The following is a 72089-nucleotide window of genomic DNA, read 5'->3' as shown; positions in this document are numbered from 1 at the left end:
AACAAAAATGAAAACAACTTATGATATAAGGGCATACCCTTTTTTTTACTTTTTTTTTTTTTTTTTTTTTTTTTTTTTTTTGTTGGAAGAAAAAGAAAAGGATACCAGCTGACAACAGCAAGGAATCCTTTTTTTTTTTTTTTTTTTTTTTTTTGGAAGAAAAAGAAAAGGATACCAGCTGACAACAGTAAGGAATCCCGGACTTACTTGGGATGGTTCCAGTTGACTCATTTTGTTGTGTGAAAAGGACTCTGCAATTTTCTTTTCCACCAAAGCTATTTGTTCATTCTTCACCTTGATTTCATCTTTGAACTTTCGCATCTCCATCTTAATTTCATCCTTCTCGGAGTGTCTTGAAGCCTCCTCGGACAACCGCTTCAGAGCACTTGAACGGAGTGCTACCTCATCAGACAAGATTTTTCGCTGCTCCCTTAAAAGATCGATCCGATCAATTGACTTCATGCTAGTCTGACAGGATAAACAAATAAATGAGCAATGAATGAATCAAGAAATAGAGAAATAAACTAGTTGAAGCATGGAAATTTAACCATTTGGTCCATACTTAGTAAGTTGGTAACTTAGTACATACGTCAAGTAAGTTATCAGCCTGTATGTTTAATAAACTCAGGCTCAAATAAATAAATAATAAAAGAAGACACAAAATGGCTCAAATGATCTGCAGGCACAGGAAGGAAAGTATGATGTCATAAACAGCACATGACAAATTTTCTGGCCAGAAATAGTGTTCATTTCCATTTCCCAACCACATTATTTCAATATGAAACGCTGTTTCTTAGAAACAAAAATACATGCTTTTGACTCTTTTTCGCCTTTATTTCTTTTTCTTTTTTAGGTTCAGTTTAATGTCCTAGCAATTCTAAATAACACTACAGCTTCAAAACCTGCATTACATCTGTCCTTTCTCTTAATATATGGACATAATGAGCAATATTTGATACAATCATACTAGAGATGGCAGAAATGTTCATTGGGGGCATGCAGGCTCAAGTACAAGTTAACATCCTTTATGCAGAACATTCACATACCAGAGGTGCCTCTCGTCCCAGGAAATTTTCCTGACGAACTTCTCTGTCCTCTCTAGCCTCAGACAAAAGATCAGCCGATGGAGAGTTTTCTGTAAGAGCTGAATGTGAAAGTCTGGATTCTACATGAAAATTACCACTTTCTGCTTGAGGTGTTGAAGGTGTACTAGTAGATTTTATTCCACTGGATCTATCACTTGTGCTTGTCAACGTCCCTGTACCACTATCACGTTTCTGACCAAGATGGAAAATAAATCAACAGAAAGTACAAAAAATCTGCTGCAATGATAGACATTTTAGGCTGTCAGGCACACGGAGCAAAAAAGTTTGATTCTTTAGAGTAACCAGTTCCTTCAGAAAAGCTGAAGGTTCAGACCATATCAAGGAGTCCCTAGTTCATTCATTTTATAATTGGAAATTCAGAAAACCAAAGGGATTTTCTTACAATTACATTTCTCTAAGGAGGAAAAACAATGTTTCCAGAATTCCATGTTTATGATTGCCCATGAAATTTGAGAACCAGTTGATATTAGCAGCATTTATGAACATAAAAGAATCTGAAACAGAAAAATAAGCCCAAGAAATAACAAGATAAAGCTACTAAAGCTGTAAGTTATATCAGCATCAAGAATACCACCCACTGTACGAGATATAAAACTACTGGAACAAACACCTTCAGCATCCATACTAACAACCCTAAATTTCACATTAGACAATTGCTCAAAATCAAGGCAGCTTCTATACATTATTAACATTATTAATGACTGGATAAAGGTAGAAACCACAGATGAGTGAAACAAAACGTCACTCTGGATACTGGATAAAATAGCTGAGACAGGAAGGATGATGAAACCTAGGTCAAATGCCGCATCTTCTACATTTACTATTGGTGATTTTTTTTTATCAACGTGATTTAAAAATGTACATACAACCTTAAGAAAGGACGACAGATTTCTACAAAGCAAATGGCACATACCCGTATCTTTAACCAGTTTAGAAGTCCATGCTTCCGAGTCTTCTTCTCCCCCTTCAGTGTGTCATCAGTCATTTCAGTACTCCCCTCAAGAGGAGGAACAAACAATTCAACGCTTTCATCATCCAAAATCAAGTCCCGCCTTTTGTATGGTAGGTATGCAAGCTGTAATTTTCACAAAGAAAATAAGAAAACAAAACTCGTTTATTCATCTAGCAGAGAGAAAATATGGGAGAACTCAGTCCAACCTCCTCTTCACCAAAGGAATGTCTTCTTCTAACATCAGGTCGGTGAGAAAACCTTGATGATTGTGTTCCTTTTGTTGAGACCAAAATCAATTTTGTCAGCCTTTGGATTCTTCCCAACAAAGCAGCTTTGGCTTCTTCTTCTTGTTCCAATCTTGATTGCAGTTTGTATTTGCCATCTTCTAACTTTACACATCACGCCACAGCAAAAGAAGCAGTTCAAGTCACACAACAATGACTATTCAGAAATATATTTATGCAATTTTACTAGAGGAAACTGTGCAGCAACCGAATGACAAAAGGTCTGTCAATAATACAGAGAATTGAACCCATTTATCAAGGATGGTGCCCAAGGTGGCTTTACAGTTGATCCATAACAGTTATTTAAGAGAATCCAGAATTAACAGAAAATCAAAACCAAAATCCCAAACCAGTCAACACTCACACTTCAATATATAGTTTGTCCGGCTCCTTTTGGCTCTGAACTAGTTAGTAATGTTTTAGCATTTAATTCAAGTTTGATTTCGTCAAAAGCAAGAATACAAAAATAGTTGCGGACCCAGAAATAACCCTGAGACCAATCCAGTAGAGGAATTTGGAAGCACCTTTTGTTTAAGTAGCAGAATATCATCTTCCCCAGCATCTTTTAGTTGAGGAATTGTGACTATACCCCTCTTCAACTCTTCTAACTCTTCCTTTAAACTACGTATCTCATTTTGATATTTCTTAATGAGCGACTTCTCATCAATAATCTGCGGGTACAAAACATTATGTGAGGTGAGAAACAAAGGAAAACATAATCAGTTTGAGAAAAAAGAGATAAAGCAAGCATACCTTGTTTTGTGCTGCTTGAATTTCTATGTGTTTTGCCCGATGTGCAAATTTCAATGTATTATGTGTCTCTTCGGAACTGCTTGATGAAGGAGTAACAGTGCAGATGAGCTGTAATAGTGGACAATATAAGTAAATAAATCAATTGCAAAACTTTCTTTGCTAGCAGTATTGGTTCTGCCAGAAAGATGTATTGGAATAATATCCAGATAAGTGGAACAGAGGTGAAACCATAACAACAGGAGAAGCCTTACAGATACACGCCCATGTCCACTTAGAGAAGATTGAAGAAGTCTCGTCAATTTAGAATCCCTGTATGGTATATGAGTAGCCCTCATATCGGTCAACTTTGATATAACCTAATAGAAGTTAAAAATACTCCGAAATAAGTATACCATGTAAGATGAACAATGACTAGAAGTACTCGAAGGACAATCTAAAAAATATTTCAGACTTCTTGGTTTAAAACAATGTTGAGGCCTCACAGTTCCTAGAGTTAGCAAACTTTTATTAATATAGGATCCTTCTTTCCGTCTGACACCAGTAGTTTCAGCTTTCGAGCTCTCAGAACCTGCCAGATCGATGAGGTTCTGCATATATAAGTTAGATATGATAGATTCATAAGAAACCCTAAATATCGAATACAAAAAATACTGAATAGATTACGATTAATCCAGGAAGATAACAAACAAGTAATTGGTATCAGTCCGTAGTGTTGAATACATACCAATTGTGACAGACTTACAGCTTCACCTTCACAATTTTCCCCACATGGACTACTTTCTATTGTCTGTTGACAAAGTAGTCATACAAATATATAAAGTCATCAATCGAGCCAAAATAAATAAACTGATGGTCCAAATAGATTTTGAGAATATCACGTTTAAGAATGCGAAAAATAGAACAAACTCCGGAAATCGAAAACAAATAACCAAGATAAATAACACCAAGAATTTACTTGGTTCGGCAATATGTGCCTACGTCCACAGGACAGCAACAACAATCTTTCACCATATCAATAATGAGTACAACCAATAATCTTGCCAAATCTCTAGAACTAGGAATTGACGAAAACCTGAAAGAACAAGAACAAGAAATACACTATCTCTTTTCTTTTCTCTCGCACACACTTTACAATATTCTCTCACTCTAATCCCTTGAGTGGTATACAATTTATTGCTTTGCTCCCTTCCCAAAACTAGTACAATATCCCCTTTATATAGACATAATAAAGGTCTTCTTCAATAAGGATTATTAATCCTAATTGGAATCTAGTTATGAATCTTTCTCCAATTGAGAAACTAACTCCAATTGGGTAAGCAACTCCAATTGGGAAAACAACTCCAATTGGGAAAACAACTTAATCCTCTAAGACTATAATTCCTTATAGACGTAGGACAACTTATCATGGGCTGGAAAAAAACCCAACAATCTCCCCCTCCAGACCATGAGGAAGGTATACCGAAAAAAAAAAAAAAAGGATTGCTCCTCTTGACCAAACTCCCATTGATCGAACGTTTCATGACCAGACTCCCCCTGATCAAACTACCCATAATCAAGCTCCTCTTGATCGAATTACTCATTAACCAAGACCCTCTTGATTAGACTTCTCTTGACCAGGCTCCCCCTGATCGCAATACCCATCGTCATTGGCAAAGGCAATTATAGACTTCTTTGCCAGAAAACATCGCTTATTGCCATCTTGGTCCAATCAACATCAGACATGCTTGCTGGCTTGCTCTTAACAACTTCTCTTGACTAGGCTCCCCCTGATCGCAATACCCATCATCATTGGCAAAGGCAATTATAGACTTCTTTGCCAGAAAACATCGCTTATCGTCATCTTGGTCCAATCAACATCAGACATACTAGCTGGCTTGCTCTTAACAACTTCAGTAAAGCATGTCCTCCTCTTGATTTCCACGTAACCCAATTAAAGCAAGTTGCACCCTCCATTCTAAACGGATATCAACCAAACCTGGCTCTGATACCACTTGTTGAGAATATCGCATTTAAGAATGGGAAAAATAGAACAAACTCCGGATATCGAAAACAAATAACCAAGATAAATAACACCAATAATTTACGTGGTTCGGCAATATGTGCCTACGTCCACAGGACAGCAACAACAATCTTTCACCATATCAATAATGAGTACAACCAATAATCTTGCCAAATCTCTAGAACTAGGAATTGACGAAAAACCTGAAAGAACAAGAACAAGAAATCAACTATCTCTTTTCTTTTCTCTCACACACACTTTACAATATTCTCTCACTCTAATCCCTTGAGTGGTATACAATTTATTGTTTTGCTCCCTTCCCAAAACTAGTACAATAGCCCCTTTATATAGACATAATAAAGATCTTCTTCAATAAGGATTATTAATCCTAATTGGAATCTAGTTATGAATCTTTCTCCAATTGAGAAACTAACTCCAATTGGGTAAGCAACTCCAATTGGAAAAACAACTTAATCCTCTAAGGATGTGTTTGTTGCACCAGACTATCTCGGACTGGATTAGCTTAAGGGACTAAGTTGGACTGTCTTGGTATGGACTAAGTCATGGATTAAATTATTTTTAGAAGCTAAATATTTTTTTTACTACTTTTTAATTATTTTATTACCTTTTTTATGCAGATATTTTCATTGACTCAATCTAGAGAGTTCCATAAGCTGCATGATCTCCAAATTTCTCCAAAAAAAAATCCCTGATCACCGATTTCCCAAAAAAAATTCTTGTCCATCAATGGCCTGCAACAAATTCAAGCCTTTTCATTTCGTTTCTTCTTCCCCTGCAATTCTACCAAAAATTGCCAAGGATGCTTGCTTTCCTTGGATCTCGATAGAAACCAATTTCTCAGCTTTCCTACCAACCAAACAAAATTAAACCACCCCCCCCCCCCCCCAAAAATAAAAAATACAGGAAATCAAAGAATTAACCTCCAGAAACACGGAGGAATTGAATCAAGGAGTGCTAGAATGAGATATTCCTTGAAGGTGAATCAGAGGACTACTAGAGCAAGACAGACGACAGAGACAGCGAGATCTTCCTCATTCGAAATTATGGGTTCAAGGCGAGAGGGAGAGAGTGGTGTTGGGCTAGAAGTGTATCTCGCTGAAGTTGGGAGTGGTGATGTGATGGTGGCTGTCGGTGCTCAAGAAAACAAAGAGCAGAGAGTGGACGAGGAGGAGACGAGGACAGACCGGACGAAGGGCTTAGCAGTCCCATGGTCGCGGGGCGCTATCGCTAAGACCTCCTAGCGAGGGAGATAGTCGGAGCGAATCCCCTTTAGTCTCATTAACTTTAGTCCATGCACGCAACAAACACGGTATTTCCCTGATAACTAATCCAGTCTAGTCTAGTGAAAGATAGTGAGGCCAAACAAACACACCCTAAGACTATAATACCTTATAGACGTAGGACAATTCATGTCACTATTTACCATCAATCAATGAATAGGTGTGTCAGTGTCAAGGAACATTAAAAGAAAAATCAAATGTAAGATTACAAGATGCTATGTTAAGATATTCACCAGCGTAAATATCGTGTGGCTCCTGCTACTGAATAGATTGAAATTTGTTGAGCCAACATGCCTGTGCTCTGTTGGCAAAATGAAAACTCAATCACAAAGTGAAACAAGATTCATGAAAGAAACAACACGATTTAAAATGACAAAAACCTATATCATCTGGTCAACTAAACAAATAAACAAGATTTACTATAATAATAAAATAAAATAAAAAAATTCATCATAATCGCAACATATGAATATGATCAATGTTCTTGTACCTTCTCCAGCTGCTATAAGTGAAAGGGCGTGAGCTGGGGACAGTACAACTTCTTCCTTTATTCCTTCAACAAAGGTGCCCTACAGCCATCAATTAAACAATTAACAAGAATTCTTAACGTGAAAGAGTAATGACTTGACAGAAGATTTTTATAAACTGACAGCAACCATCTTTATTTGCAGAACAGTAATTTATGAAGATAATTGCAACTCAAACAAAGATCGCAAAACTAATAAAGCACCTGGGCATCTTCTCTAATTCGTAAATTCTGTCCTGCTGGATTCAACAAGTCATTTACAACCTGAAATGAAAGAAACCTTAAATGATATAAAAATAAAAAATAAAAAATAAAAATAAAAAAAGAAGCACCACTGAAGTATAAAGTTCAACATTGCATCCAGAAAACTTCAATTTACAATGGTCTACAAACAGCAACAACCATAGAATCAGAGCATCATAAGTAAGCTGGAGAGAAATAGGAAGGGAACAATTACCTCATTATAGATTTCCAAGTATGACACACGAAGAAGATACTCCCGATTTGGAGTCTGGAGAATAGACAAATATTTTAATATGTAGTTTCTCCAATAAGAAAAGCTAAAGAACTTAGAACCTCGTTTAAAGTACCTCTTGGATGATGCTAAAAGCATCCTTCACAGCCAGTGGTATAATTCCAGGCGACCTTTGATCACCCTGAAATTAGTAGGACCAATATAAGCACATTGACAATCATAATAGATCCAAGCACATTAATACCTTATATGCTACTACATAGCAGAATAAATGTTACTTCTATGAGAAATTATGGAGATATCGAGGTGACTGATCAATGCATGTTAGTCAGTTATACTCTGTAGAATAAAATGGTAAGAATAAATAGGTTATCTCACATGCATAGTGTGAGTCTTCCCGCTGCTGGTCACCCCATACGCAAATATTGTACCTGTCATGGAAGGAAATCATAAGCTAAATAAACAATAATACATTATGCCTTATCTACAACTTAGATATATCTGAATACCAAGAAGAGTTTTACTCAATTAAATTTTAGTGCAAACAGCAAATAACTTTAATTGGTTGAGCAACAAGTTGCTTAAACTATCCAAACCACCAGTGCCCCAGTTACCCTTGCCAGGCAGAAGTTGTCAGCCTTGACAGGCAATGCACTGGGTACCTAGGAAACAAAATTGATGGCAGAATCGAGATGGTGTGTTCAGTGTTCAGCCAAATAGGCTCTCTACTCAGATTCACAAAGCTTTACGAAGAGAAGATCCAAAAATTTTCTAGATGGTCAACAAAACTTTGTAGGCCAAGAACCGGAAAAGATTAATCATCTTATGATTCCGATAGTTCACCAAAAAACTATTGGTCCCAGCTTTTACCAATGCAACAGACCATTAGGTCCCAAGATTCTCTACTTTCTTCATTCACTACACGACCAAATTACAACTATACTTCAGCCAATGGGAGTTAACAATCAACTCTCAAACATATAGCCTCGTCCAGCAGAATCCAGCAACCTAGTGAAGAAGAATTTAGGATGGAAGCTGGAATTCCTAGGAATGTTGTTGAAATGAATGACTGAGGTGAGAATTGCAAGTTCCCAAATTGATTTACAATTTCATCGCCTCATGTATGCAACGATTATATCACTTCTTGCCATGCAAAAAAAATATAATGAGAAAAGCACAAAATGGTCAAATGCATTTCATAACTGGCAGTCTACAGGACCAATCATCGAAATTGCAACCAAAAGTTAGGTGCTCTAATTAACTTGATAATGTAAAGGAAACAAAAGCAAAGGGAATATATCCAATTTTCCCTAAACTAATCCAAAATTTAGCCATCAAGAGCGGTGATTCAGGTTGCCACTCACACAACATATTCTGAAAAATAGAACTTCTATTTTGTAGTTGGATAACAATTTTTGGTTTGCATACTAGTTGGAAAACACATACGCATTTGCCGTCTTTTATAACCGGGAAAAAAAATGGAAATGCTGATCAAGGTACCGTTAAGATTTTTTGGACATATAATCAAGCTAAAAACATTTTAGAAATTTAAGTTCATCAAACCAAGAAGTCAAAGAAATTTACCATTGACGCCTTCCATAGCACCACTTATAACATGCTGAGCAGCAACATCATAGACATGACGCGTTGTGGTTGTAGGGCCGAATACCCGATCTAGAACCAAACAATGAAGTGAAAAAAAACAAGTTCAACCAAAATGAACTTATCTGAGCTTTATGATCGATGCATTTGATAAAACAAATTCCACTAAACCAGATATGGAGGTAGAACATTCTTTCTTTAGAGGAAACTTTAAACTCCTATTGAATTAAGGGTAAACTCTGCACTGACTTGTAACGTTCGACAGCCGTTATCATATTCTCTACCAAGTGTGGACTTGTTTTTATATATGGACAACTAAGAAGCAAAGTGAGTGAGATCTCAATGAATATCAGCTATCCATACTTACATGTACGTATTGTTTTGCAAGTTCAATTCAAGTATCCCAACATCATTAAGCTTAGGCTTACTATTTTCTTCCTCCGCACAAGTGCATCAAATAATGAGAATGCAATATTATTTGTTTGAAGGAAAGTAAAAAAAATACCATATGCATAAGCTATTGATGGATTATGCTCATTTCGCAAAATGGTGTCGCCATCTGCATACCATGCAATTTCTTCTCCTTGGCGAATTTCCCTTGGGCTATACCAGACAAAGACAAAAACCAACAGCCAACTTACTAAGTACTCATGAAACCTATACAAGTACAGTACAATTCATACTAGTGAAAATGAACCTGAGTGGACGAAAGCGGACCGTCACAGTGACGTTTTCTTTGGATTTTTCCACATCTTGCGGTAAACTTTCCACGTACAAGTACTGTGGCTTACTTCGAGCTGAAGAAGACGCAGGAGAACTCTGGCATTCAATAGATGTTTCCAAATATTGTTTTGAAGAAGTTGTAGTCGAAGATGCAGGGGAATTAGCAGCCTTTGAACTGCTCGAACCTAATTTTTTTGATTTTGATCCATATTTTGACGCCATTACCACTGGAAGTCAATCCCCTTCAAAACAATGACAACAAATTCCACTTCAGCATCAATCAACAACTTAAACTTCTGAGTTCTTCAACATGTTAACACTTTCTTAGGCTTGTTCTGATGCCACACTATAACTCTGGCCACAGAAGTGACCTCAACGTTCAAAAAGCAACCGAAATGAAGTCGAAAGTTCAAGTTTTGAGTACTTCCACTAGTTACCATCCTCTAAAACTGTTTTTGGTTGCCAAGAAAACTGTAAGGCAAAGATGATTGTGGCATATGGAGGGTAAAGTAACTCGCATTGTCGATACGAAAAACCAACTCTTTCTTGAATTAGTTTAAGTTTACCTCACCACATATAAACTAAATGCAAATTCCAAAACTCTATGTTATCCACTTTCCTTCATTTTCCCAGCAACCAAACACAAATTAAACAAAGACAAAGAAAATCCCACATAAAATTGCAGCTGATTACACTTTCTTAACCCAGTTTTATAATTTTATTACACCTCCCTTATTTTCAGTTCCCAATTTCCAAACCACAATTAACTAAACAGAGCATTTATATAAAAATAAAAAAATTCCAAAGCTTTTAGCCTCACCTGTAAACGCAATCAGACGAGCATTGCGAATTGCATGCACCAAACGGAGAAAAGTCGAGAGAAAGCGAGCTTTATATCACAGAGATCGTCTCTGAAGGCGCAGAGAGACGGATCTGAGATAAGCTGCTGCAAGTGAGTCAGTGAGAGAAAGTGAAAGAAGAGAGAGAGATAGCTGAGCTTTTTTTGCTTGCCTTGGAAGCGATGCCTTATTCGATCAATGGAAAACAATCAGCATTTCTCAATCGAATCCAACTTTTTGGCAGAGAGAGAGAGAGATAGAGAAACTCATACACATATTTACACACCACCCGTTATGGACCTGTAGAGAGAGAAAATGCTAACCAAGAAAAGAGAGAAAAAAGAAAAGAAAAAGAAAGTGAATTTGGTACAGTAGCTGTAGCTCAGTGAAAGCCTGGCTGGAAAATGGTGGGGATTTTCTTGTATTTTTCTAATTTTTAAATCTAATTAATATTTTTATTTTATAATTAGTCACATCTTTCTCTCTTAGCAAATGATTTTACGTTCAAATCTCGCTAAAAAAAAATTGAATATCAATTTATTATAACTGTTGTATTACGGAAATTTTTATAATTTTTTTAACAAATAATATTATCTATATCTATATATATATATATATAATTGTGTTATAAAAAATTACTTTTAGTTTTCTAATTTTCTAATGTTTTTAAGTTTTTTGCGGGGAGAGAGACTTCAGAGAGTCAGAGGTCACAGGAGTTGTGCGCGTCCGATGGGGAGGTGGATTGTCTGCCCTTCCATTTCCACACTCTTCTCATGTCCTCCTGTGATGTGTAGTCACGGTTAAGCCACGTCAACATTTTATATTAATTTTTTTATAGAAATAATAAAACAAAAAGTAATAGGAATATAAAATGTTAACGTGGCTTAACCATGACCACACAAACAGAAGGGCATGGGAAGAGTATGAAAATGGGAAGGAAGACAATCCACCTCTGTGCGATGGGTAGGGGACGCAAGGAGGGGTGGGGCCCAATGTCCAACGGGGAAGGTAAACTTTCTACTTGTGGATTCCACATGAACTTCCCTTTACTTTTACTCATATTATGGGTACATCGGTCTCAATTAGTATTTAAAAGTTTGAAAAAGGCATGTTGTAATTGGAACAATTAGGAAATTTGCAATGGAATTGGTATATCAATTCATTTGGATTTAGGTGGAAATTAGAGAAAATTTTCTCAAAAAAAATTCAAAAGTTCGAAATTTGTAATGGGGTCTAGCAAAAATTATGTAGTGAATCAGTAAATATCATCAATATTCATTGAGGAATGTTGTAATTGGAACAATTAGGGCTTTTGGTTTGGGTTTAAAGGAGAAAGGGGATATTTTATTGAATGACTTCTTTCTTTTAGTTGCTCTGAATGGCAACCGATATAGGTTATATGGTTAGTTGGTGTAATTTGACTTACCTAATTCTTTATGAATCGGATAAAGTACACTTTAGATTGTAAACAATTAAAATTTCCCCTCCCTGGAAACTTAAAAAAAAAACAAAACAAAAACAAAACTTCTTAGGTTAAAATTTTAATAATTATGCTTTGCTTTATTGAATAGAAAAAAAAAATCATAAATTGAGCTCAAATATTATCACCAGTTTCTAAAAAGAAAATAGAAGTTATAATTTTTTCTTGGATGAATCGAAGCTAGAATTGCTTGTTATCAAATTTCGTGATTGCTTGATATCCCTTGGTTTTGGTATATGTTTTTCGCAAATGATATAGTGCTGATATATGAAACGCAAAAGGGAGCAAATGTGAAGCTTAACCTTTGGCAGGACGTGTTGGAATCTAAAGGTCTTCGCCTAAGTAGGTCAAAAAGAAACTATATACAACGCAATTTCAATGGGAATGGGGTTCAAATGAGAGAGGGGTGAGGATTGGAGATCAGAAAGTACCAAAGAGTGAATGCTTTTCATTATCTTGGACCTAACTTGCTGAATGAATTGGATAAAGATCTCAACCATAGAATACAAGTTAGGGATGGGCAAACGGGTATAGGAATCACGGGTCAGGACGGGTAATCAAGGTTCAGGGCGGGTATGGGCCGGTTCCTAATTTAAAAAAAAAAAAAAGAAATGGAGCGGGGCGATGGGGCTTTGAAATTTTAGGGGCGGGACGGTTCCAGAAGTATAGAAAAACGGGTACATGGATCGGCCTATTTATAATTACTCAGTATATCCACTTCTTCTGCCATATATTGGCACTCTCAACAACGACTGCCTCCACAGCTTCCCTTGCTCTTCATTCTCTCTCCCCCAAAACCTTAGCCCTTTACACCCCCAAAGCTGCTTCAATCGCCATCTCTTCTGAGTTAAAGTAGGATAAAGAGGTCCTCAGTGACGACGAAGAAGCCTCCCCTAAACCCAAACTCCTTGTGGGTAACCTTCCCTTCAGTATCGATAGTGCTCAGCTCACTGGAATCTTCGAAAGCGTTGGAAATGTCGAGATGGTCGAGATAGTTCCTTGTTTTCACTCGAAATTTCGTAACTTTTACTTGAAATTTTGGTGAAAAGTGAAATAGGTTGGTGCTGGTTTTGTGTTTTGTGGGTTAAAATGGAGGTTTTCTTACAGGTGATAATAGGGGTGGGCAAACGGCAAGAAGATGACTGCGATGAGGATGTCCAACAAGAAGATGACTGACTCTCTCTCCCTCTAATGACTTGCTGTTGGTGGTCTTCTTTCTTCTCTTCCTTGGGCTTAGGCTTCCGGCCCCGAGTCTCATTCTTCTTCACCTGTCTAGCTTGCTATTGCGACTGAACGTTTATGGCTGCTCCACCAAGTGTTTGGTTGCGATACTTTGACTTTAAAACCCTTGATTTTAATTTGTCTCCCTCTCCTCGCTTGGTCGTTTTCGATCTATATACGCTATTTGTGTCTTCTGTGAATTGGGCCACACTACGGTAATCCACTCTTGAGGACAACGAGGTTAACGAGGTACTGGAGGTCGGAGGGGATAAAACCGGCCAGGAAGTTGGATCTGTGCGTCACTACCACCAGTGCAGCTGCTGTGTTCAATCTGTGCTAAAAATAAATAAATAAATAAAAAAGAATGACCTGTGTACCCGGACTAAACCGACTTGTTTCAAACGGGTCGGGTTAGGTCAGATTTCTATTTTAAAATCTATTGTACCTGCCCCGGACCAGCCCATTTCTTTTAAACTCTAGTCTAGTTCGGTTCCTGCAAAATTAGGCCCGACCCTTGCCCAACCCTAATATAAGCTGCATGAATGAAGTGGAAGAATGCATTAGGTGTGTTGTAAACCGTCATATGCCACTAAAGCTTACGTAAAAATTTATAAAACGACAATATGGCCCATAATGCTTTATGACACAGAATGTTGGGTGGTCAAAAATCAACATGCAAAAAATAAGTGTAGAGAAGATGAGAATGCTCCATTGGATGTGTGGGCACACAAGAAATGATAAGATTAAGAATGAAGATATCTGAGGTAAAGTAAGAGTGGTTGCAATTGAAAATAAGATTAGAGAATCGGTTAAGGTGATTTGGATATGTGAACCAATGACCTACATAATGGATAGAGAATGATCTATGAGGACTTTGAAAGAGACTTAAAAAAAATACATTGAGTATTTGGAGTTAACAGAAGACTTGGCACAAAACCAAGCACAATAGCATTATAGGATTTATACAGCCTAACAATAATGCAATGCTTGGGCGACATGTGAGAGTTTCAATAGCAAGTTACTGTGTTGAGCTCTCTCCCTAAGACAAATTTTGAATTGAAACGTATGAATGTGTTTTGTTAATGTTATACATTGAATTGAAGGAGATTTAAAAATTATGTTCCAAACAATTACGATAGAAATTTAGATTCCGCACAAACTAGCTCATTGATATTTAGGAATGCCTCATTCCGAACACTTCTTATCTAAACTACCTACTAACATAATTCACTTTGTTAACCAAAAGAGGGTGAAAAAATAATTTAGTCTTTTATATGCGTGAATTGACAAAAGGAAAGTCAAATATTTGAAGTAAATAAATAATCTTAGATCATGCTAGAAAAAATCCCTCACAAAACAATAAAAGCAGTTGAATTCACATAATAAAATCGGTCTTTCAATTTCCATCTACATTCTATTGAATTTACATTAAGAATAGAGAAAATGATAATTAATAAACAACTTATTGAATCACATTATTGCTAGCTTATTGTTATGCACGTATGAAAGACCTTTAGTGTAGATAAATCGTTTGTTCAAAAAAAAAAAAAAAATCATTTGACAACTAATTTAATTACATTATTATGCACGTGTGAAAGACCTATTTTTATAACCAGTATTACACGCCTCTTAAGATGTTTTGAACGTGTATAAAAATAGATAAAATAATATTTAATGAACAACTGACTGAATCACATTATTGCTAGCTTATTGTGAGGTACTAGATAATTAAAAAAAAACTGACAAAAAGAATTAATTATTAAAAAACTATTAAAATGACAAAAATGACCCTACATTATTTGGTGCATTATTTTGGGTTGCTTTTGAATTTTTTTTGTTTTGGAGGTATTTTTGTCCAAAATTTTTTGGTGAAGCTTGTGACCCCAAAAGAGATTGTTGGCTTTATATATAAAGAAGATTATTATATATTGGATGAGTGTATGAGAAGTCTTGGTGTGCTCAAAAGTTATTCCATCTTTTTTGATTAATCGAATCATATAGAATGCATTCATGATATTGATAAAAAAAATTTTGTAGTTATCCTCAAATTTTACATTTAAAATCTTTTAATAAAAACAAAAAGGGTCTCGATTATTTTGTTTTATTTAATGTAGGTTGTTATACATGAACGTGATTGCTTGAAACGATTCATTTATAGTGTATGAGAAGTGATTTTCACATATCCTGTTTAGCCTCTTACACATCATTCTTTAACATTGACCATTTATTCCATTTGATTTATTTAATTTGATGATCATAAATATAAAGAGATGTCAGAAGCCAAAGGTGTGTAAAAATCACTTTATAATACTAAGTAAATAGCGTGCAGTGGAACAGTACCCAAAGCTAACTATTTGGTCTTTAGTAGTTTCTCTTCACAATATTAAAAACGTCAAAAGTTTAAATTTTACAGTCTCTTGTGATAAAAAAAAAGTAAATTGTAACAATGGTCCCTCAATTTTAATTAAATTGAAGCAATGGTCTCTCAACTAAAAATTCATTACCATAGGTCCCTCAATTCATCAAAATGTGTAGTTATAGTCTTTTTCATCAACTCCGTCAAAATTATGTCAAAATGAGTTATGTTGGAAAGACCATTGCTACAGTTGGGTTCAAGTTGAGAGATTATTGCTCCAATTGGATTGAGGCACCATTTTTCCAATTGAATTAAAGTTGGGGGACCATACAATTTATCTTATTTAATTTTTCATATTTGCCCCTTCAGTTAGCCTTACATGCATTACACGTGATTTATTTTGACATAAGTTTTAACAGAGTTGACGAAAAGAACTATAATGGTACATTTTGATAAGTTGAAGGAACATTGCCATAATTTACTTCAAAAAAAATGTCATCAACATTGGATTTGATTTATAAAAAGATAAATAAATTAAAAATAAAAACTAAAAATTAAAAAAATTAAAAATTAAAAATAAAATTAAAAAAATAAAAAAATAAAAAAAACACGAAAGCGTTTGAAAGTACAAATTCTTTCATGAATTGGTAAAATGTGATCAAGCTTCCATCTTGCAATTGAAATAAATTCTAATCAAGCTTTGCAAAACAAAACAAAAAGAAGTCAAATTTAGTCTAAGCTTACCTATTTTTAAGCCACTCAAATCTTATTTTTTAGGAAACTTTCATGAAAAATTCCTGGTAATATTCACTTTAATGAAAAATCACATTATTTACACTAAAAAATCAATCATAGTACTATTCACTTTACCCTTTATTTTGTCCTTATCGTTAAAATTTAAAGTTTTCAGACAATTTTCATTAATTTTTCATAATTTTTATCAGCTAATATGATGGATGGAGTTCACAGAATGACCTAGCCACTAGTGTTTTTCTCCCATCACAATACGGTACGTAAATATACTTTACCATAAAGAACATGGAATCAAACGGTTAACCAATAGAAAATCTTGTAATGATTAAAACTTTGACATATCAAATACTTTGGAGTGAAGGCTGATGTACAGTTGGACCAAGATGACATTAGAATTACTTAGAAATCGAGAAACAATAACTAAGCATATTTCGGTATCACTCAACAAATGTTCTCAACAACATTTATATGATTTCTTTTGTATATGTTGATATCTATTTTCATGTGCGCAAAATAGTTTGAGTAACGATAACAAACATACCAAGTATTTGATGAAATGCCTGAATAAATAAACTTAATTTTTCTTGCCCTGCTTTACACTTCGTTTCTATCTAGAAAAAGCTTCAACCCCAAAATTCAAACCCTAAATCTCTGGATCACCATAAAAAATGATCAAAACCAGACTTCCTAGAGATCAAGATGATGCGGTGGTGGAAGGTACGTCGGGAATTTTATATGGCTTGAAAGAAAATCTTTGTAATTGTATAGTTTTATCTACTCCCAAAAGCCTGTCCAATGTCCACCAACCACCGTTTCATTGTGAATATAGTGCTCTTTTTGTCTTGGAAACTTAACATTTTTAAACATAAAGATTTTGTATTATTTTCACCATATGGGCTTCTTTTTATTAAACTACATTTCCATGTCCTAAAAAGTTGCCAAAAACAGAAAGCAGTCCAACTTTCAATCTTCTATTTTAGGAAAGAGCTTTATTTTGTTGTTGGAAGCTCTACTTCATGTCGGGCCAATGACATAAACAAGGAGATTAAGATCTCGCTTTATCTTTTCTGTTGAAAGCTCCTTTTCATTATAATCGATATAGAGAGGGTATATAGTATATTCATCAAGATAGCAAAAAGGGAAAAAAATGTGGGAATTTTCATTTTTTAAACAAAAGAGAAATAAAAAACAAAGAGAGAATGATGTTGTATAATGATATAGTCAGTGATAGAGTTGGAATTTTATAATAATGCGATCATAGTTTTGGCCAAAAAAACTTCATTTGATTACTTCGTCGAGCTCCTAGTGGGTACCTGCCGAATTATGCCTCGTTTTATCGAAATTTACAAAGCTTGTTGAGTGAGACATTTTATCAAACACTTGTTATGAACCATAAGTCACACACAAGAAGTAGGATAAGAAAGACAAAAGAATAAAGGAATAAAATCAACAAACTATACATCGGGTTTGCACAAAGGAAGTAGCAAGTTGTAATTTAGTATTTTTGACTCATTCTTTCAGTTTGTCACAATTGTATATATGATACAATTATACATAATAACAAAAAAATTAGGATTATGAAGCTATTGGAGTTATGAGCAGCCAATGACCTCATTTTAGCTTTGCCATTGGATATAGCTTTAGTCACCAAGTGCCAAGAGATCAACACTCCTAAATAGTTAGTGATCATATATTAAAGAGTTTTGAACGAAAATTAGACATATGTGCCATACTCTCTAACAATTTGGAGTATGGAATGTAATAATGATGTTCTCCGGATCACCAGGTGACCAAAGAATGTATGGTCGTCAACTCAAATTTTGATATTAAGGACGGAGAAAAAATAAACGTGTTTTTGTTATTTTAATCAACCTTTAATATCAAATCTAAGCTTGAGTGATTATAATTATTATGGGGTGTTTCAGTGGTTAGGGACGAATTTTAGATCCGTATTTCACATAGCACGTCTTGCGTTCGATAGTGGCCAAGTCAACAGCTAATCCCTTTTTGAGGAGAAAAGGCATGAGTGATTATAAATCCTTGGTCACTAGCATACCGAAAGAATGAAACTTAGAGCTGTAATATACAAAAGCGGGAAAGTCCAGTTGATTACTAGGCCAGTTATTGAAGCTTTAAGGCCATTTCCAATCGAAAGGTCTAGAAGGCCGAAAATTGCCCGAAAACCTTCTCCAACTGAGGCCTAGGCTAGAAGGCTCGTGGGCCCCACAAAATCTGAAAGGGCCAATGGGCCAACTGGCTAGCCCAATCCAGCCAGCTAGCCAGCCCCCGGCTGGCCCAAAATTTTGATTAATTCTGTTGGATATAACCGATAGTAATAATACTTATTCCTGTTGGATATAACTAACAGGAATGGTTGCCAAAATTTGAAATTCAATGGCTAGTTACCGTTGGATTCAAATGTTTTTTGTTTTTTTTTTTTTTGGGCCAAATTTTTGTTTATGAAATTTAAAAATTTCCTTTTTTTTTTTCCTAAGCAATTCATAAACACCTAAGCCATTCCTACAACCTTTAAAAAATTAAATTATGCCTTGGTTTATGAAATTTAAAAATTCCCTTTTTTTTTTTCAAGCAATACCTTAAGCCATTCCTACATCATTTCTCACAGAATTTTCACCATTCCATACTATCTCACTTCATTATATTTCAATTATTCACATTATATTTTCTTACCTCTTCCAATAATCTTTCCTTCAATTTTTTCAATAACATTAAATAACATTAAAAAATATTAAACAACATTAAATAACATTAAACAACATTAAAAAAAAAACATTTAACAACATGAAACTTAAACAACATTTTGAAAAAACATTTAACAACATAAAACTTAAACTCCTGCTCCATGCTATTTTTGGCCCAAAGATGTGCAACAAGATCTTGTTGTAGGTACTAGTTTGTGGCATAGGAACGTATCATTCTGTAGCACCTCATGTACTCATTTATAAAGATACTACCAGTTCTTGGATTGAAAGACAAATTAGGCCCATCATATATTTTTGAACGAGCCCTTCTTGACCTATTTGGATCATCTTGGTGGTCATCAGACTCTACATCAATATACCCATCTTGCTCATCCTCCACAATCATATTGTGTAATATGATGCAAGACATCATGATGGAGTCCAAATTTTCTCGATTCCACCCTCTTGCCGGTTCGCTGATGATCTTCCACCGTGCTTGTAGAATATCGAAAGCTTTCTCAACATCTTTCTGGTATGCCTCTTGGTGTAAGGTAAACAACTTTTCAGTGTCATTCCTAGGCTTTGGAATTGCTTGGACAAGTATCGCCCACTTTAGGTAGATGCCATATGCCAAGTAATACCCCATATTGTATTAACGACAGTTGATGTAGTAGTCAAGTTAAGGTGCTTTACCTTCCGTCAGGGTATTGAAGAGATATGAATGTGCAAGAACTGTAATGTCATTTTGGGATCCAGGGACTCCAAAGAAAGCATGCCAGATCCATGTGTCATATGAGGCAACCACCTCTAACACCATAATTGGCTTTCTCGGCCTTCCGTAAAAGCCTTCTTGCCATCCGGTGGCACAGTTTTTCCAATCCCAATGCATGCAGTCTAGTGACCCTATCATGCCCGGAAACCCATGGTCTTCAGCTTCACGAAGAGGCCAATCTAGATCTTCTTAGTTTGGCTTGCGAAGGTACTCGTCTTTGTAAACCTAAACAATTGTGACACAAAATTGTTGAAGAGTTTCAAGGCATGTAGACTTAGACATACCATGGATTTCATTCATCGAATCAACTGGGGAGCCATAAGCCATCATTCGAAGTGCAACAGTAACCTTCTGATGAGGTGAGAAACCAAGGCAGCCTGCTCTGTCCCGTTTTTATCGAAAGTATGGATTGACCTGCTGGACATCAGGAAGTATGAATTGACCTGCTGGACATCACGAAGTACACGCTCGAAGACATGACACCTCATCCGGAAGCGACGTCTGAAATCCTTTTCTGTGTACACCGAGTTGGGGTTGAAGTAGTTGTTCATCAGATTGGCATGCGTCATTGCTCTATTTCGTGGTTTGTAAGAGCGACTAGCAACAGAGCCACCCTATTCAGGTTGTTGCGCAGTTGGCTGACACACCATGACTGCTGCTATGTTTTGTGCGTTGCGCCATGCTTCATCTTTTTCATCAGATTCCTCGTCTTCTCGTCTCATCTACGCCTATTTTTCTTCCAATTTGGAATTGGATGAGGACCCCTAGTTGGAATCCGAAGAGGATCCAAAGTTGGAATTCATTGCAAACTTGAATTGAAAGAGATTGAATTGAAATAGATTGAATTTAAAGTTGTGTGAATTATAACCCAATATCCACCCTATTTATAGCCCAAAAAAATTCAAATCCAACGGCTAGCTGACGTCAGCATGACAACATCTACCAATGGCTAGCTGATGTTATGTTGATGTCACTTAACTATTGGATTGGAATTTAAGTTGTAGTTTTTAAATAATAAATTATGTTTGGCCCCATGACCATTTGACCCTCGGTTGGAGACGATTTTTTGTGACAGGGCTAAAACAAGCCATATTTAGCCCTCTGGCCCTCCAAGATATTAAGATTTTAATAAATAGTACATGGCTATATTTTCCTCCATCTCCAACCGAGGGCCAAAGGGCCATAGGGCTCGTTTTAGTCCTGTCACAAAAAACCGTCTCCAACTGAAGGCCAAAGGGCCATAGGGCTAAACATATTATTTAAATTTAAAAACTACAACTTAAATTAAATACACATTTATCATCTCTAATAGGAATCTTATATTTGGGGCACTCATTATATTTGTCCCACATCAGGAGAGAATTGAGCAAGCAAAAGCTTGCATGTGTGACACCTATTATATTTGTCCCACATCGGCTGTGGGAGAAGTTTGAGCAATCAAACATGCTTATAAAAGCAACATCCCACATATAACCAATTACCGCCTTAATTAAATATTTTTTTTAAATTTTTGGCCAAAAAAAAAAAATAAAAAATAACGGCTAGCTGAAGTCAACTAGCCGTGAAGATTCAAATTTTTTAGCCTGGCCCGAGGTCGGCTGGTTGGCTCATTTGGGCCGTCCGGTTTGGCCTTTTTTTGTCCAATGGGGCCTACAAACCTTTTAACTTTGTCCTTGATTGAAGACGATTTTATAACTATTTTCGACTCTCTGGTTGTCTGAACCATTGATTAGATGACCTAAGCCTCAAATCAAAGGCTCACCTAATTACATCCACAAGCCATAAGATGCAGCCCACCAGTAACGTGGCAATTCGTTGACGCCTGACACAACTGTTAGGTTCTTCGGTTAGTCCTTTCCGTCCCCAAACATTACCACAGTCCGAGTCTCTGAGATGTTCGCCCTCTCTACTGTGATCGTCCCAAAACTTCCGATTGTCAATTCATCTGGTAACTTCCTCTCTCTCTCTCTCTCTCTCTCTCTCTCTCTCTCTCTCTCTCTCTCTCTTCCGCGTTGTGGAATTGTGCGTAAATTGTGAGAAAATAGGAGGAATTTGAACAAATTGTAGTTAGGGTTTGATTGAGGGATTTTTTTACCGTTTTGTAGCTGACATTGTTAGCAGAGCTCATGTAATTTTCAATTATACGATTTTTATTAAATTTATATATATATTTAAAAAATTTGTTTATTTATTTAGTTTTGCTATTTCTTTCACAGTTAGGGGGATATGAAAGAAAGGAACTCTACTTCCACGCTTAAGCGAATTTTAGTGACTTGTACTGCTCAGGTATGTAAATGTCTCTCCTTTTTTGTAAGTATTGATTTTATTAATTATACGTGAATGAATACATTTTGATCCAAGAAGATTTGTTTCTTCTTGTTTTGGGCGGTTTTGCTGTCGAATTTGTTGATTTTGAAATATTTAATTTTAGTTTAAGGCGCCGAGGGATTAGGAGAAGCTGCACAGAGACTTTTAGTACCAGGGCATTTAGTCAAGGTTTTAAATTTCAGTTGAAAAATGCGGCCTTAAATTTTCGATGCACGAGAAGTTTTTGGTTGTTGTGAAGTTTGAAGCTTTGCACGAACAATAGAGTGTGATGCATGTTTAAAATGTTAATTATTATGTAGAGTTTTACTTAATCCAGAAATATGAAATTGTCCGAGAGTGGAATGGAATATAGGCAGGAAATATTTATGTTGTGGAATTGAATAAGCATTTTAAGATTGAATATATCTATTTATCATAAACATTGACATCATGTTCAAGTAGAAGAAGAGAGATTATAATAGCTTCTGAAATTAATCTTTTGTGTCCTTTTGGTTACATTGTACGGTCTTTAAAAAACATTAAAAACAGACAGTTTGGAGAACAAAGTTTTTATTTTAAACCGATATATTCTAGGAGCTGGTCGTATACAAAACCCTGGATCTGTATGGTGTATTGTGCAATATTTTTAATATATCTCTTCCATGTAGGCAAAAGAATACGGGGGTTGTGTTGCAGCAAAAGTTCCACAGGTTGAACGGGATATGTGCTTGAAAGAATTTCTCGCATTAAAGAGTTGCATGCAAAACGCGGTACCATTTTCATTATTAATAGTACATATGTCATATTGTATGGAAGCTCTATACTTGTAATCTTCTAGACAAATTGTTTTTGAGTGTGCTTTTTTTGCCTCTGAATAGCTGCGAAAAAAGCCTTGAGCCAGCAAGTGTGACCTTCTGTGCTTGGAGATAGTAGTTGGATGCATTCTGAAAAAGGTGCTTCATGCTTCTAGAAAATTTTCATTAACTTTCATACTGTTCCACTAACTTGATCCCTTAGAGTATCTAGTTCGTCTCTTTCTTCCTGTACCTTATACAATTTTTTGTTTTTGTTTTTTCAGCGCTGAGCCTGGTTGAGGATTATCCGTAGCAGTACTTGCTAATCCCAAAATAACTATTCAAAAGCCTGAAAATCAATTAAACAAGATGTCTGGAAAAGCATCAAGTTCACAGTCTAGTATTGGTTTGAGCGGGTCTGGTGCTCTATCACATGTTTATATTCCGTATCTGCCCCTAAGAAGCAGCGTAGCTGGATCAAGGGGTTTATTTTATGATGATGGCAATAAGTTGCTGCTTTCCCCAACATCAGATCAGGTAATATGATATTTGTATTTGAGTGGATCCAATTCTTTAAGTCTTTAATTCCAATGTGATCCAGATGGTGTGTTTCTTTTCCTCTTTTTTTCTTGGAGATAGGTCTTCTGTTGGAAGACTGTTCCTTTTGATCCTGTGGTTACTCCTACTTCTGATTCAATAACTGAAGGGCCCATCTTATCTATTCGGTATTCCTTAGATGCAAAGTTTATAGCAATCCAAAGATCTGATCATGAGATACAGTTTTGCGATAGAGGAAGTGGGGAAACTTTTAGTCAGAGGTGCAAGTCAGAGTCTGAGAGCATACTGGGATTTTTTTGGACGGATTGCCCATTGTGTGATATTGTATTTGTAAAGACCAGGTAAGGATACGTTTCCTCACATTTTATATGAATATTACTGATACAATTTATTACTTGAAGTGTGGATTATTCATATAATCATTATCTATGTAGTTTTTGGTTGGACATATGGTTTTTTGGGAAGCAAAAAATGTTAATGCAAAAGGGCTGGACATATGTTTCTCTGCTGTCATACTCTATAAAGCACATACATTCCAAAAATTAAGATATGGACTACTGGATAGGGATGCGCCCTGCTACGGCTGCATGCATATCCAAATGTGTATTGGTTAAGTTTGGATACGGAAAGGATATTTGACAAATGTGCATAGTATTTTGTCCGGATTCTGTGTTAAGTAGGACCAACACAGGGTAATGTATTTTGATATCTTGGAGGTGAGGGACTGTTGTGCTGCAAGTAGAGAGAGCAGGTTATTGTTATGCCCAATCTTTCCTCCACTTGTCTCACATGGTAATGGATGTCTGGTCATCAAGAAGAAGTTAAACTGCTACATTTCAAGTAGCATTATTAATCAAGTAATGGTATAGTTGACATAAAAGATTATAATTGGGTCATTGCTGGAGGGTTTTTTAATTTCTTTTTTTAAATTACTATATTTAATGAGTGCTTTCTTGGTTATTTGGATAGAATTGCATTTTCCCACTCAAAACATGCCATGCTTTTTGCGTATAATGTGGCCATTCAGTTACATGGTCAAGAAACTTTGTCTTTGTTGTGGTTCCATGCAAAGGATTTCTAGGTGGAGGGTCTGGTCTCGTACCAAATCTTGAGTTTAGAGCAGATAGAGCATGTTTTGTGAAATGTTTCTAGGGAATCATCTTTACAATAACAATTTTTTTCTTATTGTTCTCTCAACCTCATTTGCTATACCCCAAGGTTTTGCCTTTCATTCGTTTTGCTAACATGGATTTCAATCTCAGTGGACTGGACTTGTTTGCTTGCAATTCTGAGTCAAAATCACTCCAATTGGTTGAGACGAGGAAATTGAATGTGAGTTGGTATGTTTACACACATGAAAGTCGCATGGTTCTTCTTGCTTCAGGAATGCAGTGCAAAACCTTCAATGGTTTTCAGGTATGTGTAAATCTGATTATGTGTTTGTTTAAATCTTTTAAGTTTGCTGTCTTGGCATTAAGAAAAATGGATCAGGAAATTACTTCCATGAACAGTTGTTGCTGTAACACGTGGCAGTATTTTTTAATTTCATTTCGTTGTTAAATCTTTAGTGGGAAAAAGCTTTGTTGTTGTTGTTGTTGTATTTCGTTGTTAAAGAGATGTAAAAGAGTTACTCATAAGATAGTTTTCTGTCTTGTAGTCCCATTGTAATTATCTTTATTAGCATAGTTATTCATTTATATGCATGTATTTCTCTAATTTTTAGTCTTGACACATGTGCTACTTCTTCTGGGTAGCTCTCGTCTGCAGGCATTATTCGTCTGCCAAAGTTTGAGATGGCAATGGCTAAGTCTGAAGCTAACAATAAACCTGTCCTTGCTGCTGAAGATGTTTTTATAGTCACTGTGTAGGTTCCTGTCCTTTTTTTTGCCCGTTTTTATTGGCCAACCAAAATCAAGGCTTATATACTGTCTTTCTTTGTTCAGCTATGGCAGAATATACTGCCTGCAAGTTGATAGGATTGCAATGCTCCTCCATTCTTACAGGTTTTACCGTGATGTGGTTGTACAACAGGTAAGTTTTGTGTTCAAACTCTGTTAAAATGTTTTGATCCACTTTAATTTGAAACGTCAACCAATTGGCCCTAGTGATGAGGTTGGGTGGGAAAATGGGTTGGGATTTAGCTAGATGAAGGCTTTGATTCCCTTTATGAGAGCATCTCCAATGGAAAGATGCAAAATTGAGATGCAAAAAACCATATTTACATTTCCAGGAGATGTAAATGGGAGTTCTACTTGAATGGGAGAGATGTAAATATGAGCCCCATTTAATTTTCTGTCTTTGATTGGCGGGACCCACCACTAAACCAAAAGATGAAAAAAGATTAAACTTAGGATACATCTCTCCATTGGAGAGTTTTCTGGCAAACCAAAAATGTAAAATACACATTTCAACATATTTTTCATCTCCCATTGGAGATGCTCTGATAACCAAAAAAATGTCAACCAATTGGTTGCAGGCTATGCAACATGAGAATGTTATGCGAGGGCATTATTTATATATTCCACTGATGCATCTGAGATACTCTAGTGACATATCTAAATTTGTTGGAAATTTGTTGGTGTTTCCAAGGATACTAGCACGACTAAATTACATTTAAATGTATAGACAAATTACTGGAGAGTAAACTGCCAATCCTTAGAAATCCTGCTTTAGATTGTTTCGGATGGTTATCTTTATTTTTAGGCTACTTGTGTAATTGGGGCTGGCTTCCTTGTTAGTATCACTTTTTGGTTTTACTTCTCAATTTTCAGCATAAATAAATAAAAAGGCCCTGCATATCTTATATCTATGGATATGAAAATGTGGATCTTATTGGTGGGAGATATATGTGAGAGTTTCAGTGCATTAATGAGTAAATAATGGCTTCATGTGATCAGTTTAATTTGAGTGCATTTATGGGTAAACCTTGGCTTCATGTGGTCACTATTTACATCTACTCATTCTACACAAATGATGTTTGCCTAAATTTTCAGGGTTCTTTGCCAATTTATTCAAGCAAGGTTGCTGTGAGTGTGGTTGATAATGTACTGCTTGTGCATCAAGTTGATGCGAAGGTTGTTATACTGTATGACATATTTGCAGATTCCCAAGCACCCATATCCGCCCCACTTCCTCTATTATTTAGGGGTTTCCCCAGGTCTAATTCTTCTTCCCAGAGATCCTATAGGGACAATAACGAAAGTTCAGAAGTTAATGTTTTAAGTGATCATGAAGCAATCGTCTATGGAGATAATTGGACTTTTCTTGTTCCTGACCTCATCTGTGATGTTGCTAATCAACTTTTGTGGAAGATTCATTTAGATTTGGAGGTAAGTTTCCATTAATTTCCTTTTGTTTAATCTAGTAATGAGATTTCTTTTCTTTCATTGAATAAGAATAATAAAAGGGTTCTTTTCTTGCATTAACCTCTCTTTCTTCCTGTTTCTAGGCAATTTCTGCCAGTAGCTCAGAAGTACCATCAGTACTTGAATTCTTGCAACGGCGGAAGTTAGAAGCGAATAAGGTAGAATTTGGTTTTGGTATGCTCATCAGTTGCTAGATTTTTGTCTCTTCTAAGGTCAGCTGCCTACAGCATGCAATTATATGATATTTTTAGTGTGTATTTTGGTTTGCTCATTATTTCAAAACCATTTTACCATCCAAGATGGTGTTTCATTACCTTTTTTCCAGTCGAACTGCTTAATTACTGTTGGCGATAACTTTGTTCCATTTCCTTTTCAGGCTAAACAACTGTGCTTATCAATAGCACGCACTGTTATTCTAGAACGGAGACCTGTATCTACAGTTTCCTGGGCATTAGATGTTTTAGTTTCCTCGTACTCCCACTCTGTTAAGACTGGCACTTATCTTAAGGGAATAAATTCTGCAAAAACTTCTGGTGAGCCACAGACGAGTGTCCCTGGATCTAGTGCTGATGTATCTTCTAGAAGAGTAGACGCAGTTGGGGAATCCATTAAATATGAATCTGCTGCTGGATTGGACAGTGAATCGCCTAATAGATTTTTAACCTATTCAAATTCCGACTCTGAAGATAATGCAAGCTTTGAAGCACCAAAGGCCACTTCAAATAACTCTCAGTTGTTCGATGGTAAAGTGGACATGGGGAAGTTAACCGGTGCTGAAACTTCTAGCGGTGAGGTTCGGTCTTCATCTTTGCAATATCAGGTTCTTAGATCGGGCAACAGCTCATTGGATGCTAATGGTTCAGAGCAGCAAGAGTCCCAACCAACCTCTCCAGCAATTTCACCTGATGAAATGTACAGTTTTGTGTTTGCACCTGTTGAAGAAGAGATTATTGGAGAACCTTCGTACTTGGTTGCCATCATTGTTGAGTTTCTTCGCAGGTATGACATATATTTATGAATCTTTCAGTGAGGGCCTTGAATGCAGTCATGATGGGCTTAGGTACAGAGTTTTAGCCTTACATTTATTCTCTGCACTGCACAGTTTTAGAAAGGCTCTTCATGAATTGTATTTGCAATACACAGCTAATATGCGTATTTCATTTTTGAGGAGTAAAGCACCTGGGGTTTGACTAGTTGGTTGATTGTTTTTACTAAAACAGGTGGATGTTGCACAACTGTAAATTGCCTACAAAGGCGCATATCCTATAAATAATTGTTTTTACTAAAACAGACAGATTTTTCTATTCGGCTTGAAGTAAACTTATTATTTTCGCCATTACTACTCCTTTGGCAGGCTTGATTATTGGATATTGAAACCGTAGTTGCCCCCCTTTTGTAATTCTTTTTTCTCCTCCTCTCTAGTAGAAAACATTGATGATTGTGAACCTGGTGATATCAAGTTATCATTTGCTCAATCGGTTCAACCTGTGGGGCTAGCCTACCTAGACCCGAACCTACTTTTAAGATGTCTCCAGAATATTAAGTTTCCTGTGATGGGTGTGAAGTTAAATACTTTAATTTTGAATGTATAAGGCAATGATCACAGTTCTTTACTCTATTTATTTGCTATGTTTGCAGTGCTAATCTGGAAAAGGTTGAAGTCCATCCTAATCTCTACGTCCTGACCGTACAATTGCTGTCACGCAGTGAGCGATATGCAGAACTTGGGCAGTTTGTCATAAACAAGGTATATGAACAGCCTATTAGAAATGTATGCTTGCGACAGTATGCTGCTTATGTTTGATCTGATATTCACGGTGAAAACTGTTTCTCAACAGATTCTTGAACCTTCTAAAGAAGTAGCAATGCAACTCCTAGAGTCTGGCCGTCAGAACTCTCGAACAAGGAAGTTGGGTTTAGATATGATGAGGCAGCTTTCTTTACATCATGACTATGTACTGTTACTAGTGCAAGATGGATATTACCTTGAAGCATTACGCTATGCACGGAAGTACAAGGTAATTCCTACCTTGGAATCTGAGGAAAGAAAGGATTTATGTGTATATTCTTAATCAGATAGCCAATACATTTTCCTGTTGGTTTTGCATCTCTTTAATTTTTGCTTTGTTTTAACGTCAATCGCCACTCCTTGGTGCTTAGCCTCTTGCTGTTGAGACTGCTGAACCTATTATGTTGTGTTTAGTGATTAGCGTTGCAAATTTCCTTTGTTTAGACCTGAAGATGTTTTCTTGAACTGTCATTGCTGTATCCTTTTCCATTCTTTATTGAATTTCCTTTTTTTTTCTTTCTTCTTTTTCAATTATTGAATTCTTTGATATAATTCTTTATGTGCCATATTTTCCCAGCTGTATATGCTAATTTTTTATTTTATTTTATGAAAGCACTTCTCCTAACTTTATTGTGTTAAAATAAAAGGTAACAATTCTCTCATGCACTTTGACAATGATTAACACTGTAATTTGAAATTTTCAGGTCAGTACCATCCGACCTTCGCTGTTTCTTGAGTCAGCATTTACCTACAACGATTCGCAACATTTAGCTGCAGTCCTCAGATTCTTTTCGGATTTCATTCCTGGATTCAGAGACACATCAGATCACGACACATACTACCGCATTCTCAACGAGAGGAACTCATCCATTGCTGCTTGAAGTTTTTCATAGTATGGCTAGGACAACTGAATGGTGCCGTAATTAGTAAGTGCGTTACAAGTTTTCAGAACTCCTTGAAAGTACTACGTAATTATTTTCAGTTATCCGTTTACAAAAAGGAAAAAATATAATGTAATATCTTTCTTCTAGTTTCATAATTCATTCCAGAAAAGAAAAATGTATCGTTCCGGTAATCTACTGAATGATTACATTTTTGAATGAGTATGTGAAATACTATCTGGTTGAGTATATTGGCCTTCCAAGCACCTATCGGTTCAGTTTGTGCTCAAAGGGCACGCCATTTGTATTATATATGCCTAGGCATTAGACTATTTCCTAGATAAACCTGCCTTGAGGAGAAAAGCTTACATGGGATAAATTCACTGTTATCCTAACGTCTCGGTTGTATTGTACAATGCCACATGTGAGTTTCTCTTCACATGACATTGCATTGCTAGAGCAATAACGTCAGCGTGGCCGTAAATTCGTTTCATATAAGATGTTATCTAAGTTGTTTTTTTCCAAGGGAATACTAACTTATGCGGAACCCACAAATTTCCCTCCGTAGGCCTGATTTCAACCTAAGAGTATTACCATCATAGCATCTGGAATACACTTACGTGAACATTTTTCTCCATGGAATCATGCACCGGTTAAAACTTCTAATCAAAAGTTGCCTAATCAAGTACAATAATAACCACCTACGAACCCATAACCCTAAATAGCTCCCTCATTTGATAGAATTATTTCTCAGGTAGATAGATAAGGGCCAGATGGGAATATGCAAATTGAAATGGCAACATTTATTCCTTCCCCTTTGGAGTAAACAAGCTAAAAACAGTCCTCAAACACTAGTGCTAATATACGTAGACCATATGTTTCTATAACTAGTTATAACTGTTTTCTTTGATTTGATTCAAATGTTTCATATTTTGTTTGTGTTATGTATATTTGGGTAGCAAAACATGTTGCCTCAGCAGAATGTACCCGTCAAGGGCCACACAACCCCAACAGTGTTTAACGATTGGAAGTTAAAGTCAAGCAGGTTTATGTGTGGAGGAAGTGGAGGAAAAGAAGATAAAGACACAAGACATGGAATAGGAGAGTACATGTTTATTAGGACCACCTGAGAGAGAGAGAGAGAGAGAGAGAGAGAGAGAGCGAGAGGGGACTTGGTTATGATCAATTAAGCCAAGTACTATGGCCTACTACAAATGCATGGACTTAAACTTTTCTCTCATCTACATTTTTGGTATTCTCAAATAAGCACACGAGTCCTTGAACACTTGCAAACACCAAGGAAAAAAAAGTCAAGTTGCCCATGTTAGATTCCAAGAGAATGAGAGAGTTTCGACAAAGCTTGAAACAATAATGTAGAGGGGAGTGAATTGGAGCAGTATTTCTTGAATTATTACCCAATTTACTTTAGTCTCAAAATTTGGTTTCTCTATTTTTAAGTCCTTAAACTTCCTCAATGTCTCATTTTTGTCGGTGCTGTTACTTGTGTATAGTATAATTATATGTATGTTTTAACCACACATATGTGTTGCACCCGATTAATTTTTTTAACCTTTATAAAAGGGAAAAATATTACAATCAGATTAAGAATATGACCCCATGAAGAGGATACTTGAAAACAAAAATATAAAACTACAAAACAATAATCACAAATGTTGCGAGACTCTAAAAAAGAGGAAGATCCATAAGACCCAGTACATCCAATGCTGTAAAATCATTTGAGAGATAAAACCTCTCACAATAATTAATTGTGGGATAAAAAAAGAGTCGTGCTTCTATCTAGACATAGTGCTTTTCCTATCCCACTTTTAAGAGGCCAAAATATGTGTTCTTTTAGAGGAACGAAGAGGAAATTTAAGTTTATAAGTTTATCTACTGTTAGATATAGCAGGGATAATTTAAGTTGCGGGTTCTTGTTTGTTTAGTTATAGAAAGAATAATTTTAGTTCATAAGTTTATCACCACTAGATTAATGAGGACCTTAAGAAAGCAGCATTGTTACAAAGTTTTGCTCACAGCGAATGTTTGTCCCCGAATAATTTTTGAATCAATGACTGTTGCCGTGAGTAATCTTTAGAATTAGGACCGTAAATATTGTGTAAATGTTAGAGTCCTTTATTAGGAAGGATATCTCTTGTGTCCTTTTTTTGTTTTCCTTTGAGAACAAGGATAGTATGTACTTATATACCAAATTATGCAATACATGAAAATTAAGCCATAAATTTCTATTTGGCATCGGAGCCTAAACGTAACCCTAAAAAAGTTCTATTGTGCTACTGCTATTGCGTGTTCAAGACTGCAGACTCATGTTCTTGTTGAGTTCGTTGCAGCAAACCGAAAGCTGCAGGAGTATTGCCTGCCGTGCTCTGCGGGTGCAACTGTGTGTGATCTATGACATGTCTTAAGGAAGGATCAGGGCTAAAATTGGAGGGTGGGTCGCATGGCTCAGCCAACAATTCAATTTTGAGTCCGGTTGTAATTTAGAGTGATGCTTCAAACGTACCGTAAAACTCAATGGATCATTGTGTCAAATAATAGTTATAGTATTCTAATGTGTACTAAACTAACGAGCTATTTGCCTGGTCATACTTTTTTTTTCTCTGCATGTTAGAAGATCCACTCATTGATAAAAACAATAACCAATTTAATTTATAATTCCATATTGATAAGTCAGTGTGTATTGAAAATGGTAAACCTTAATTGATTTATAAGGAAATAGATCAAACAAGAAAATATTCTATGGAGAAATTGTATATATACACCAATTCAATTGATGTTTATATGCAATTCATATCACTATTTCACACTCAATAATTAGTTTAGACATATATCATTGTCTCATTGGACAGAAAGTAGATGTAGGGTTCTAATTAACTAAGTTCCTTCTGATATTTGTGTTTGAGCCTACTGAATCCTAACTCAAACATGATATATCAATTTATAAATCAAAAGAGAAAGTGACCAAGGATATCACATAATTAAAAGATGCCCCCACATCTGAAAAAGATGCCCTTTCTTTTGGTGGTCCAAACCCTCAAGTCTCAGACAACAATGATATCAAACCCATCAAGCTTTTAATTCTAAAGAGTTCAAAGAGTTTGCATCCTTATAAGACAGTTAAGTCTCTTACATGTAGAAAATATAAATATAAAAAAATAAATTCCACCATCCATCATGGTCATAGGACTTATTAATCCCCACACATGCATGTTATATATGTGTTTGATATGGTCCTGGCATAACTGGCTTGCCTTTTTTTGTTTGTTTTTTGCTTTTTTATATTTATCTTTTTTCATACCCTTAAAACTAAGAGAAAATTGAAATAATGCATGGTGGGGTTATCTGATTTCATATTTCCACTGCCAACTTGCATTGGTTTTTCTTGCATATATATTCCTGTCTTCTGTTTGCTAGCTTCTGCCAAATTAAATATCTCTTCCAAACATTAAATTAATAGATCTGGTTTTGTAGCTTATAACGTGGAAGTCACATGTGATCAAAGAGAAAATAGGTGGGAACGTCTGCTATCACCTTTTCCGTTTTCGTTTCTATCATCATCCCAAGCTCAAATCCTCAGCGGTCAACTGCAGAATTTCTTTCAAACGACATATGCATACATTTTTTTCTTTTTGCAAGTTTAATAGTTATTATCGAACTATGACTTACATAAATGGCCGGAGAATTAACTTCTTACTAATAAGGAGTCGAGCAAAGTTCATATTAGATTATCTGATAAGCATGTGGATCATGTAACACATGGGTCTGGGATGCATATAGGTAACACCCATAATAATGTGGCATACATTAGAAAATATGTAGCACATTACAATTAAATACTACAACTACATTATACGACTTCTCCCCAAAAAAGTTATTGAGTTCAAAAAAATATAGGCTATATATATAGTCAAGCTGCTTGTATTTCTCCAGCCTCACCATGTATGTACGATAAAATTAATGAACATAACTTTCACCTCTAACAGGAGTTCGAAAAGAAGCTTGAGAGAGAAAGAGAGAACAACCTACACTGTGCATATTAGTCAATGAAGAAGTGGCAAGTTCAGAGTTTAAGACCAAACGTGTTTAGCATGTGAAAAGTAGTGTCACAATGTTTGATAAAAATTTAAGTGAAACTGTTTAATAACTTGTGCATAATGAGTAAGTTGGAAAAGATGTGTTTAAGATGGTGATAGTGATTGTTGTGATGGTGGTGGCAATGGTGGAAGTGTAGTGGAAGGGGTGATGGCAGAGATGGTGGTATTGATGGAGTTGCTGCTGGCATTGGTGGTAGGAGTAGAGGTGGTGCCAGTGGTGATGGGGAGATGATGATGGTGGTGGTAATGGTGGTGGGATGATAACATCAACGATAGTGGTGGTAGTGGCGATATAGGGCTAGCAGTGGCAGGTGGTAGAAGCTAGTGGTGGGAGAATAGATCGATGCATATAACATAAGAGAATATTAAATGATGCCATATTTAAGGTTACTGTTAGATTTAAAATTCATTCAAGGCTCTGCTTTTCTTATTATGAAAGTAGCTTTGAACATGCTCCTTTTAGAAGCTGCTGTATGAAGATTATTATTTTTACCAAACATTTTTAATAATTAAATTTAAAGTGAAACAACTTTTTTGGGAAGTTTTTGTCAAACAGAGCCTTAAGACTTTCCAAAAGAGGTTATGATACCATGTCGAATAACAAATGGTGTAAGATCCCATAGCGACCAACGGAGAGGGGGTAATATGTTTTATATGTACATGTTTTCCTCCCTATAGCACGAGGTCTTTTGGGAACTCATTGGCTCCGGATCCCATAAGAACTCCGAAGTTAAGCGAGTTTGGGCGAGAGCAGTCCTAGAATGGGTGACCCCCCTGAGAAGTTCTCGTGCCGAAACCCAGAAACAAAATAGTGAGGGAATGGTAAGCCTAGAACGGACAATATCGTGCTACGGCGAAGTCGAGCTGGGATGTGACAAATAGTCTTAAAAGTTTAAGTTATATATTAAAAATAGGTCAATAATGAACATTTGCAAATAGATGATCCAAATTATGATGAAATTACATTGCGAGTAAAGTTCTAGCAATATATGTTTTTCAAATTTATTAGTTCTAATTGTAGGTCCTCATTAATTAGAACGTCACTCTTCAGTCTTCACATAGCTTTCATAAAATGAAAAAAATTGAAAGCAATCAACATCTTATTTATTTTAGAGCCTGTTCAATAATTATTTTGTTTTGAGTTTTAGTTTTCATTTTTTTTTTGTGCGCTTTGATATGGAGAAAGTATACTATGAAAATGAGGAATAACTATTTTGTTTTGAGTATGATAAGAGAAAGTATATGAGGAAATGAGGGGTGAGGAGGAGAAGAAACAAAGAAAAATGAATGAAAACAATGTTCAAAACAAAAATAACTTTGATTATTAGATTTTAATTGGACACCTTTCCTTGTATAATCATTTACATCTCTCCTCCATTCTTTCTTTACTCTTCTATATCCGATAATTTCTCCTATATATTTTTCCCTTTTTCGTAATAGCTGAAAACCAAATACTAAAATGGTTATCAAATGATGAACCTTTATTTGTTAATTTTTATTATTATTGTTCTATGTGTCGGCGAAATTGCTAAGGCTAGTTGCACATGAAATACGAAACCCTTCAAATCAATATACATGGGTACACCTGAATACTACCGAAATAGTCTTGATCCATTAATTTGAAACGTTCAATAATGCCCACAATCATATTTTGTTAAATGTATGGAACATCAAAATTTCTACAAACATAATGACCAAAACTACGAATGTCGCATCCAAACAAGCCTTGGTTAAATTGACACATGACACCACTCTACATATCTCTATCTATCCATTTGGTCCATACATGGCAACACATATGTTGCAGAAGATGGGATGTATATTGGATGGTGTTATTTGTGAAAGAGCAAAGTTTGGGAGGCCCAAGACAGTACAGTTCTCAGGCAATGTCACATTCCAGCCACCTAATGGGAAAGAGAGATAAGGAACAAGAGGATGGTGACCCTTCTCTTCTCTTCCTCCTTGTGCCACAACAGACAATTTACACAACGCGGCTGGTAGAGAGAGAGAGAGAGAGCTCATGTAATATGAAGACACCAAGCCGGTCCAATTCTTATTTACTGCTTAAAGAGAATTAGGGTTTCTCAGGATGGTGACCCATTTGTTGTGGCAATAACCAGATTTGGACTCATTCATGGTCACATGTTGTTGGTTAATTTGGTCCATCAATTTATTCGTCTAAGGTATCAATCAAAGAATGAAAAAAGAGATTTATTTCTGAGGTTTGTTGATTGATTGTTAAATTTCGCACAACTTAATAACAATGTTTGGGTAATTAACATTTATGAGATGTTATAATCTCCTACAAAAGAAAAAAAAAAAAATCTCTTTATCAATGAAAGAGGATAAAATAAAAAAAATAAAAGAGGATAAAAATGGAAATGAATGTAAAACAGAATACCTCAAATTCAGATTTGGATCACCGGAGGGCATAGTTAATCCAATTCCCATTCATCTTCTCACGTGTTGCCTCCAAAAATACTCTTCCTATTTTACACTAAAACTCTAAACCCTAAGAGAATCTCCAAATGAGATGTCAAATATAATATGTCAAAATTTTATTTGATGGCTGATGTGGCAAATTGAATACAAGTGTTAAATCTACCTCTTTTCCAATGTATGTGTCAAATATTTATTTTATTATTTTATTGGGTCTATAGTTACATTAACTATTAAAAAAATAATTAAATTAAATTTTAGATTTTATTCTATTGGTTGTTAATGGGACCCATGCATTAAAAAATAAATTAAATATATTTGACTCATTCTTTATTTGCTATAAAAACAAGACAGCTTGAAAGTAATAAGTCAAATTAAATAACTCAACTGCCATATCATATATGACATATCCATTGGAGAACACCTGAATGTCTTTCAGTCCTGTTTGGCATATTTGTTATCTCCTTTGTAGATGGTCTAAACCTAAACAAAAGTATCAGGCAGTGCATATAGATAATAAGGAGGCTTTTAAGGGATGGGATCCCTATTTATTTATTTTTTATAAAAATAGGGATTAGTTGTGGGGCCCACACCATATCTAACTTTAATGATCCGAACTATTTATTTTTGAAGTTGCACCTCATAGATCATCTTTACAAATATTAGGCAAATCGAAAATAGTTGAGGCACCTTTATTCCAAGAAAACATTAAAATGTCATCGTGATAATTAAATAGGCAAATGGTTTCGGATTGAATTGAATTTTTGCAAGATGATCTATAAATCAAGACTTATGAAATAGACGGTTCGGATCGTTGAAGTTCGATGCAGAGTGGGTGCCACAACTAATCCCTATTTTTTGAATAAAATGGAGATCTCTTCTTTTAAAAGGCCTGTATATATATATTTTGAGCCGCCCAATTATTAGCGGGTTAAATAGTTTAGTTAAATAGTACACTTAGAACTTAGAGGTGAAACTAGCTTTTATCCAAATTCACCCAAATTTAATTGATTACACTGCTACCGTATTTTAGGTTAAATATCATAGTGCTAGTTATTGAAGGGGTTTGTCAAATGCATTCTTATAATAAAGGTCTACATGTGTCCTTTAGATTTATGATACGTCGCATGCGACGTTGCTACATCATGAGGCAATGTAAAAAGGCAATTGGCTTGGGTTGGCATCAGATGAATTATCTACTTTACAAGGGACATGATAGAAGTGGTGCAGTTTGCATTCAACTCGCATGGTCCCCTTCCTCTATGACCATCACTTTAATGGCAAACAAGAAGCTTATGTGAATGAAGGGCTGCTATTATTGTGGTTATTAGGGTTTAGAGGGACAGATGTGGGTTTCGAACATGTTGAGTTGGAGATGGGTCCCTCTTTGAGATCGGTGCTATTAAAAAAATGAAAGAATAAGTTGATGTTCTACTATAAAGCTAATTGATAATATGAGAATTCAAATTGCTTATAAGAACATGTAAGGTCCATTAAATAATTTCTTGATGTGTGATTCACACTATCATTAGCATGCTCCCTTCTATGCAAGATCATTGATGCTTAACACATGAACAACACATATTAGGTGAGCATGTGTACCTTTGGGTTCAACACGTAGATAGCATGCTCTGATATCATAAAAAGTTACAATTTCACCATAAACTAATTGACAGTGAGAAGTAGCACTACTCCTTAAAACCACATACAAGGTCTCTTTCCCCAGTATGAAAGTCACTCTCAACATGTGTACCTTTGGGCTCAACACGTAAATAACATGCTCTGATATCATAAAAAGTTACAATTTCACCATAAACTAATTAACAATGAGAAGTAGCACTACTCCTTAAAACCACATACAAGTCTCTTGATTCCCCAGTATGAAAGTCACTATCAACAAAGAAAATGAAAGATACTATATTATTATATATATGTAGAGAGAGAGAGAGAGAGAGAGAGAGAGAGAGAGAGAGAGAGAGAGATTTGTGTTGGGATATTGGCAAAAAGAGGTAGAATTATGAAAGAAGAGAGAGGCAGTTGAGTTGGGGCTGGAAATTAATAATTGCAACGCGATCAAGTCAAGCATGCTGCCATGCACGAATGCAGCAGACTGAAATTTTTGCTGAAGAAGCCAGAAGCAACTGGCAAAATTATATCACTAAAACTCTTTCTGATTAAACTCAAGTAAATTTATAGTCACAGGCACTGATCAGAACCCTAAAACCATCCATAACAACAACGAATTAATTAAGGTGAAGCCTGTGTGTGACTCTCAGGCACACGCACACAAGAATACCTAATGAAAAGAGGGGACATTAACTTTTGACCTAGTTAAACGAATGGTTAAAGGGAGGGGGGATGAAAAATCCGTACTACAACAACCAGAAAAACTCTATATCTATCCTCTCTCCTTTAAAAGATATTGACTCATTCATTTGTTCATAATCTGAATTTTGTTTTTCTTTTTGTATATAGAATTAAGGGACATTATTATTTAACCCCATTACAATTGATTTTCAAATGCAATTGTGGCAACACAAAATTTTTTTGTCTGTAAAGAATCTCTAAAACACCAAACCTCGAGTGCAAAGTCTAACAGCTATCCTAAGCCTTTCATAAAAACAACAATCAAAGCTTATATCCTAAGCCTAGACTCTAGCTTTAGACATATTTTCACCTCAAATCCGATCCGCAGTATCTTGATGTTGGGCTCGGGATCGAGAGCCCCTACTCTTAACTCCGAACTTCTTGATTACGGGGTCAGACTCAAGATCCCAAACCCTTAATTATTCAATGTTTAATTAAAAACATAGGGCTCCGCGGAGGATTGTACTTTAAAAGCATTCAAATAGAAAATTATTTAGCCAAATTAATTTTTTTTTGTTTTTTTTTCCCTTTCACAAAGGGGGGAAAAAAAAAAAGAAAAAGTAAACATCCAATAGTGGAAAACAATCAAAAGTCGGAATTTTAAACCGTATTATGAAGTGGGAAAGGAAGAATAATAAGTGTCATCTTAAATTACATATATACCAATTTATTCTTAATAGCTCTTTCAATTTGTGTAATCTTCTTAACATTTTGTGAGGACCACTATTACAGCATCGCCTGCAACAGATATAAAACAACCAACAAAGCTATTAAGAACCAACATCAACTAAGAGTACCTGGTCCTGGAGAGAGAGAGAGAGAGAGAGAGAGTTACCAACAAAGTAGGGTCATTTCTTTCTCTTCCACACTACTGAAAATTGGGTATGTACAGTGTTCTATAATAGTATTTAAGAGCCTTGTAGCGTGTGTGTGTTCTAGTGGAATCCTCATCTTCGAATTCTTCTTCTTACATTTCCTTTTGTATTAAGAAATATACATTAAATTTGCAAGAGCTGAATCTAAAGAAAGTTGGGGTTCTACCACAAAATTCATTGAAATGGGGAGTAGCCTAATTACATGCAATGTCCATTTTTCTCCGATGTGAGATTCGTACTCTCAACACACCCCATCATGTGTGGCGAATTTTCAAGCCTAACACATTGACAACACAAATAGGATGACGTGGAACGTGTATGGCCGTTGGGCTTCACACTAGGACAACCTACGCTGATATCATGAAGAAAGTTGAGGTTCCACCATAAAACCGGCCAATTGGCAATATGGATCAACTCCTTGTAAGCTCATGCGAGGTCCTTTCTCCCATCGTTATGGGATTTATTCACATACCTCATCACGTGTAGTGGATTTTTAAGTCAAACACGTGGATAACAAAAATTGGGCGACGTGGCCAGCTTGCTCTTATACCATGAAGAAAGTTGGGGAATAGCCAAATTACTTCTAATAACATGTGATGTTTCTTCTTTCCCCGGTGTGGGGTTTATACTCTGAACATGTCCTATCATGCATGACGAGCCTAACACGTTGACAACACAAATGAGATGACGTAGAGCGCGTATGGCAGTTGAGCTTCACACATAAGACAACTTGCTCTGATACAATGAATAAATAATAAGTTGTATGGTGGAACCTCAACTTCCTCTAGTTATGAACTCAAATTCCTCTTTTCCTGATGTGGTTTTATGGTGAAACCTCAACTTCCTTCATAGATCTACAGATTCTTCTCCTCAAATTTCCTTGTATATAAAGAAATAAGTTGTAATTATCTAAAAACCGGTCTTGGGGTTTTTGACCTTTGTACACATGATTAATTTAAGAAAACATGTTTCTAAACGATACAGCCAAAAACCGGTCCTAGGATTCTCTATGTTTTTACGTCACTAGAATAACCTGTGTTTTCTTTCTTGTTCTCTCACTATATGTTTTAACAGTAATGCGTACCCTAAGGTCCTCATTTTGAGCATTTGTGAGGTCATCTTTCATTTAAACTCTTAGATTAATCTAACAGTGGATTAATCAATAACCTTATATTATCCGTGTTGAACCTCTCTCTCCCCTTCATCCCTTCCCTCTCCCTTCCCCTTCCGTCTTTTTCCCATACGCGTCAGATGTTTTGGGCTGTAGGTCGGACGCGAGAGGTATTCAGCCTTCTGTATGATGCAAAAGTTTGTTGACTTCCGATCACTAGGTACTAAACTACAGATTGGTTTTGCGTTTGCTGTTGAGCACTCAAGGCTTTTGTTATCATCGAATCTGGCAAGCAATCTAATATTAATGAGGTGATCTTTCCTTGTTTGGCCAATACTATTCTTAATCTTAAATACTAATATCTGCACTGCGCCTCACGCTAAAAAGCTCATATGGTGAGACGGAGGAGGGGGAGGGGGAGGGGGAGGGAGGGGAGATAGACGAGTAGAAGAAGACATAAGGGTTTCATTTGCTAATTTTTTTATTAGAATCGAGATTGTTCTTCGTTAAGGGTGTAACAGAGATAATATAAGATTGATTAACCACCGTCAAACTAATCTAAGGGTTTAAATGAAAGAAGATCTTGGTTGAGTATTACACATTATTTAAAGTGATTTTAAATACAAAAGTGGATAATTACTCTCTTGGAACTTTAATATTGAATTGTCATGTTCTTATGCATTAAAGTTGGTTGTGTAATTTGACATATTTACCATGAAAAGAATTTTGTTGCTGATGATTTTGACTTGTTTGGGTTTGTCATCTAATTTGGATCCAGTCTTTTTTGAGCAAATTTTTCATTTTTGTTGTCGATTACTAATTACAGATACAACTGGAATCTCGTGGCATCGTGATATTGTTATGTAATCTTTCATTTTCTTTCGGCTTATATCTTGTTGTCAACAAAAAAAAAAAAAAAAAAAAAAAAAAAACTTCAAATCCATAACATAAGAATATATATGTCAAATTAAACCCATCAGTATAACATGTTGTGTTATATTGACCGCAATCAATCAATATCATCTTAGAAGACTAGAGGTTTATATTAACCGCACTATAAATCAATCAATCACTACTAAGCAAACCACTTTTCATGCCTTATATATCTTTCACTTTGTATAAAATGACTGGAATAAAAGTAGTTGCCCTATTTTTTCTAAATAATCTTTCTTATACCCAAGATAGAAAAAAACTATAAGAGAAATTCTTAAAGTTATTTTGTAACATCCCACATCGCCCAGGGAGTGATCCTTAAATGTATATTTCCATCTCTACCTAGCATGAGGCCTTTTTGGGAGCTCACTGGCTTCGGGTTCCGTAGGAACTCCGAAGTTAAGCGAGAAGAGGGCTAGAGCAATCCCATGATGGGTGACCCACTGGGAAGTTGCTCGTGAGTTCCCAAAAACAAAACCGTGAGGGAATGGTAAGCCCAAAGCGGACAATATCGTGCTACGGTGGTGGAGCGGGCCCGGGAAGTGATCCGCCCCGGGCCGGGATGTGACATATTTGGTGGCCTTCGATCTGTTGGAAAAGTTTATTAATTAGCTTTTTGATTTATTAGTATTTTATGAATTTTTATAGGATAATGATTAATTTTCTTTTAGGTCAAAAATTTTCATTCCTTAATCTATTAAGATGTAGTTAACCTTCTCAGTGACTCTGTGTGTTTATTTTGTTTTCGCTTATTTAAGTAATATGTTCGTATTTTTGTGTGCTATAATTTTCAACTATTTCGAGCTATTTTGGTTCTAAAAAATGCCATATTTTTACTCTTTTTTTTGTTCATTTATGATATATATGGGGCTTTTTTTATTATTATTTTTTTATTTTTATAAACCCTAAACCCTTTTGAGTTTCACACATAATGTTGTTGGTTTATTTTTCCATTTATCAGTATACTGCTATAAATATATATATTTTTAAATATAAGCTATATTATATACTAATATTAATTACTAAAAGGAGCTAAAAAAATTTTGAATCCATAACTCATGGGTTAGGAAAGAAGACCCTAATTACTTGACAATTCTCTACTTGTTGCTATAATTATATTGTTGCATGAGTGCAACGATGTTCATATATTGTTCTAGATCACTCCCGCAACAAAAAAAATGGGCCATCCTACAACCTTCAGATCTTTAAAAATTAATGTTAACTTTTTATTTTTTTCACTTCGAAACTTCACTGTTTAGTTTTTTTATTTTTTTAATCAAAAAAGGAAAATTTCAATACTTGATTGTTTTATAAAGACATAGATTTAAGGCTAGTTTGATATTGCTGTGTTTTTAAAAAAAATTGCTTATGCTATGCTGTGAGAATAAACAGATGCACAATAAAGTTGTTGAGTGTTTGGTATATTTTTTTTTTTTTTTGTAAAAGTGCTTTTAAGGAAAAAAAAATGGTATCTGAGTGTTCAGTAAACTTTTATATAAATTGCTGTGAATATATTAACTGACTATAAAGGATATTATATTTAACATGATATAATAATTATCAAAAAGAATAATGTAAGGGCAATGATTGTAGTTCTGTAAAATATGTGGGGGTAACTTGTCATTTGAAAATTAAATTTCATTAAATGGGCACAAATAACTATGCTTTGAAAAAATCACTTTTTATACTTTTTTGTACTTTTCTACTGTAATTGTCAGCAGTTTAATTTTTTTTTTTGTTTTATCAAACACATTTGATATTTCAGATTTTTTATAAGTTGTTTTTTCTATGCTTTTCTATTGTAACTAACATCAATTAAATTTTTTTTTTTTAAAGCATCACAATCCCAAATAAGCGCTTAATCAATTTGGCTAAAACAATATGATCCACCCTTATTGCAATTTAGATGAATTATTGCACCCAAGTTCAAAGGGTAGGAAACTGATGCGGTTTTTCTTAATCATTAAAATGATAAACTGAAATAAAACGTACATTGCCCTATAAATTCGCATAAATCCACAAAAAGAAACCCCATAAGTAGCAGAACACTCTGTCGTCCAGATTTAGTCCCAAAACTTGTTAGATTTGATCATCAGTCCAAAGTGGGGGAAGTCCTGATCTAAACAGATAATTCGGATTTGAGATAAATAGGTACGAGAGCAAGGAAGAACACTTAGGGTGCGCTTGTTGCACCGGATTATCTCAGATTGGATTAGCTTTGGGGACTAAGTTGGATTGGCTTGGCAAGGACTAAGCAGTACTAGAATTGTTAAACGCATGCTCGTTTTATCCTATGAATGCTTAAAACAGTGCAAATACATTCAAAATAGAAAAACTGTGTAGTTTTGACACAAATTAAGCTTTTGATGTTTCGAGTAATCATTCTTAATGTCTTAATAGCATATTATATTTATTTATTTGCTTAAGTTCCAAAAAGTGTCAAACGCACGCTGGTTTTATCCCATGAATGCTTAAAATAGTGCAAATACACTCAAAATAATAATAAAAAAAAAACTATGTACTTTTGACACTAAATAAGCTTTTGATCCTTTGATTACTAATTCTTAATATCTTAGCAGCATATTTTCTATGTTTATTTGCTTAAGTTCCAAATGATCTCAAACACACGCTTATTTTATTCCATGAATGCTTAAAACAATGCAAATACACTCCAAATAGAAAAACTGTGTACTTTTGACACAAATTAAGCTTTTAATCTTTCAAGTACTCATTCTTAATATCATAGTAGCATATTACATGTGTTTGTTTGCTTAATTCCAAAAGGAGTAAAACATGCGCTCGTTTTATCCCATAAATGCTTAAAATAGTGTAAATACTTTTGATGAACTAGCTAGGATTTATTTTTTATTTTTAACTATGAAAATTTCTAATTTTTTTGTCTGACTCTCTCTTCCCTCTATCGTTGCCTTTCCTTTCCTTTGTCGCTCATTCCCTTTCCTTGTAGCTTCTGTTGGATTTGGCTTTAAATCAACATGACTAAACTAAAACAAGAATCAAACAAGGATTAGGATATCTTGGATGCAAGATATTTGGATTTGTGTTTCCTAGTTGGTTTGGGATTTGGTTTTAGTATAGGATTTGGTTTCCTATATTCTAGGGACTTTGTGTAAACCTATGACATCTATTAGTATAAATAGATGGATGTGGGATAGATTTTTGTGTGTGAGAGTTTTTGAGAGGCATAAGTTTGTATACTTGAGAACACTTTGTGATCGTGAGTTTTCTTGTATTTGTTGGTAATCAATAAAGCTTCCGTTGTTAGAGAAGTACTCCTATATTGGAGAAACTCTGAAATCGTTGTATTTTGTTTATTGCTTGATTGTTTTTTTTTGTTTAGTTTACAACAAGTGGTATCAAGAGCTTAGGTTCTTACGTGGGTTGTGACTATTAAGCAATAATGAAGACTGGTGATTCTACTAGTGGTGATGATGTTGAAGAAAAATCTAGAACTAGTGGAACCAAGATGACAATTCAGAGTGGTAGGTTTGAAATTGAGAAATTTGATGGAATGAACAACTTTGCTATGTGGTAGTGTGTGGTTTAAGATGTCCTGGTACAACAAGGTTTGGTTGTTATGTTAGAAGACATGTCGTTTTCGATGAAAAAAGAAGAATGGAAAATATTGAATGCTTATGCATGTTCTACAATTCGGCTATGCTTGGAAAAACAACAGAAGTATGGTGTGATGAACATAACTTCCGCAAAGGAATTGTGGGCTGCATTGGAGACAAAATATATAAAGAAGAGTGCAGAGAATCGACTGCATCTCAAGAGCAAGTTGTATAGGTTCCAGTACAAAGAGGGCACGAAGATGAATGGCCATCTAGAAGAGTTTAATAAGTTTCTAGCTAAACTAGCAAATCTTGAAGAGATAATCAAAGATGAAGACAAGGCCTTAATCCTAATGAACTCATTGCCTGAATCTTATGAGCGTTTCGTGACCACTTGGATTTATGGTAGGGAGACAATTAAGTATGATGAAATCTTAAGTGCTCTTATGAATCATGAGGTAAGACACCTTGACGGCAAGAAAGGAATAACTCTACAACTTTGATGGTAAGAGGGAGATCGAAAGAAAAGAAAGATTTGTATAGGAAAAATAGTAAGTCTCGTACTACAGGAGTCTTAGAGAATAGGAAGTTCTTGGACAAAGATAAGTGTGCTTTTTGTTATGCAAAACGACACTGGAAGAAGGATTGCCTTAAGATCAAAGAAAAGACTGGAAAGAAGAAGGATGACTCAGAAACAAATATGGTTGAAGTCGAGGATGAGGAATTTGTCTATTGCCTAACTACATCGAGCACTATGGATTATATGAAATAGTGGGTGCTTGACACAGGTTGTACCCATCACATGACTTCTCAATGGCCTTGACTTTCAAGCTTCAAAGTTATAAATGGAACTATGTATATGGGAGATGATAACCCATGTACAACTCAAGGAATTGGAAGCATGAGGATCATGGTGTGATTTGAGAATTGAATAGTGTAAGGTAAGTCCCAAATCTGAAGAAAAAATTGATCTCACTAGGCACTCTTGAGTCACAAGGCTACAAGTTTTACTCCAATAACAACGTGCTCAAAGTTGCTAAATGAGCACTTGTCATAATGAAAGGGCCTCGGAATGGCTTACTTTATATGCTACAAGGAAAGACTTTGGAAAATTGAGTGACTATGGTAGTTGATGAGGTGCAAAGTAATAAAAGTGACTTGTCCGCATTATGGCACATGATGTTGGGACATTTAGGAGAAAAAACATTGCAAGGATTGATCAAGCAATGGTGTTTAAAAAGAGCAAAAATTGGAAAGATAGAGTTCTGTGAGCACTGCCTTCTTGGAAAACAAACAAAGGTGAAATTTGGCTCAGCTGTTAATGAAATGAAAAGGGATTTTGTACTATGTTCACTTTGATATTTTGGGGCCCTGCTAAGAATGATTCTTTGGGTGGAAAAAGATGGTTTGTATCTTTTATTGATGACTACTCTCGCAGATCATGGATATATATATGATGATGATGAAATGAAATGACGAGGTTCATGACATCTTCGTAGAATAGAAGAACATGGTGGATAACAAGATTGGAAATAAGATTAATATACTAAGAAGTGCCAATGGAGGGGAATATACCTCTGATATTTTCTTCAAAGTGTGTAAAAAGGAGGGGATTACTCGGCATTTCAGTGTTAGACATACTCCATAGAAAAATGGGATTGTAGAGAGACTAAATAGGACCTTACTCAAGAAAGTTAGTTGCATGCTATCTTAAGCTAAGCTGCTAAAGAGATTTTGGGCAGAAGCTTTGAGCTATGCATGTCATGTGCTTTGAGCTATGCATGTCATGTGCTTAATTGACTACCATCAACAACATTGGAGGCTAGAACACCCATTAAAGTGTGGTCTGGAGAACCAACTCAGGACTACGATAAGCTATGAGTGTTTGGATACAATGCCTACTTTCATGTGAAGGAAAACAAACTGGATCCACGAGCCAAGAAAGCTGTCTTTATGGGATTTTATAGTAGTGTGAAAGGCTTCAGAGTTTGGTGTCTCGAGTTGAACAATATTATAGTAAGTAGAGATGTGACATTCGATGGAAGTCACTTGAAATTGAAGGAAAATGTTCAGATGGTGGAGCATAGGGAAGATGATTGCATAGCCAAATAAGGAAGTTGTGGAAGAAGAAAGACAAGGTGATCAACTTGAACATGAAGAGAGTGATCACGAAGAAGAAACACCATCAGAAAAACTAAAGATACAAGATGATTGCATAGCCAAAAGGAAGGGAAAAAAAGACATATCCCTACCTGTGAGATATAAAGACTGCATGGCATGAATGGTATATGCATTGCCAGTAATTGAGGCTGAAATTCCCACTAATTTTGAAGAAGCAATAAATAGTGAAGAGGAGAGTAAATGGCATGATGCAATGGATGATGAGATGTTCTCCCTTCACAAGAATAGGACTTGGGAATTGGTGGAGCCGCCTAGAGGAAGAAAAGCAATTGGCTGCAAATGGGTTTATGCAAAGAAGGATGGAGTGGATGACAAGAGTTTGGTAAGATTTAAAGCTAGGCTAGTGGCTAAAGGATATGCTTAGAATGAGGGAATAGATTACAATGATATTTTTTTTCTCTTGTGGTTAAGCACTCATCCATTCAAATATTGCTTGCTCCAGTTGCACATTTCAACCTTGAATTGGTACAACTAGATGTGAAGACTGCATTCCTTCATCGTAATTTGGACGAAGAGATTTATATGAGACAACCAGAAGGGTATCAAGTGAAGGGCAAAGAAAAATTGGTAAGCTCAGAAAATCTCTTTATGGTTATGAAGCAGTCACCCAGACAGTGGTATTAAAGATTTGACAAGTTTATGAAGGGTCAAGACTATACGAGAAGTCACTATGATCATTGTGTTTATCACAAGAAGTTGAAAGATGGTTCGTTCGTGTACTTGTTAAGCTATGTGGGTGACATGCTCATAGCCTCAAGCAATATTTCAGAGATAGAAAAGTTGAAGGAGCAAATGAGAAGGGAGTTCGAACTGAAGGATCTCGGTGAAGCCAAGAAAATATTGGGAATGGAGATCATAATGTATAGACAAAAAGGTTTGGTGTGTTTGTCTCAAAAGCAATATCTTGAGAAGTTGTTACAAAAGTTTGGAGTAATAAAAGACAATAAGCCTGTAGGAACTCCATTAGGTACTCATTTTTAAGTTAAGTAGTCAACAATGTCTTAAAATTGATGAAGAAAAGATGAAGATGGATGGTATTCCATATGCTAATTTGGTCGGAGGATTAATGTATGCTATAGTGTGTACTTGTTCTGATATAGCACACGCAGCTGGAATTGTTAGTAGATTCATGTATAATCCTGTAAGAGAGCATTAGAATACTGCTAAGTGGATACTTAGGTATTTATATGGAATAAGGGACAAAGGTATTTGTTTTGAAAGATGTGATGAAGGAATTGATAAGTTCTCAGTTAGATATGTGGACTTGGAATTTGCTAAAGACTTAGACAAGAAAAGATCAACGATTGGGTATGTGTTTGCTTTGGCGAGGGGACATTACAACCAACGGTGGTACTATCAACCACAGAAGTAGAATACATAGCGATCGCTGAAGCTATCAAAGAAGCATGTGGACTCTGGGTTTATTAGGAGATTTAGGTGTAGAACAACACAAATTGGATGTATATTGTGACAACCAAAGTGCCATTTATTTGGCTAGATATCAGGTACATCATGCTAGGACTGAGCACATTGATGTACGATATCATTTTGTGAGAGAAGTGGTAACTAAAGGTGAGATTCGTGTAAAAAAGGTTGCTACAGAAGATAATCCAGTTGATATGTTGACAAAAGATGTTAATGCAGCTAAGTTCGAGCACTGCTTGAATTTGGTGCTGTTGAAGCAAGTTTGATCTTGCAATATGGTGGAGCAACGGAAGTTGTTTGATGCCTCGTTATGGATTTCATGCCAATGTGGAGATTGTTGGATTTGTCATTAAATCAACATGCCTAAACTAAAACAAGAATGAAATAAGGATTAGGATATCTTGGACGCAAGATATTTGGATTTGTGTTTCCTAGTTGATTTGGGATTTGGTTTTAGTATAGGATTTGGTTTCCTATATTCTAGGGACTTTGTGCAAACCTATGACATCTACTAGTATAAATAGATGGATGTGCGATAGAGTTTGTGTGTGAGAGTTTTTGAGAGGCATAAGTTTGTATACTTGAGAACACTTTGTGTTTGTGTTCTCTTGTATTTGTTGGTAATCAATAAAGCATCCATTGTTAGAGAGGTACTCCTATATTGGAAGAACTCTGAAATCGTTGTGTTTTGTTTATTGCTTGTTTGTTTTTTTGTTTAGTTTACAACAGCTTCAAAACTTCTAAGATTTGCAGTTAGCAACCTAGAAACCAAATCAGAACCAAAACCTTTCTAATGAATCAAATCAGAACCAACTTCTAGAAACCTCAAATTATTTTTCAACTGAATCAAAAGCAAATCACAAATACCCACAAAATTCAAAAATCCTAAATACCCCAAATACCCACAACTCTAATATTCTAGAAAAAAATCGCACGATTTTTCAACTGAATTAGAAGAAAATCAGATTGATTTTTCAATTGGAGACTCAAAGTGGGTGTTCGCCATGGTTGTCGCCTGTAATTGGGGATTCGAACGAGAATATGGCCGGAGTTTGTGGGTTCTCTGATCTGATTCGTGATTCTGGGTTTAGGGCGAGGAGAGAGTGGTGGTGGTCTGGTGGTGTAATATCTCTGGACTTGGTGAGTGTAGGTGATGGTGACTCTCGGTGTTCGTGAGAACAGAGAGCAGAGAAAGACGCTAAGTCGCTCTAGTGAAGGAGTTGGTCCAACCGAGTCCCATTTAATCTCACTAAACTTAGTCCTAGCACATAACAAACACAAGACTACACTAATAATTAGCCTAATCCAATCCAGTGAAGGATAGGGAGCCAAACAAACACACCCTCAAAGGCAAAAACGTACGCAACCTAAATTTGAAGAGTGAGAAACAACGTTTTTAGAGAGATAGTTTCTCTTACCATCCATCCTAAAGCTAGCTTTGTTTCTTGCTCTACCACCCTAGCCAGTGGCCTATCAATTTGAACATCTTGATTAATCTTATTTCATGAGTTCAAGGATTTATTATGCATGAGACTATTTATTGATGCATCATGTATCAACATTCCGATCATGGTGTTGGTACTCATTAATTATCAGTTTATTAAATGGTAAGTAGTACGATAGTGAAATATCTTTAATTTTGATCACAACTGGGTAAACATAATGGCAAATTGACAATATTATTTGTTCCTTCCTTGAATAATTAGATAGCCAAAGGATGAAGGGTGGATTATAAAAATATGCAAAAATGTTTGCGTATGTAACAACTTTCCCAAGTTTCCCCCATCAAATAAACCAAAAAACAAGTGAAAGGAAGCAATGGTGCATGGTACTTTGAGAAGCCAAAGCCACTCTCAATCTTGTGGCCTTGTCAGGCTTCACTCTCAGATGGGTCAGCCCCAGTTGTCCATCATCATTCAGACTCTCACCCCCCTTTTATAGACCCCACATCATCCCTAATCATCCCTACATACATCACACTTCCCCACTTCTCTCCTTCCCCTCCCCTCCCCTCCCCCATCCCGACCCACCACCACCCACCACCACCCCCTTCTCCTCCTCCCTTCTCATCTTCCTTCTTCCAATTTCCCCACCTTCTCCTCCTCATCCTCAAAATTTCTCAACACACCCGAAACAACTACTCCTTTCTCCAATTTTTTCATGGACAAGGTTGAGAGAGAGACTCAGGACTTCATGAACGTGGAGTCATTCTCTCAGCTACCCTTCATCCGCCCCGCCCCTCCACTCAACAAAGAAAAGGGCATTCGGCTCTTCGGCAAAGAATTTGGTGCCGACACCGCCATTGACGACTCTGAGTCCCCTGATTACACCAATGCGCCCGAAGACACAAAAAGGAACAGCACCAACACCAACACAAACACCGTCATCAACAACAGCAGCAACAAAAATAATAACAACAACGAAAACGGAAGCGAGAGCAGCAGGAGATTCGAATGCCATTACTGCTGCCGAAACTTCCCAACCTCCCAAGCCCTTGGGGGACACCAGAACGCGCACAAGAGAGAGCGCCAGCACGCGAAACGCGAACACCTCCAGTCAGCCATGGTGCATGCCGGAGGCCTATCTCATGACGCACATCACGTGTACGGCTTGATGAACTACACAAGACTTGGCTCCTCAGTTCATCATCATCCCAGTACTAACTATCCATCATGGAATATTAGTAACTCTAGCTCTACTATAACTAGTGCTCATCACCATCAGCATCATCATGCTAGGTTTTATGGAAGCTCTGGTGGTACGTACGGCACACAATCAGCTCCCATAAATGGGAGCCCCTTGGCCTTGTGGCGGATCCCAGCCATTCAAGGTACTAACCCTAATTCCAATCGTGACCGTTCGATGAATTTGTTCTCCAGCGGGGAGGAAATGAAGGCGTCCGTGGTCGGTAGTGGATCGTCCAGTGGTCATCAAGGGCGGTACGTGTATGACTCGTCGATGGCGAGTGTGCAAGATCATGTGAGTTTGGATCTTCATCTGTAATAACAATATATATAGTTATTTTAATAATTGATTACTTAATTAATTGCTACTATCCTTAGAGAAAGAGAATTTGAGTGATGAAATTAATTCTCATGATTATGATGGTGGGATAATCTTTTGAAATGCAAATGAGGCCAATTTTAGTCAAAATTTTTAGTAGGATTCAGTATGCAAATGTGAAATTATGTTATTGAGTTTGACCAATATATGTGCGGAGAAATTTTATGAGCATTGGGAACGCATTCTTGATTCTGAAAGTAAAACCACTGTCACGAGCAACAAAGCCGCTATTTTTGGGATGTAAATTTTCGTTTTAATTCGTTCAAAGAAAAACAAAATGGTAGCAGCAAACTAATAAGTTGGTTCACAGCAATGTCTGTCTCCTCCTTTAGTGTTTTAACTTTTCTGCCACACGTGTGAGGAATATATGGTATCAGTTAGGGGGTGCATAGGCTTTTGTTGATGCATTTGTTTGTTGGTCTAGACAGGGGGTGATGAGATAGGTGAAATCTGATTCAGTGTATGTGCGATCAGGTAATAAGGTTTGATGAATAGTGTTCAGCTTCTGCCTCATAATATGTAGAAAGAAAATGATATATCCATGGAATTTGCAGGTGGCATTGCTTATTGCAGTTGCAGCTCTAGTTTAATATATACATCTTCTTGCTTATTTTCAGTGCCATTGATGTGTGAGAGAGAGAGAGAGAGAGAGAGAGAGAGAGAGAGAGAGAGAGAGAGATTTATCCCTATGCATCCATGAAAGTTTAAATTATATCTTGTTTTTCTTAATGAATAAGGGGGAACCTCCCTATTCGTGACATTGAGCAGGCAAAAGGGGCAATCTGAAGGCCACTAAATTTACTTGATTGGGCTTTTTTCTTTCTAGGTTAATGATATTTACATCTAAGTTTATTATTTTGCACTTCAAAAATTATTACCTTAAAAATGCTTTAGAAGAAGTGGAAGACGACAATATAAGAGTGTGAATAATATATGTATTTTTTGAAAGAGAAAAAACCAAATTAATTATATGCATGGAGCAGTTGCAATATATATGTACATATATATACTTGGTCTGAATAATATATGTATATGATTTTGATCATGTGAGATTATGAACTTGTGGGACCTAATTGGTTGATTATATAAGCAACAGTTTGAAATGTGGTTCTGATGGGAAAATGAGCTAGCTAGCCTGATGAAAAATCAGGGTACAGTATGGTATAGTAGGACTGAATGAGATATCTAATCATGAATGGGGGTCATTTCAAACCTAAAGCAATAACATGATAGGCTAGTGATGTATATACGAAGTTGAGGAAGGTCTACAACTAGGAATCAAACATGGGTCACTTCTCTGTGCCTTAATCGAATCACTGTATTCATCATTCAAAGGCAGCACTACCAAAACTTTCATGGCTTTAAAATGGCAAACCCAATCCTTCGAAAAAGCATGTTTCCCCCGTTGCTCTCTATGCATGTGAGACCTTGAAGCAACCCTCGCTATGATATATCAAGATGGTAGTTACTAGTTGGACTCCCATCTTTCTTTCCCCATCTTTTGTACCTTTCCTCTAGTATTATGTTCGAGAGAGCGGAGAAATTTTTATGGATGCTGGAAACACAAGTCACTTAGTGTATTATTTTACGTGTTATAAGAAGAGTGAAGGATATTGTTGATATGTTCCACTATTGGTCAAAAATAATTCTAAATATTTTAATTTGAGCAAAATAATAATGTCATGAGTCTGTATTTCAGATACATCAAAAAATTACTTGAGAGAGATTGACAGATAGAAAGAGAGAGATGGTAGGTGGCTTAGTTTTAGGTGTGTGGGATAGCTGTAAAATGTACAGAGTTTTATCAAGTGAAGAAGATTGGACATGGAGGAGCATTCATTTTTCTCTTTCAACAATAATTCAGTTAGGATTGATGGGTTTTAATCAATCTGTTATTGCATGTGTGAGAACACAATATGGGGTCAGAAAATATTTGAACTTGATAATGGACTTAACGAATCTCATACAACTTATACAACTCAAATCATCATAAAGATGCTAAAATATTGTTCACCATTTGATGTCGGGATTTGTGTTTTGTCTCAGTCTCTTGCAAAACATTATGGAAAAATATGTACTGTACAACGGTTGTCTCTGTCTGTTTCCTTCAACTGAAAAACATTAGTAGTACCACTACTTGTTTGTTTTTCTGTGTGCGTTTTAATTTTATATATTGGTTTTCTTTTCCATGGATGAAAATAAACTACAGAGAGTACATAAATTAATTAATTTTAGGGTGTAACTTTGTTTTTTTTGTATTCATTTATGAATTAGTCAGATTACAAATTAATAAGGAATCTCGACAATGCTCATCAGCTAAAATATATAGCACAAATCTTAATTATGGTTGTGAATTGGGATAGTTTAAAATATTGTTCTTAAAGAGCATAGCTTTCCTTGTGGAACAAGCCACTAGAATCTAAACGATGCCCTCTTGTTGCTTACTTGTGCAATACATTCATCCCTCATTAGATTAAGTCCTTGGAAAAAGTTGCCCAAATAATTCGATCTCTCTAACTAATTATTTGACGCATTTTTGGAAGATGTCTATTCATTAATTAATTAATTCGTTAACATAATAACTATCACATTACGCCACTTTTGTTTCACTGGTTCTTCTGATATGTATAGCTCATACAAATTTTCCACTAATAATATTGGACAGTGACTCTGTTAATACTACACAAGCAATAGATATACAATTCATTAGCATATGAACAAAAGATAATTTTGCAAAGTAGCTATATGAAGAAATCCTAAGGATATTTACAGTAAGCAAAAGTATTTGGGCAGTAATGTGATCCAATGTAAATAGATTTGCAATTATCCGAAGCAAGTCACCCTCACTACTAGGAAATGGGAAAATGAGCTGTTATTCCCATTTAAATTCCAAGTCAGTTAGGTGGAGATTTTGTCTCAAAACCAAATTAAGAAACTCTTTCAAGAACTTCCTATCTACTAATATCACTAATATATATTTTGTCCAGGGTATTGAATATGTTACCATAGTACAGAAGCCAAAAGAAATACCAAAATTAAAGAAATATGGTATTATTTGCTAGCTGATTAACTTGTCGAGGGTATTGAACATCCAAATAAACACCTTTTTTTGGCGTGACATGCACATACGTATGCACCCCTTGCAATTTGAAGCAGGACTTTAAATATTTTTGGTGTAGTCCCAATCTCAACCTTGGAGATATAAACCAGTAAATAGGAGAAAATAGCAACCTGGTGAGGGTATTTAGTTCATCATGTGTGGTTGCAAGCATCAAATGGGAAATAATAAGAATAAAGCATTAATGAAGTACTCCTTTTCGTTTTTTTTTTAGCTTGTACTATTCATACCATTATATATCTTGTGTAAAAGACATTTCATTTTCACATTTTTTTTAGTGAACAAAAGTTTAGGGGGATGGGAGACTACCCCATCTCCATCTCAAGAGCATATTACAAGCCTCTTTGAGGACTTACAGAGAGGTATGTGCCCTCTTTGTTTGTTTTTATAAAATTGCCCCCCAATGCATAACTGTTGACAGTGGGACTCGAACCTTAGTGGGTCGACAAACAAGTAAGGACCTTACCAATTGAACCCAACCTATGTTGGCACTTTCACATTTTGTTACTATTATTTGCCAAAGAAAATAGCTAAATGTTTTTTACAGCTTGTACTATACAGTAGTAGGGTTTTCTTGACTTAGAAGCTCGAAAATTGACATTTTCCCTTCGTGTGAAAGGAAAACCTTAACTTTATTGCATATTTTCTTTGGCGATGAAATCTTGTGAAATTATTTCTTTAAGAAATAATGCATGATTTGTTAAAATAAATAAATAAATAAAGAAATATGCATGATTTTCCTTTTTGTGCGCCTGTAAACTTTATTACGTTTTTTATTTTATTTTTTCACATTGAAGTCATTTTCATGTTTCATGTGTTTCTTTTGGTCTAACTTATTATCTTGCGGGTGAATTCTTTTCCTGTCATTATGTTTTGTCTCAATTTTAATTTATGAAATATGACTCTAGCCTCTGGGCCTCACACGATGTATAAACTTGTCTAAAGTCAGAAAAGTAAGTTGAGACTACAGTATAAAACCAATTGGCAATATGAGGAGCAATCCTACTAACTAGAAATGCATGCAGCACATTCCTCTCCAACACATTATGTCCCATGTTCAAACCTACTTATTTTCCATGATTTAGATGAATTTAGTGTAAATTACTTTATCGGTTATTTAAAGAGAAAAGGCAATTTCCCTTAAATCCGCACCTCAATCATGTAAAGTGGAGGAATCAAAGTTATATTCGTTTCAACACCACAAATGGTTAACATGTTGATTTTTTATCATTAGCAAGAAGAGTACTATCAAAGGACGAGAAAATTAAAACATTATTAAGGGCAACAGTACTTATGTATTTACAAAATTAAACATGCATGTGAACTTTTTTCCATTAATATTCAATATTATAACTTTTCCTTTTATTTTATAAACAATGTTCAGTCTAATAGTAATTGGTGAAAAAAAGATAAAAGAAATAGAATATTGTATACTTTTAGATAACTAGTAATATGACCATGATTTTTATGACAAATGATCTCTAAATTAACCAAACTCATCATTTTGGTCCTTCAAAAATTGTTTGAATTGGAGATCATTTAATCATCCAAACGTATCAATGAATCATGAATATAGTACTTTGTTCTATACATTTGTATGACTATATGATCTTTGATTGAAATGAGTTTTTGTAGCGGTATTCAACTGAGGATTAAGAAATTGAACGGTTCTAATCATAAAATTTGTACGGTCAAGATACGTTATTCGCAATAGAGGAATGAGTTCATCCCCTTGGGGGAAATGAAAGTATTATCCTTTCTTATTTTCATTTTAATAGTCAATTTATGGTAATTTAAAATTGATTTTCTTTGTTACTCCACATGACGATATTTGAATGGTGTTGTGGACTCTACATCGTTACATGTTAGCAAACTAACAGAAAATTTAACGAAATTTAACAGCAAAGATCAAATTGATGTGCTTAATTGGTCAATTTCAAATTTCAAATTGAATGACCAAAATGATGAGTTATTTTAATTTCAGGGACCATTTGTGATAAACACCTAGTTATAAATAAACACCCTAGGGTTGAAATTGGAGGAGAAAAATCTCAATTGTGGAAAAATCTCTGATATGTATAGTGTTTGTATGGCACATAGTGAAAAGTTAAAATGTATTTTTGTATATAAAATTAGGTTGTAGAGTGTCTTTTTATAAATTATGCAAACATGAAGGACTTAATTATGAATAACATGTTTTTTTCCTTCTTACAATTGGGTGTTTCTTTATATCAAAAAACGCAAAAATGAAATAAAGGAAATGGAATCAAGAAAGAAAGAAAATTTTGAAAATAATATAAGTTGTGCAAGTGCAAAAAATGAAAGTAAAAGTTGCTATCAATATAAGGGGGTGCCTCGTTTTACATGAAGAAAAGAAGGCACCCAAATAAGAAAAAGAGTGGTGCCAGAGTTAACGCCAGTCCAACTATCAAGAGGGTCCACAAGTAAATGCAAAATCTAAGGGAGCATGTGATGAAGAAGAAGGCATAATTAATTAAGACATTCAGAGACTGAAAGAGTACAAACATTACCATTAGGACCACCACCTTGCTTTCTTCTTCAGCTTCTCTCTTCACTTTTCAGTCCTTTCCTTTGTATAAGAGAGACTCGGTGGTCAGTGGAATTTAAGAATCATCGGCCCACGTCTCTATGAAGTTTGCAAACGAGGTAGACAGTTTATACAGTACTACTACCTTCATATATATACATGCATACATGATATATGGACACTGATTGCTCATTAGAAATTACTCTTTTAACTAGCAACAACGTGACATCGTCCCATCTTACAAATCAACATTATAATCGAAATTATTTATTCTCTTTTGTCATTGTTTAAAGGTTATTTGTGGAGCCAAAAATAATCAAGAGGTGACATGTGGATTATTGGGTTAAAAGAACAAAATTATCCTCGAGGCACATCGAGATTTCTACGCACGAGCAGTGGGCAATCATCCCTCAATCAAGTCAAAAAGTGCCCTAAATAGGTATTTATTTATAACCTATTTCATCCATCCTCATCAAATCTTCTCCACAAGGTAACCCCCAAATCATTCCTTTTTTTATTATATTAATTAGCTAATTAATTGATTTATTATCCAATTAATTTGTTAATTAACCACAAATCATGTACTTCACCCACAAAGCCATCCAAGTGGCCGATCCATCTCCACCCAAAGGGGCCGGCTACACTCTATATAAACACCCTTATTCTCTCCAAAACTCAATTCCAATTCTCTTGCTAAATTCTCCAAACATTTTTCCCTCAAAATTCTAACTTTGGCATCGGAGATTCTTCGGCCAAAGCACCCCCCCCAATTCATTGTGGGCGCGTGAGGCTCTTGGCCTTGACCTAAGGTGTTATTTGTTTTGTAGGTGCAATGTCCAAGAATAAGAAGGAAGAAATTTGCATCCACATTATTTATATATATAAAAAAAATCATTCAATTCGGAGACCGTTTTAGTATGAATAATAAATTTATTCAACTTTCTTCACGGTTTATAATTTACAGTATTAATCTGCATGTAAAGCTTTTATTTTAGGCCTTAAGTATCAATTTTTGGACTTGATATAAATTTGGACCTAAAACCTAAAATTGAAGAGAAATCAATTTGAGACTAGCTAGAACCCCAAGTGTAAGCTCTCAAAATGATTCTACATTATAATAGCAACCAACTATAAATATATGTTTATTGTGGATGCAAATTTCCGCCTTCCTCCTCTTGGATGAAAATGCATCTGCAAAACAATTAACACCTAAGGTTAAGACCAAGAGTCTCATGCGCCCACGATGAATTTTTTGTTGGGGGGGGGGGTGTGGCTTTGGCCAAAGAACCTTTGATGCCAAGTTAGAATTTGAGAGAGAAAGTGTTTAGGGAATTTTTGGAGAAGAATGGGCTTAGTTTTTTGGTGGAGAAATGGGACTATATATAGGGGTGTGGCATGCCCTATTTGGAGAGTAGGGACATGCCACTTACGGTGGTATTTTGAATATAATTGCAAGATATTATGTCAAATAATATCTTGCAATTAATCTGGTAATTAATTGCAATTTGAAAAGGATACTTGGGAGTTACCTTGTGGGTGAGGATTTGATGAGGAGTGATGAGAGGGTTTGAATAAAGAGAAAATTTGATATGAGTCCAATTTTGTGAGCCTTTGTGAGGTATAGTCCAATTTTGCTTAATTATTGACTTAGGTCCAATGGCTCCTTGTACACATCAGCTTATTTTTGTTCTTTTGCCAAATTTATCCCTAAATTGACTAATTAAGTAATTAATATATTATTAATTTTTTTATATTTATGATGATTTTTAATCCTTATTCATAGGATTATCTTATGCTTAATGATCGGATTAAGTATAGGAATTTAATTCTCTTTAAAACGTTTCCTATTCTTCCTTCTCTTTCTCCCTCACGAATCACGATGTCTCCTTCTCATGCCTCATGATATCTTCTTTTTTTCCCTCCTCCCTGCTCCCAAGCGTAGATGATCAAAGATGTCCAACTCAAATTTCTATTGTTGGTTTGATTTGTAGAATTTAGCCAATCTTGTATATGCTTTAATTCTTTTTTTTTTTTTTCATGTTTCTCTGTTCTTTTTTTTTTTTTTCTATTCTAAACCTCTTCGTGTTTTACTCCCTCAGCATCATCTTTTTATTCATCATTTTCTATGGATCTTCTTGGTATATATATCACATCTTTTTTTCTATTCAACCTATGTGTGTTTTATACTACATGTGTCATGGATAAATTGTATTATCTACCCATCACACATTATTGATAATTTGTCTCAAGTTAATTGTGTTTTTCTACCTGTATCATAGGTTATCTTGTTCTATCTACCTTATACCATGGATTAATGGTGCACACACACATTAGTTCTTGATATTCTAATTCAAATTAAAAATATTTATCTACCTATACCATAGGTTTTTGTTCATTGCTTATATTACAGATTTTTGTTCATAGTCTACCTATATCACAGGTTTTTGTTCATAGTCTACCTATATCGCAGGTTTTTGTTCATAGGTTTTTTCATATGTTTTATATATATCATTCATTTCAACTTAAGTCGTGGGTTTATAGTCATACACATGAACTTACTTTTAAATTTTTTTTCCTTAAATTGTGGCTAGACTGAGGAATTTGAAGATTCAAATTTTGAAATTCAAATTTGAGTAAATAATGCATAAATTAGGAAATTTAAATATATATTTATTTTTACTATAAAGGGCAAAACGGGAATAAGATGAGATCAACTAGACCTAAACTGGGAAGAATATCTAACTAGACTCAATCCAAACGTAGCTGATTTTTTTGGACCTGGATCTAAATGCCCCTTGAATAAATACCATTTTGGTCACCTTTGACCTTGATTGAGCCGTTATTGTCTGTTGCATGCGCGTGGGAATCCTGGTGTGCCTCAAGGGTAGTTTCGTCCTTCTTACCCTAAAGTCCAAGTGTTGCCTTCATAATTTTGTTGATTATTTTTGGCTCCACAAATGCCCCCACACTTGCTGGGCTGCTCGCAGGAAATGGTAGCAGGTGTAAAGATCTCCAACTTTGATGTTGATTCCCACTCGGACTTGGAATTAGATTCTTTTAGGAAAGGGAAATAAAGCACCTCCAAAGCATATTTAAGCCTACCTTAAGTAGGGGATTAAATCAACTCCGGAGGGCAATTATTTATCCCTACAAGAAAGAGAGAAAGCTAGATGATATTGTTCCTCCTCCTCTAGCACTGTTCTTTGCTTGCCCATGCAAAGAACCATCTTCCATTGATTTCTTTGTCTTCTCCACGCCACACTAATGTAGGAAAAACTTAATTTTCTTTATCTTCTTCTTGGGTGGTGCTGCCACGGGACAGTCGTCGGGGTGGTGCAACATGTCGGTTGGCAGAGGCTAGGAGTTGGCTTGGCATGGGCAGGGGAAGTGGTGTGGCAGGGGCCACATCTTGTGCTGCTCGGCTTGACTGAAGCCAAGGGTTGGCTCATCATGGGTTGAGGAAGTGGCGTGGCGTGGCATGGGCCACAGCTTGGGCTACCATGTCTGGACTGCTTGCCAGAAATAAAGAAACTGCTTGAGTTTGATTTCTCAGCTACCGTAGATGGAGCAATCAAGGATGGAGCTACCAAGATCGGAGCTGCTGAAGATGATGTGTCGAATAAGAGAACTGTTGAGTGCAAAGTGGCTGCTGCCCTTTGACCATTTGCTGCTTAGCTGGTATTCAAATATTCAATCTTTTGCGTTGTGTGTTCTTCTCGCATTGGAAAGCTTACCCAGACAGGTGTCGGGGAATTGGTTTATCCTCTTATGCTGGAGAGCTTACCCAGATGGGTGTCGGGGAATTAGTTTACCCTCTCGCATTGGAGAACAGACCCAGATAGGTGTCAGGAAATTGGTTTACCTTCTCGCATTGGAGAGCAATTAGTTTAACCTCTCACACTGGAAAACAGCCCCATATAAGTGTCGGGGAATTGGTTTACCCTCTCGCACTAGAGAGTAATTAGTTTAACCTTTCGCACTAGAGAGCAGACACATATAGGTGTCGAGGAATTGGTTTACCCTCTCGCACTGGAAAGCAATTAATTTAACTTCTCGCACTGAAAAGTAGACCCGTATGGGTGTCAAGGAATTGGTTTACCCTTTCGCACTTGAGAGCAATTAGTTTAACCTCTCGCATTGGAGAGCAATTAGTTTATCTTCTCACATTGGAGAGTAGACTCAGATGAGTGCCGAGGAATTGGTTTACCCTCTTGCACTGGAGAACAATTAGTTTATCTTCTCACACTGGAGAGCTTACCTAGATAGGTGTCAAGAGATTGGTTTACCCTCTCGCACTGGAGAGCATGAAAGTCGTTATTGTCAACGCATATGAGGAAAACTGGACTGCTAGACAACTGAAATCACCCTCAGCCTGTGAGGTCTTGTTCGGTGATTTGCTTGAGACTTTGAACTACTTGTGGAACCCGTGGGAAGCGCGGTGAGCTGCTCCCAGACTTTCTTCAAGTATTGCACCATCGTTAGATGTTTCGTCGTGTGCTATTTTAAGGCTTGGTTGGTGATCTGCTGAGAATTTGAATGGATTACAAGCTTCTTCACCGTTAAGTCTTTCGCTAGCAGAGGCTAATAAAGCCTTGTCTTCTGCTCCGTCATTAGATGCTTTGAAGTTTAGAGTGCCATGGGCTTGCTTGGCGTGATTAGGAGCCACAAGGCAAGATCAGCAAGGCTGGGAGCCGTGGTGCAAGATCAACAAAGTTAAGGGCCATAGTGATAGATCAAGCGACCGGGAGCCTTGGAGCAGGTAGACACGACTATGAGCATAGAGCTGGGGCTGGCTTGGGCCAGGTTGTGCGTAATAGGAAGAATTGGACCACTAGGTCCGTGATGCTCGGCTATTGGTGATGTGCTACTTCAGTATTGAATCGTCTGGAGTGTTGAGAACAAACCTGCCCCTGATTCTTGGTAGTTGGGCTGGTGTGTCTTTTTGGTACTCGTCTGCCCCCGGTGCACCATTAGGTTGAGCTGTTGTGCTTGTCGAAACAGAAGTAATCTTTGAATCCGACAATCTATGTGGGATAGTCATGTTTGCTTAACTTGTCAACGAAAGGTGACCCTCTTATGTTGGTCATGTCTTGTCAAAACGCCTCATCAGTAGTTTCGTTGCACTGGAGACCATGCAATCATTCAATCAGGAGCCTCTCAACTTTTTCTTGAATTTTCCTCTAGTGGGGCAGCAGAGCTTTCGACTGCCTCTAGTCATGACATATTGGTCTAGGCTTCTTTTACATGTGGTCAGCTCGTTTATGTTACGACTGTGGTGTATGTGGTACAATCCTAGCAGGCGAGCGAATTACTCGTAGGTTGGCAGTTGAACTTGAGCTGGATTGAGTGACTGTTTTTCTCCGTCCATTGTGTTTCCTACTCCAATGTGAGGTGGACGATGCTTTTTGCGGACCTAACCATGAATGAACACTTTGCTTGGAAGGTTGCTTATGTTGATTATTGAAGTGTGGCCCCAACCGTGAATATATGCACGTCTGTGGGCCTAACTGAGAGTGCATGCTCCTTCGCACACTAAGATGAGAGTATACGTTATCTCGAGGGCCTAGTTAGGAGTGTATACTGCAAGAATATTCATTTCGTGACTGGTCAAGTGGCTGCTTGCTGGGACGCTGCTGGAGAGGTTTGTCGTCTGCCTTTTTTTACTTTGGGACACCTCGTATGGGGCACGTTGCATCTCGGAGTGCTGCAAGATCTGATTCACAAAGGTTGTCTGCTGTTCAAGGGCGCTTGTTAACTCTATGACTTGTCGAGACAAGTGTGGTTCACCATTTGGGTTGGAAGAGCTTGGACGGTATGCGTCACCTTGAATAGTGGAAGCGTAATGGACTCCAAGCGTGAGATTTGAGTTGGGATATGTCAAACTTACAGAAAAATGAGGTGAAAATATCCTTGGTTCAATCGTGGATCCAAAAATCTGAAGCCGGGATAGTTAAACCGGTCTTGGACCAGTTTGGGCTGCTTGGAAGGCCACAAGAGTAAGCTGGGCCATATGCGTGGGTTGCTCCATGAGTGGTGCGTATGGGAGCTGGGTTTGGGCTTGGCTCATAAGCGCGTTGGGCTCGCGTCGGGTTGAGGCTCGGGCCGGCTTGCCTTTGGCGTAGGCCTTTAAGGGTTAGAATGACGCAGCTTGGATCCGCTGGTCCTGGGCTTAGCCTTAGAATGCACTGGGCCAGCGCTGGCCTTGGGCTTGTGAGGTCTGGGCTGCTCCAATTGCTACAGCTGCTTGGGCCTCAACTATTTGGGCTTCAGCTGCCATTGCAGCATCGTGGGCTTAATGTGGGCTGCCTTGTGATACGGGCCTGGGCCTGCTACTGCGAGGTGGCCAGTTCACCGTGGGTAGTGAGTTCGCCAAGGGTCGCTGCCGTGGTTACTGCCATGGTGGTGCCTAGTAGGGGTGGTGTCGCTCCATTCGTCGTCGTGTTGAGCCTCATGGATCATCGTGGTCTAAATCCTTGAACGTTGGAAGTTCCGTTCGTCGTGGCTTTCGAATTTCTAGTCATCGTACTTTTCTTTTACGTTTAGTCAAAGAATTTTATAAAAAATTCTAGGAACAAGAACGTACGAAAAATCTACGAATGAACAAGAAACTAGAAACTTTTGAATGCGAATGTCTTCTTTGAGCGTGTGAATCAAGACTCTCAATGAAAGCTTTGTGGATGCAAATTTCCGCCTTCCTTGTCTAGGATGAAAATGCACCTACAAAACAATTAACACCTAAGGTCAAGGCCAAGAGCCTTACACGCCCACGATGAATTGGGAAGGGGGGCTTTGGCCGAAGAACCTCCGATGCAAGGTTAGAATTTGAGAGAGAAAGTATTTAGGGAATTTTAGGAGAAGAATGGGCTTGGTTTTTTGGTGGAGAAATGGGACTATATATAAGGGTGTGGCCGGCCCTATTTCGAGAGTAGGGACCGGCCACTGTTGGTGGTATTTTGAATATAATTGCAAGATATTATGTCAAATAATATCTTGCAATTAGTTTGGTAATTAATCCCAATTTGAAAAGGATAATTGGGAGTTACCTTGTGGGTGATGATTTGATGAGGAGTGATGAGAGAGTTTGAATAAATACCATTTTGGTCACCTTTGACCTTGATTGAGCCGTTATTGTCTATTGCATGCGCGTGGGAATCCCGATGTGCCTCAAGGGTAATTTTGTCCTTCTAACCCTAAAGTTCACTTGTCGCCTTCATAATTTTCTTCATTATTTTTCGCTTCACATTTATATATATCCTCCTCCTTTAGTTCTATGTTTTTCGATTTATTTTGGTCAACATGATAAAATGTAAATATGCAATATATTTTGTAGCAGGATTATCTATCTTTACCAACAAATCATAATTTAATACACAGTTTTGTGTTTCTAATAAGTTATTTATATATTTCTTAGATTGATATTTGCATATATAGAAACACACATCCTTCCAAAGGAGAAGCATAATTAGCCCTACTTATCACTTTTCTGTTAGATTGAATTACTTGAGGTTTATAACCATTTAAAGAGTTAATTGAGTTTTCTTGATTCATGTTTTTGGGGTAGACGGGTGGGCTTTCTATCGGAGGCCTGATTCTTTTAAATTGCTTTGAACGGGAGGGAGGGATTGTATAAGCAACCACAGTCAAGGTATTGATGTGCAGTTTGACTCGCCTAATCGGTTTATGGTTGATCATGATTAAAATGCATCAAAATACTAATTAAAACTACATTCTCTCCCTACTAAAAGTTTTTGCAACGACCATACTAAAAGTTTTAGCAACGACCATAGATTCGGTTACCGTGGCCTCCAAATCAGTCGCTACAAATCAAATTTTTAGTAGTGTCTTAATTGTAATTGGTTGATAAGTTTATGCAATCTTACTCTTGTTTGATAGTACGTATAGCCAACTTAATACTAGCTAAAATCTTCACATCACTAGCAAGTAGGTCACAAACCATCCTCCAGCGGAAACAATTAATTGATGAGGTCCTCTAATTATCAATACAAGTGAAAACACAACTGTACTTCGCATCCATGAATGAACATAAAGCCATGGATATATAAATCTCCATGCATGCGACTCTTTGAATTTAACCCAAGAGGGGAATTCTACAGTCTCATGGCCGTGATGTGGTGGTGGCAGGGGCAAGATTAGCATTCGTAATAAATGCCAAACGGTGCTTGTAGAGCATGTGGTCGGATCCATAGGTTTTTTGCTTAGGGGCATGGCCCCTCTCCATCTCTCTTTTCTTTATTTATAAATTTTCCCACCAATTATATACACCCCATGCGATGCTAACTTGCTAGCTTAGCTACTGATGAGGCAACTCAGTGCCCTGCTATCTCAGCTATCACACTTACCTGTAAGTGATATACAGCTCCACACATTCTCATATAACCAATTCAAATAGTAAGTGAGTGGATTCTAACCGTTCATACAGTGAGGCCTACATTAATCGTGTGCATGTATGGGTGAATTCTGGTCATTTTAGAAGTCTTACATGCATTAACGGTCAAAATCACTCACGCATGCGTATGCGATTGACCATTGCACAACTCATGTGAACATATAATTGTAATGGTAAAACACTTTACATTTACGATGACACTTTCAACGCTATATCCGTGTAATCACTTTGTGCATGTAAGATTGTTCCTTATGCATGATAACTTTCACACAAATCTAAATTCTTTTGATAGCTTTCATAGGGTAAATAGTTTAGTTTTTACATATGCAAGTTCTAGATCGTAATGCTAAAGCATCGAGTACTGGAGTGATCTAAATTTCAAACTTCTACTAAAACGGTAAAACATGCCTAATTAACTGACACTAGCACAGCTCAAATTTAATCAAAGTCAGAGTATCACCTGACCAAACCTTAAGCAAGTCAATGATAATTTATCCCAACGAAAGCAATTAATCAATGACGACATCTACTTCAGCCGTAAGTAATCTTTACATCTTCAACTATTTTAGGTCCCCATTGTTGAAGAAGTAACTATAAGTACCTCCAGGTTTTAACTTTATGGCTTTAGGTGGGCTCAAACGTGCAATTGTCTGCAAGGACACAACATATTATGTCAACTCGTGGTTAGCATGGTTCTGTACTTTATGATGCCTCAACTACTTCGGAGGTGCTCGTACCTCGCTAGAAATAGGTACCTGTAAGGCCTTCCTCACAACCAATTAAATTTGAACAAATTCTTCAGAGTTCAACAAAATAAAAAACAACAATAATGCAACTCAAGCCAGATCTGCGAACAGTTGATTTTCTCACATATTGTGATGAGATTATGTGATATATGATGACAATTTCTCCCATCAATTTTCACATTATCAAACACCTCATAAAAACTAACCAAACAGGTCATTGATGCAACATCTTGACAAAAACTGTATTTTTACTCACTAGAAATAGTTACTCAAAGAAGTTTTATGAAAATGAATAACTGAAGAGCAATCAATGTTGCAAGTGTTGTTATAAACTAAACCAAAAAAACAATCAAGCAATAAACAAAATACAACGATTTTAGAGTTCCTCCAATATAGGAGTACCTCTCTAACAATGGAAGCTTCATTCATTACCAACAAATACAAGAGAACTCACAAACACGAAGCGTTCTCAAGTATACAAACTTATGCCTCTCACAACTTTCACGCACAAAATTCTATCCCACATCCATCTATTTATACTAATAGATGTCATAGGTTTACACAAAGTCCCTAGAATATAGGAAACCAAATCCTATACTAAAACCAAATCCCAAACCATCTAGGAAACACAAATCCAAATATCTTGCGTCCAAGATATCCTAATCCTTGTTTGATTCTTATTTGAGTTTAGGCATGTTGAGTTAATGCCAAATCCAACAATCTCCACCTTGGCATGAAATCCATAACGATGCATCAAACAACTTCTATTGCTCCACCATATCGCAAGATCAAACTTGCTTCAACCGCATCAAATCCAAGCAATGCTTGAACTTAGCTGCATAAACCACCTTGTCAACATATCAGCTGGATTATCTTCTATAGCAACATTTTTTAGACGAATCCCACCTTCAACTACCACTTCTCTCACAAAATGATATCGTACATCAATGTGCTTAGTCGTAGCATGATGTACCTAATATTTGGCTAAATAAATGGCACTTTGGCTATCACAATATACATCCAACTTGTATTGTTCTACACCTAAGTCTCCTAACAACCCCAGAGTCCACATTGCTTCTTTGATAGCTTCAGCAATCGCCATGTATTCTGCTTATGTGGCTGATAGTGCCACCATTGATTGTAATATTGATCTCCAGCATATAGGACCCTTTGCCATAGTAAAGTAAACTGTTGAGAGTCACAACTCTGACAATGAGGCTTTGTATTTCCTTGGTCGTTGACGAAGAATTCATGTCTAAGATGGCCTTTATTTGCCTCAGATGGGTTTCGATTCTTTGCTGGGTCACAAGGTACCATAAGAATTGACCCGATTAGACGCGAGTATGCACTTGGCTGGGTTCAGCTTCATCATAGACTTTGGTAGAATGTCGAAAGTTTTAGCCTAGTTGGTGAAATGATCTTCACGCTTTGGGCCCTTTACCATGATATCATCCATATAGACCTTCATAGATTCGCCGATGAGGCATTTGAACATCTTGTTGACCAGCCTTTAATATGTTGCGTCAACATTTTTTGGTGGAATGGCATGACCTTATAGCACCAAGTCCCTTACTCGCTAACGAAGGAGCACTTGATTTTGTCCGGCTTATGCGTCATGATCTGGTTGTAACCAAAATAGGCGTTTAGAAAGCTAAGTAGTTGCTTGACGTAAGTGGAGTTCACCAGGATGTCGATGTGTTAGAAGGGACCTTTCGGACAATCCTTGTTAAGGTATATGTAGTCCACACAAACTCGTTTCTTGTCAAAACCTTCCTTGAGGACCAGAACTATGGTGCTTCCTTGACGAAGTCGGTCGCAAGGAGCCTGTCGATCTCGACTTTGATGATGGCGGTTTTCTCGGGGGAAAAGTGTCACCATATCTGCTCAACTAGCTTTTCTAAAGGGTCTACATGGAAGTTGTGGCAAGCTATCTTGGGCTCGATCCATTGTATGCCCAAAGGGTGGCCAAGCAAAAACATCTCTGTTGAGGCGGAGGAAGGATGTGAATCTTCCTTTTCTGTGGGACTAAGCTGAGAGCCTACGCGTGCAGTTCACTAGAGGTGGTCAGGATCGAAAATGATAAGTTTTGCGTCCTCTTCAGGCAATGGTAGAGACAAGGTTGAATTCCTGCTGCTTGGCCTCTTTTAACCCTTGTGCAGCGCATTTTCAGGCCATGACTTGGTTTGCGAATTTCCCGTACTTCGTCTCTGGGACGAAAAAAAGAACTTTGAGGCAATTGCTATTTGGAAAACATGTTGATCTTATCCATCCAAGGTTTGCCCAAAATGTCGTTGTAGGGGGATGGCTCATCGATGACCTAGTGGAACATGAGATAAATATAATTGAGTGAGACATTAACACAATAAGATTTTAAACATCCCCTAAAATATATTATTGTGCGTGTAATTACCACCAAAAATGAAAAATGAAAAAAGAAATTTATTAAAGTGCGAAATTGAAGATGACGCGGGAAGCAAAGGAGAAGGATAAAGAGGGGTGATTAGTGGGAGTTCGATGAGAGGGAGATGGAGATAGAAAGAGTGACTGAGAGAAAGAGAGTCTCTTTATCTTCAGTTGTGAAGAATACAAGTTGAGAAGAAATGTGCAAATTTTGAATCGTCGATGACACTTGTGTGGAAGGCCTCTAATTTATATACGGTGGCGTGTGTGGTGCAATGGTGGTCCGAATCCTGAAATGGTCATCCACAAAATGATGGAGGATTTGAATCTGCTCACTCAAATGATTCACAGGTCTGCAAAATGTGGCTGGAAACGATCTGAAAATGAGTTGAAATAAGTGGTGAGTCAGCTCTCTTGTTCTTATGAACTGTGGAGAGAGATATTTTCTGGTAAGCAATTAGGGCTTAAGTTTGGTTAGTTTAATCACAATTAGGTTATGGAAAGTTATCAAGGGTGTGTCGATGGAGAAAAAGAATGTGCGGAGATCAGTTTTCTTTACTAGCCATTCTGATTTAGGGTTTGCCATTTATGGATAAATGATTTTTCTTATTGGTGACCTTTTAAACAAAGTTTTGCATGTTATGTTGTTACAATAAAATAAAACACTTTCTGTTTGTTGGAAATTTTAATGCTAAAAATAATATTTTATTCTTCTCCATCTCGAAGGAATTTATAAGTGAACAAAAGAGCAACAGCAGGAAACAAATCCGAATAATAACTTAGAGTTCAAGGAAGACTATAGTACTATAAGATAAATTCAAAAATAAACCTTATTTCTCCAAGACAAGCAAACCCTAAACCTTAGGTAATAACTTAGAAAACAAGTAAAAAACTTCATTCAATCTCAAAAATAATTTCATTTTCTCATTTTTCAACATGTTTGTAGTGAAACAGACACTATATTGTGTTACTGTTTTCTGATTTTAATACTTTGATTCATGAAGATATTGGAGTAACTTACATGTAATTTATATTTTTGCAAGTGTAGTTGTCTAGAAGATTGATCAGTAAACTAATATGGATTCATCTTGCACAATCAAACTAGTACTCTTAGGCAATTAATTGACCTTTCAATAATATCCCCAACCAAGTCTACTCAAGCAGGAGGCAACCACAATGTTCTTCCTCCGAGCACTCAGAGGACACCAACTACCATCTCTTCGCCTTCAAGACGGCGAGTTCACCACCATCACATCACAACTTCCAAGTTCACCACTATTGTAACAAACTCTACCACAAACCCCATATTCAGTGAGCGAAGACGCAGATCCTACTTGTTCCGAAGAATACGACACTCATCCCTCCCAACCAGTGTTTCTTGATCCATTCTCCTCTGTCATTGCTGTTCCCAACTACCTCTCGTTTGACAACTTCATCCTCTTCTGTCGAACTCGTCTTCATCAAGTACCATGCTAGAGTTTCTTAGTTACCAAGACAATAAGAAATTTTGAATCTTTCTGTTGCTCGATCAAAACCCTGAATTGGGTTGCTTGGATGACAAGATTCATAAATATAAATAAACTTAAAAGAGATGAAAAGATAAATAAATTCGAGCAATACCCTGAACTAAAGGGTAAAAAGGACTATGAATGCGTTCAGTGACCATCTTTGTTTGAAATTTAAGTTTCATTATATCTGTATTTTGTTCGCTTAGACATCTTAGTGTTAATTTATTCTGAGTAGGAACAATGGGATGGAAGATCGTTACAGCGCTCTTATTGAGCTTATTAGTAATCATGGTGGCTGATGGATTTCATCATATTTTTAATGGGAAGAAGTATTCCCCTGGAGAGGTAATGAGCCTTTCTTTCTATACGCGTTATTTCGTTGAACATTTATCTTATATATATCTTGAGTTTATGCATGCTCTATTTTCTTTTGTATGTCATTTTTGCAGGCTGAGTGTGCCATATTCTATTTTTTGCATTCTGTGGACTACACAGATTCGGCTGAAATTGCTCGCACTCCTCCAGAAGAGTGTACTCCACTAGAAGAAAAATGCTCATATATCATGGTAAATGCCCATGATAGATTGTGATCCACCATGAACATTGTGCACGTTAGTAATCTGAATGTGATAAAAAGTCTCAATTTCAACCAAGGGTTATGCCGTCGTCAAATGTAATGTAACCATGGACAGTGCCTGATGTAGATTGGAATCTAACACCACGTGTGCTATAACTGTTGTGAATTACTAATTTACCATGAGTAATGCCCGTTATAAACAAATTTCCAAAATAATATATATATATATATATATATATAAACCCACAAAATTGGAAATTTACCAGAACAATTTTTTTTTTTAAATAATCACATATTCAAAAAAAATTACAAACTGTACAAAGCTAACAACACCATCATTGATTTATACTAGGAAATATCAAACTACACATGAAGCATCAACTAGGCCTCAAATAACAACGAAATTGTCAGTTGAAAGACTATACTTTTCCTTGAACACCTCCAAACGTCTCTAAAAGTTAATACTATGAACATGTCGTTAACCTATGAACAATTGAAATTAAAAACAATGTAAATCACAAACATTCAGTAGTATTGAAAATCAATAAGCACCGACAACAACAAACAGACTCAAAAGCATTACTTGAATTCTCCCATCGGTTAATATATGTGCAATAACTATACTTAATAAACAATTACTTGAAGTTGGGATTACATTTTCAACCAAGTTTCTTGAAGTTATTTAGTGAGCCACCGAAGAGAAGGATCTTGGAGTCCTTGACCTTGAGGTAGAATTACAAGTTGAGGTAGATGCTTGAATAAGGGAAATTGCCATTACTGCAAAAAATATTCAAATAAAGCAATAAAGCATAGTGTGAGAAAAGACTCGAGTGCACATCAAAATACACATAAAGGAAGGAAAAAAAATGAACAGGCAAAGAACATGGATAAGGCAAATACATTTTCTGAGAAAACAACTTGAAATTAGGATTGCCGCCACTCTTGGCCACCGTCTGCGTCTCCATTCATTAAACACACACAACCAAAACTTATAAGAAAACAACTTGAAATTAGGATTGCCATTTATTTTGCATCAAAGTAATTCGATACAATTATATATAAAGTGGGAGAGAGACAGAGAGACCTTTGTAAACCACATACCACTTATTATATCCACTTCTGTTGTTTCCAGTCCAAACATAACTCATCCTGCACACATCAAATACTTT

The 72089-nt window shown here is 36.3% G+C and overlaps 3 protein-coding genes across 4 annotated transcripts in view; 2 read left to right on the top strand and 1 right to left on the bottom strand.

Annotated features, from left to right (window-relative positions):
* LOC103934232 (kinesin-like protein KIN-7K, chloroplastic) overlaps window positions 1-10900 on the bottom strand; it is a 12807-nt gene extending 1907 nt beyond the window's left edge. The window contains exons 1-19 of the mRNA XM_048576509.1: window positions 10542-10900; window positions 9696-9963; window positions 9504-9601; window positions 8981-9070; window positions 7775-7827; window positions 7512-7577; window positions 7379-7432; window positions 7126-7185; window positions 6886-6964; window positions 6629-6696; window positions 3820-3882; window positions 3578-3682; window positions 3347-3451; window positions 3096-3203; window positions 2867-3013; window positions 2265-2447; window positions 2020-2181; window positions 1047-1277; window positions 208-468 (exon numbers count right to left, since the gene is read on the bottom strand). Coding sequence (XP_048432466.1) covers window positions 208-468; window positions 1047-1277; window positions 2020-2181; window positions 2265-2447; window positions 2867-3013; window positions 3096-3203; window positions 3347-3451; window positions 3578-3682; window positions 3820-3882; window positions 6629-6696; window positions 6886-6964; window positions 7126-7185; window positions 7379-7432; window positions 7512-7577; window positions 7775-7827; window positions 8981-9070; window positions 9504-9601; window positions 9696-9943 — 2181 coding nt within the window. The 5' untranslated portion in view covers window positions 9944-9963; window positions 10542-10900. The remainder of the gene's footprint in view (window positions 1-207; window positions 469-1046; window positions 1278-2019; window positions 2182-2264; window positions 2448-2866; window positions 3014-3095; window positions 3204-3346; window positions 3452-3577; window positions 3683-3819; window positions 3883-6628; window positions 6697-6885; window positions 6965-7125; window positions 7186-7378; window positions 7433-7511; window positions 7578-7774; window positions 7828-8980; window positions 9071-9503; window positions 9602-9695; window positions 9964-10541) is intronic.
* A 10658-nt stretch (window positions 10901-21558) lies between these two features.
* LOC103934223 (regulator of MON1-CCZ1 complex) lies at window positions 21559-29804 on the top strand. Its single transcript, XM_009343953.3, has 15 exons — window positions 21559-21792; window positions 22061-22130; window positions 22820-22921; window positions 23030-23104; window positions 23230-23482; window positions 23585-23844; window positions 24766-24919; window positions 25258-25367; window positions 25447-25534; window positions 26497-26832; window positions 26952-27026; window positions 27245-27867; window positions 28507-28615; window positions 28707-28886; window positions 29362-29804. The coding sequence occupies exons 5-15, from the start codon at window positions 23315-23317 to the stop codon at window positions 29536-29538; spliced, it is 2280 nt and encodes a 759-aa protein (XP_009342228.2). The 5' UTR covers window positions 21559-21792; window positions 22061-22130; window positions 22820-22921; window positions 23030-23104; window positions 23230-23314; the 3' UTR covers window positions 29539-29804.
* A 20738-nt stretch (window positions 29805-50542) lies between these two features.
* Window positions 50543-52085, top strand: LOC103934224 (zinc finger protein 8-like). Of its 2 annotated transcripts, none has more exons than XM_009343956.3 (2): window positions 50543-51532; window positions 52041-52085. In XM_009343956.3, exons 1-2 carry the CDS (start codon window positions 50714-50716, stop codon window positions 52068-52070), a joined length of 849 nt encoding a protein of 282 aa, XP_009342231.2. In that variant the 5' UTR covers window positions 50543-50713; the 3' UTR covers window positions 52071-52085. The 2 variants fall into 2 exon arrangements, with proteins under 2 accessions (XP_009342231.2, XP_048432523.1); XM_048576566.1 differs by having other exon boundaries at window positions 52045-52074.
* Window positions 52086-72089: the final 20004 nt, after the last annotated feature.

The sequence above is a fragment of a genome, unplaced genomic scaffold (assembly GCF_019419815.1).
Source record: "Pyrus x bretschneideri cultivar Hongxiangsu unplaced genomic scaffold, Pyrus_bretschneideri_v1 Contig9, whole genome shotgun sequence".
Lineage (NCBI taxonomy): Eukaryota > Viridiplantae > Streptophyta > Magnoliopsida > Rosales > Rosaceae > Pyrus > Pyrus x bretschneideri.
The sequence above is the reverse complement of the archived record's forward strand: the minus strand, read 5'-3'. Positions and strand labels throughout refer to the sequence as shown.

Coding starts and splice junctions, on each gene's coding strand:
- LOC103934223 (XM_009343953.3), top strand. CDS start 23,315: ATGTCTGGAAAAGCATCAAGTTCACAGTCTAGTATTGGTTTGAGCGGG. Junction 27,027..27,244: donor GGAAGTTAGAAGCGAATAAG/GTAGAATTTGGT, acceptor TTTCCTTTTCAG/GCTAAACAACTGTGCTTATC. Junction 28,887..29,361: donor GCTATGCACGGAAGTACAAG/GTAATTCCTACC, acceptor TGAAATTTTCAG/GTCAGTACCATCCGACCTTC.
- LOC103934224 (XM_009343956.3), top strand. CDS start 50,714: ATGGACAAGGTTGAGAGAGAGACTCAGGACTTCATGAACGTGGAGTCA. Junction 51,533..52,040: donor TGGCGAGTGTGCAAGATCAT/GTGAGTTTGGAT, acceptor TTGTTGGTCTAG/ACAGGGGGTGATGAGATAGG.